Source organism: Rattus norvegicus, chromosome 7 (genome assembly GCF_021556685.1).
Source record: "Rattus norvegicus strain SHRSP/BbbUtx chromosome 7, alternate assembly SHRSP_T2T, whole genome shotgun sequence".
Lineage (NCBI taxonomy): Eukaryota > Metazoa > Chordata > Mammalia > Rodentia > Muridae > Rattus > Rattus norvegicus.
The window spans coordinates 116,585,306-116,650,256 of NC_141540.1; the positions used below are offsets into that span (position 1 = coordinate 116,585,306).

Below are 64,951 nucleotides of genomic sequence, written 5' to 3' on the forward strand. Positions count from 1 at the left end.
AGAAGGAGGCCTATCACTGGAGGAGAAGGAAGGATGCATGGGAAAGAAGTTTGAAGGAAGTGGAAGAGACTAGAACAGAGAGGAGACTGGAGGAGGAGAGGGTGAGAAGCCATGGCAGGTGATGTTAAGATTCTGCTCTGTGTATTTACACGTTGTTATCAATGTTCCTAAGGGATGGATGGTACCGGGCTTTGTATGTTTAAGTGGGCAATCATATCTTACCAATTGGGTCAAAGAATATTGTGGGTCATGGCGAGGAGGGCGGAGAAGGTTGGGCTGTATTGCGGGCCCTGGTTTGCGGCCCGGCGGCAGGAACTGCGCAGACTGCGCACCCCGGCTTCACTGAGGCGGAAGGTGCGCTACGCCTGCGTCACAAAAGAAGCTCAGGGTGTTTACTGGGAGGCCCACACCCGCGGATCCCGGCCCGCAGCAGCTTTCTGCTCCCAGACCCCGTGGGAGAGAGACCTCACCGCCTGGTCAGGTGGGCACTCCTGAGGCTGCAGAGCGGAAGAGACCACCAACACTGCCCACCCCTGCCCACATCCCTGGCCCAAGAGGAAACTGTATAAGGCCTCTGGGTTCCCGTGGGGGAGGGCCCAGGAGCGGCAGGACCCCTGCGCCTGAGACACCGCCGGAACCTGAAGGAACAGACCGGATAAACAATTCTCTGCACCCAAATCCCGTGGGAGGGAGAGCTAAACCTACAGAGAGGCAGACACGCCTGGGAAACCAGAAGAGACTGCACTCTGCACACATCTCGGACGCCAGAGGAAAACACCAAACGCCATCTGGAACCCTGGTGCACTGAAGCTCCTGGAAACGGCGGCGCAGATATTCCTGGTTGCTGCCGCCGCAGAGAGCTTGAGGGCAGCACCCCACGAGCGAACTTGAGCCTCGGGACCACAGGTAAGACCAACTTTTCTGCTGCAAGTGACCTGCCTGGTGAACTCAAGACACAGGCCCACAGGAACAGCTGAAGACCTGTAGAGAGGAAAAACTACACACCCAAAAGCAGAACACTCTGTCCCCATAACAGGCTGAAAGAAAACAGGAAAACAGGACTACAGCACTCCTGACACACAGGCTTATAGGACAGTCTAGCCACTGTCAGAAATAGCAGAACAAAGTAACACTAGAGATAATCTGATGGCGAGAGGCAAGCGCAGGAACCCAAGCAACAGAAACCAAGACGACATGGCACCATCGGAGCCCAATTCTCCCATCAAAACAAACATGGAATATCCCAACACACCAGAAAAGCAAGATCTAGTTTCAAAATCATATTTGATCATGATGCTGGAGGCCTTCAAGAAAGACGTGAAGAACTCCCTTAGAGAAACACAGGAAAACATTAATAAACAAGTAGAAGCCTACAGAGAGGAATCGCAAATATGCCTGAAAGAATTCCAGGACAACATAAATAATCAAGTAGAAGCCCATAGAGAGGAGTCACAAAAATCCCTAAAAGAATTCCAGGAAAACACAAACAGTTGAAGGAATTAAAAATGGAAATAGAAGCAATCAAGAAAGAACACATGGAAACAACTCTGGATATAGAAAACCAAAGAAGAGACAAGGAGCTGTAGATACAAGCTTCACCAACAGAATACAAGAGATGGAAGAGAGAATCTCAGGAGCAGAAGATTCCATAGAAATCATTGACTCAACTGTGAAAGATAACGTAAAGCAGAAAAAGCTACTGGTCCAAAACATACAGAAAATCCAGGACTCAATGAGAAGATCAAACCTAAGGATAATAGGTATAGAAGAGAGTGAAGACTGCCAGCTCAAAGGACCAGTAAATATCTTCAACAAAATCATAGAAGAAAACTTCCTTAACCTAAAAAAAGAGATACCCATAGGCATACAAGAAGCCTACAGAACTCCAAATAGATTGGACCAGAAAAGAAACACCTCCCGTCACATAATAGTCAAAACACCAAACGCACAAAATAAAGAAAGAATATTAAAAGCAGTAAGGAAAAAAGTCAAGTAACATATAAAGGCAGACCTATCAGAATCACACCAGACTTTTCGCCAGAGACTATGAAGGCCAGAATATCCTGGACTGATGTCATACAGACCCTGGAGAGATGTCATACAGACCCTAAGAGAACACAAATGCCAGCCCAGGTTACTGTATCCTGCAAAACTCTCAATTAACATAGATGGAGAAACCAAGATATTCCATGACAAAACCAAATTTACACAATATCTTTCTACAAATCCAGCGCTACAAAGGATAATAAATGGTAAAGCCCAACATAAGGAGGCAAGCTATAACCTAGAAGAAGCAAGAAACTAATCGTCTTGGCAACAAAACAAAGAGAAGAAAAGCACACAAACATAACCTCATATCCAAATATGAATATAACAGGAAGCAATAATCACTATTCCTTAATATCTCTCAACATCAATGGCCTCAACTCCCCAATAAAGAGACATAGATTAACAAACTGGATATGCAACGAGGACCCTGCATTCTGCTGCCTACAGGAAACACACCTCAGAGACAAAGACAGACACTACCTCAGAGTGAAAGGCTGGAAAACAACTTTCCAAGCAAATGGTCGGAAGAAGCAAGCTGGAGTAGCCATTCTAATATCAAATAAAATCAATTTTCAACTAAAAGTCATCAAAAAAGATAAGGAAGGACACTTCATATTCATCAAAGGAAAAATCCACCAAGATGAACTCTCAATCCTAAATATCTATGCCCCAAATACAAGGGCACCTACATATGTAAAAGAAACCTTACTAAAGCTCAAAACACACATTGCACCTCACACAATAATAGTAGGAGATTTCAACACCCCACTCTCATCAATGGACAGATCATTGAAACAGAAATTAAACAGAGACATAGACAAAGAGAAGTCATGTGCCAAATGGACTTAACAGATATTTATAGAACATTCTATCCTAAAGCAAAAGGATATACCTTCTTCTCAGCTCCTCATGGTACTTTCTCCAAAATTGACCATATAATTGGTCAAAAAACGGGCCTCAACAGGTACAGAAAGATAGAAATAATCCCATGCGTGCTATCGGACCACCACGGCCTAAAACTGGTCTTCAATAACAATAAGGGAAGAATGCCCACATATACGTGGAAATTGAACAATGCTCTACTCAATGATAACCTGGTCAAGGCAGAAATAAGGAAAGAAATTAAAGACTTTATAGAATTTACTGAAAATGAAGGTACAACATACCCAAACTTATGGGACACAATGAAAGCTGTGCTAAGAGGAAAACTCATAGCTCTGAGTGCCTGCAGAAAGAAACAGGAAAGAGCATATGTCAGCAGCTTGACAGGACACCTAAAAGCTCTAGAACAAAAAGAAGCAAATACACCCAGGAGGAGTAGAAGGCAGGAAATAATCAAACTCAGAGCTGAAATCAACCAAGTAGAAACAAAAAGGACCATAGAAAGAATCAACAGAACCAAAAGTTGGTTCTTTGAGAAAATCAACAAGATAGATAAACCCTTAGCCAGACTAACGAGAGAACACAGAGAGTGTGTCCAAATTAACAAAATCAGAAATGAAAAGGGAGACATAACTACAGATTCAGAGGAAATTCAAAAAATCATCAGACCTTACTATTAAAGCCTATATTCAACAAAACTTGAAAATCTGCAGGAAATGGACAATTTTCTAGACAGATACCAGGTATCGAAGTTAAATCAGGAACAGATAAACCAGTTAAACAACCCCATAACTCCTAAGGAAATAGAAGCAGTCATTAAAGGTCTCCCAACCAAAAAGAGCCCAGGTCCAGACGGGTTTAGTGCAAAATTCTATCAGACCTTCATAGAAGACCTCATACCAATATTATCCAAACTATTCCACAAAATTGAAACAGATGGAGCACTACCGAATTCCTTCTATGAAGCCACAATTACTCTTATACCTAAACCACACAAAGACCCAACAAAGAAAGAGAACTTCAGACCAATTTCCCTTATGAATATCAACGCAAAAATACTCAATATAATTCTGGCAAACCGAATCCAAGAGCACATCAAAACAATCATCCACCATGATCAAGTAGGCTTCATCCCAGGCATGCAGGGATGGTTTAATATACGGAAAACCATCAACGTGATCCATTATATAAACAAACTGAAAGAACAAAACCACATGATCATTTCATTAGAGGCTGAGAAAGCATTTGACAAAATTCAACACCCCTTCATGATAAAAGTCCTGGAAAGAATAGGAATTCAAGGCCCATACCTAAACATAGTAAAAGCCATATACACCAAACCAGTTGCTAACATTAAACTAGATGGAGAGAAACTTGAAGCAATCCCACTAAAATCAGAGACTAGACAAGGCTTCCCACTCTCTCCCTACTTATTCAATATAGTTCTTGAAGAATCGACAAATGGGATCTCATAAAACTGCAAAGCTTCTGTAAGGCAAAGGACACTGTGGTTAGGACAAAACGGCAACCAACAGATTGGGAAAAGATCTTTATCAATCCTACAACAGATAGAGGCCTTATATCCAAAATATACAAAGAACTCAAGAAGTTAGACTGCAGGGAGACAAATAACCCTATTAAAAAATGGGGTTCAGAGCTAAACAAACAATTCACAGCTGAGGAATGCCGAATGACTGAGAAACACCTAAAGAAATGTTCAACATCTTTAGTTATAAGGGAAATGCAAATCAAAACAACCCTGAGATTTCACCTCACACCAGTGAGAATGGCTAAGATCAAAAACTCAGGTGACAGCAGATGCTGGCGAGGATGCAGAGAAAGAGGAACACTCCTCCATTGTTGGTGGGGTTGCAGACTGGTACAACCATTCTGGAAATCAGTCTGGAGGTTCCTCAGAAAATTGGACATTGAACTGCCTGAGGATCCAACTATACCTCTCTTGGGCATATACCCAAAAGATGCCCCAACATATAAAAAAGACACGTGCTCCACTATGTTCATCGCAGCCTTATTTATAATAGCCAGAAGCTGGAAAGAACCCAGATGCCCTTCAACAGAGGAATGGATACAGAAAATGTGGTACATCTACACAATGGAATATTACTCACCTATCAAAAACAATGACTTTATGAAATTTGTAGGCAAATGGTTGGAACTGGAAAATATCATCCTGAGTGAGCTAACCCAATCACAGAAAGACATACATGGTATGCACTCATTGATAAGTGGCTATTAGCCCAAATGCTTGAATTACCCTAGATGCCTAGAACAAATGAAACTCAAGACGGATGATCAAAATGTGAATGCTTCACTCCTTCTTTAAAAGGGGAACAAGAATACCCTTGGCAGGGAAGAGAGAGGCAAAGATTAAAACACAGACTGAAGGAACACCCATTCAGAGCCTGCCCCACATGTGGCCCATACATATACAGCCACCCAATTAGACAAGATGGATGAAGCAAAGAAGTGCAGACCAACAGGAGCCGGATGTAGATTGCTCCTGAGAGACACAGCCAGAATACAGCAAATACAGAGGCGAATGCCAGCAGCAAACCACTGAACTGAGAATAGGACCCTCGTTGAAGGAATCAGAGAAAGAACTGGAAGAGCTTGAAGGGGCTCGAGACCCCATATGTACGACAATGCCAAGCAACCAGAGCTTCCAGGGACTAAGCTACTACCTAAAGACTATACATGGACTGACCCTGGACTTTGACCTCATAGGTAGCAATGAATATCCTAGTAAGAGCACCAGTGGAAGGGGAAGCCCTGGGTCCTGCTAAGACTGAACCCCCAGTGAACTAGACTTTTGGGGGGAGGGCGGCAATGGGGGGAGGGTTGGGAGGGGAACACCCATAAGGAAGGGGAGGGGGGAGGGGGATGTTTGCCCGGAAACCGGGAAAGGGACTAACACTCGAAATGTATATAAGAAATACTCAAGTTAATAAAAAAAAAGATTATTGTGTTGTGTGTTCTTTTATGTGAAGGTTTGAGTGTAGGAAAGTGTGGGGCTAAGATGTGTTTCTGCCAAGATATCTAGGAGATATCTTGGGGCACCGCGGTGCGGACCTAGCGAGGTAAAAGACAACCATTACTTTTTTCATTTTTATACTTTTACAACAACAAAAAAGAAGTCTGGCTCTGTTACCCGGAGCCTGATCTGCCCCATCCCATGGCCCTGACCTGCTTTGGTCATCTTTCCTAACCTCCACGAATCACTTGAAGACCTCACTGCTTTCTTGTTTGTTTGTTTTTTTTTTCTATTGCAGATTTGTCCTTACTGCTACACTGTCTTCTGTAAACCTACTTTGCCAAGACTCTGTAGTTTACTCCTAACCATCCCAGCACTCAGGAGGCACAGACAGGCAGATCTCTGAGAGTTCGAGGACAACCTGGTCTATAGAGTGACTTCCAGGACAGTGAGAGCTACACAAAGAAGCCAGGTCTCAGAAAAAAAGGTAAATGGGGGTGGGAGAACCCCATTTTGGAGGCAGTCACTACTGAGCTCTCATATGTACCCAATAAAAAGCAAGCTTGTTTCAAATTTGGCTCCAAATTGCCATAGTGGTCTTCTTACCACAGTACCTAACAGTGTAGCCAGTCTGAGGTTCAACAGTCATGGGGAAGCATCTTTGCCGGTGCCTTTTATATGAATAATGGGTTGGTGCTTCATGCTGGTTTGTGTCCAAACATAAGCACTAAATTCTTACCTTCACAACTATGTGGCTATTTTCATATACTTTTTTTCTTGTTATTTATGTGAGTTAGAGCTTGACAAAAGTCAGTCCATTTTGATTCTGAAAACACTTGCTCTGTATCCCTATCATCCGTGTGATGGGGCAAGACAGTGCTGAGGGCCCTCCATCTTGGACTCTTGCTAAGGACATTTCCAGCTTTGACTAGAATCTGATCTCTGTGAGGGAGAATCCATTGAAAACCACCCCTCTCTATTCTAGGATGTCCAACTAACTTAGCTTTCATTAAAACTGCCTGTCTGTGTGAAACAAGCTCCCCACTGCCTACCTCCAGCCCCACGCTGGCTAACCAATCATCTTAGCTTCTGTTAAAATGGCCTGCTTTAAACTGCCGACTTCCTCAGAGCTTCTTGTGCCCAAGATGACAGGATGTGGTTTCAGCCTTTACACTCTCTATTCTAGACACTGGGGGCCACAACTAGGTAACCACCACTTCGATGTAGTCCCAGATGTCTGGAATAAAGACTTGCAATTGGCTTTTCACTCGGTGTCAATGTGTGAGTGGCTATCTCTGGCGATCTCCCAGTAATATCTGTTACAGTGGCCTAGAAGACTACAGAAGCTTTGGACCTGCTGACATAAAAATTTAGTTCTCACCTCAAAGGGGAGCGAAAGTAGTTCATTCTGAAGCCAAATATGAATGAGGATGGTCTGGGGGAAAGCCTGAGTTTCAATTTGCTAAGTTATTTCTCTGTCAGTAAAATGAGCAATTTAAGCCAGATTTTAAATATATATATATATATATACTTTATGCATACAAAATATATATTTTATATTTAAATATACATAAATATAGTTATTTTATAAATATATTATATATTGACCACAAGGACCAAGGCCAGAGAAATCACTGTGAAGAGAGAGAGAGAGAAGAGAGAAGGAGGGGGAGGAGAGACCAAAATGTCTGGATTCTATAGGGAACAGCCTTTGGGGAAAGGTCAACCAGCCTCTGTGCTGGAAAGTTCAGGGTTGAGGGCAGGGTAGGCCAGGTAAGGACTGAGGGATGCTGGGAGAATTTAGAGGCCAGGTCTGCTTTGGTATGTAAAAATACGCACCTCAGTTCCTTGTACCCTGGGTCTGAAAACAAACAACCCCAAGTTCCATGGATCAATACGATGAAGTTTTTATATTAAGGACAAAAGAAAAGCCCTAAATCGAGGTACTTCTCAACACGAGTTAAAACATCAGGTCAAGAGGTTACAGTGAATTCAGGACACCTCTGCTATAGAGTCTGGGTGGTGTCTGATGACTCTTGGTTGGAGGAAGCTGGGGTTTTATTAATGCATTCTGACTTCCACACACGCACCTGTCACACACACGAGTGCACATAAACATACAATTAATAAATAATATATTATCAATTAATTAATAAACTAAATGAAAAAACCCTCCTATTTTTAAGCCTAGAGTACCCTTCCATTTATTCAGGCCCACTTCATTTTTTTTTCACGGCTTTTAATGTCCCTCTTGTGCCACTTTGTTTAAACTTATTCTGAGGTGTCCACTTCGTCTTTAGGTTACTTGTAAAAAGAAGTGTTCCCTTCACTTGGTCTTGCTCTTCATCGGTAATCTATAAAACATCACACTGGCTTTGTGTGTTGACCTCATGTCCAGACTTTTGGCTGATTTTCCCCCCTTAGCTCTTCCTACTTATTCCAGAACCTTACTGATGGTTCTGCTTTTTCCAGGTAAACCCTTTAATAGAGGCTGTGGAGAGCAGGGCATGGAGAACACACACATGATCCCAGCATGGAAGGATCTCAAGTTCAAGGCCAGACTGGGTACAAGAGGCTTGCTGGCAAGAGCCTGGGAGCCTTGGGGGCAGAGCTAGTTCCTCTCCTTGACCAGCAGGTGGCGTTTCTCCCCATGCCTTCAGTTGGTTGTCTCTGTACACCTCCATGTCCTGATCTCTTCTAACAGGACATCATTCCAGTTGGGTAAGATCTGCTCTAATGGGTCCACTTTGTCTTAGGTGAGCTTCATTAATAGCCCTGTGGCAATGCAGCCGAGACACTAAGGATTCTAGGGACTCAGGGCTTCAGCACATGAGGCTGCAAAATTTGAAGATTGAAGAGCTGCTTTGAATTTTCTTCCATTGCTTGTTCTTGTTTGTGATGGTTTGTTTGTATGTGCTTGGCCCAGGGAGTGGCACTATTAGGAGTTTTGTCCTTGACTGAGGAGGTGTGTCATTGTGGGTGTGGGCTTTAAGACCCTCATCCTAGCTGCCTGGAAGTCAGTCTTCTCCTGTCTGCCTTTGGAATAACAGGTGGAACTTTAAGCTCCTTGAGCCCCACGTCTGCCTGAATGCTACAACCCTCCTGCCTTGATGATAATGGACTGAACCTCTGAACCTGTAAGCCAGCCCAAATAAATCTTGTCCTTCTCAGACTTGCCTTGGTCATGGTGTCTGTTCACAGCAGTAAAACCCTAAGACATTGTTTCTGCTGTGTGGCCCAGAATGACCTTAAACTTATGTTTAGCTGTCTCAGCCTCCCGAGTGCTGGAATCACAGGCATACCCCACCTGGTTCAGCTATGTCATTTGAAGTAAGGCTTCACGTTGGATAATATAACATATTGGTTTTTACTTTACAATGTAAGTAAACAGGGCTGGCTGGATTCTGACAGTGTTTCCTTTCCAGAGCTGGAGCCTTTATTGATCCACTTTGGTGGGGAAAGAAAAGACGCTTGTTTTCTTTGTGAATAAAGAATTGGAGAGTGAAGGGAAGGCAGTGTGGATGTTGGAAGTTGGGACAGATGGGTACCTGGCAGACTAAGTAAGAAGACTCAGCTGAACACTGCAGCCTGGACCACCAGGGGGAGCCACGGTCATGTGTCGTCCTGAATGAGTTACGGGGCTGGAAAGGATGGAAGTATAGGAGAATAAGTGGCTATGAAAGGATTCTGTACACTGTCACATTGAGTCCCTGATTCTGCGTTTGTCAAAACCACAGCTCGCTTGCACAGCACAGAGAGCTGAGCCATTTCTCCAGCCTGCTCTCTCTCTCTCTCTCTCTCTCTCTCTCTCTCTCTCTCTCTCTCTCTCTCTCTTTTTCTGGTATTTTAAGACAGTCTCACTACGTTAAGACTAGCTCCCCCCAGGTTCACAGTAACCCTGCCTCAGCCTCTTGAGTGCTGGTATTAAAGACATGTGCCACCACACCTGACCCTAAGACCTTTTTGTTTGTTTGTTTCTGAGGTGGGATATCACTTGAGTTTCAGGTACTAGAGTTACAGGCAGATGCTATTGCACTGGGTGTAATGGGGTTCAATGCTGGGAGTGTTGAGGACACGGACTAATGAAGAAGATCTTGAAGCCACTCTCGAGTCTGGGTGCCTGAGGAGGCTGTTTCTCAGATTTTCCTGTCTGTCTGGGCTTTTGGGTGATACTGTAATGGGATAAGATCCACACAGTTGCTGGCTGTGATGATATCAATGTCTGAGGAGTACTGCCCAGTGGGGGTCAGTCACTCAGGGACTTGGGGTGGACTGAAATCTATGAAGGTAGTGGCTTTGTGCCATGATTCCCAAGACCAGGGCTCCCATGACCTATACCCTGAAGGAACTAGCCTCATACCAGATAGCTCTGTCCAGGCTCATACTGAAAAGGACAAGCTCTGGGGAAATCTCCTCAGAAGAGCAACTGTGGTGGCTCTGAGATTCAGGACAGAAGGATGCTTTGTTACCAGACTATTGAAAGGCAATAAAGGAGGGAGTCAAGTCTTCTGCAAGAAGCTTGGACTGCCTCAGTGTAGACAATATCTACTGTGGTGTTCATGACGGATCTAGGTAACGTTCCTAGAGACTGGCATCTGGTCCTAGCAGGTCTAACTACCAAAAACAGTGTGAGGACCCTGGGTTAGACTCCTGGGACATGGGAACCAGAAGGGCACCAGGAAGTAACAGGGACACCTAACAAGCTCTGGTTTTCTCCCTACCTTGATTTAGCTCCCTCTTTGTGATAGGATAGGGTAATAGGGCTGGTGTCACAAGGCTCAAGAGTTGAAGCCTACTCGTGGCCTGGGAACCTTGAGCCATCATCTGCTCTAGTCTGGAGGACATGATCTTTTCAAGGCTAAATACTGGAACATCGAGTGATCTGCTCAGACTCCTCCCAGGAGAAGGATGGGCAGAAGGAGTTAACATTCCAGGGATGACTTGAAAAATGAGGGCGAGGACCAGAAAGAGGAGGGAGAATAGGAAGGGAGGGACCAGGAGCCAAGTTTCACCTCCTAAAAGCAGAATCGAAAGTATCCCAGAGTTAAGTTTCAATTTCCTGGAGCTTGGAGGCAGAAGCGTATGAGAGTCCGTGTGTGTGTGTGTGTGTGTGTGTGTGTGTGTGTGTGTGTGTGTGTGTGTGTCTGTGTGTGTGTGTGTGTGTGTGTGTGTGTAGGTGGGGGGATGGTAAATGGGGGACAGGGTGGAGGGAAGGAAAGGTGCATACTGAACCTCTCAGAAGGCTGTCCAGTCTTTCAAGTGAGGTGCCAGGATGGATCCGTCAGCCTCACCCATGATAGATCCGATTAGACATGATCCAACTTATCTCTCTGATTTGTTCTGGGCCCATTCTGCCTCCAGACCCAGAGCGGCTCTCCTGTCACTGCTGCTAGTTAGTGATCAGTGACCAAGGCTTCCCCAGTCTGATCCTGCTTGCCCTGCTCCAACCAGCAAGTGCTTAGCTACCTCCCTCTGTCCCAAGGACTCCAGTGACAGACTAGAGATTGAGGACTGCAACCTCAGGTGGACCCCTCTCCACCTGAGTGTCATTCAAGAAACTGAGCGAGATCAAAGCCCAAGACTAGAAAAACTTCCCTAATGGACGTCCTCTAATAAATGGAGCATTTGCAGGAAGAGCCCACAGTGTACCCGAGTACAAAGGGTAGGGGCAATGTAAAAGTCTCGTAAGGGGTCTATACTTCATGGTGGATGCTTTGGGGTTTTTTCTTCAGCTCAGTAGCCCACTCTTACTCCTGGGAGTCTGTTCCTCGTCTAAACTCTATCTAGAATTCTAACCCTGTGTCCCTGTTTGCAGTCTTTTGTTCTGAGACACAAGAGCCTAGAGTCCACTAATGCAAGAGTCCGTTTTTTGTTGTTCTTTTTTCCCTTTACCACTTTTTTTTAAATTAAAACTTATTTTTTATTTTTACTAAACTGTATTATTTAATGAAGCTTGCAAATCAGGAGCTGGTAAGATGGCTCAGCAGTTGAGAGCACTAACTGCTCGCCCAGAGGACCCAGGTTCCATGTCCAGCACCCACATGGTGGCTCACAACTGTGTAACTCCAGTTAGTAGGGATTGCCCCCCTCTCGTGTCCTCTGGAGGGCACTGCATACACATGAGACACATGCAGGCAAACCACTTAAGACACATAAAATTGAAATACTTTTTTAATGGTGCAAATGAAAACACTACATACCAAATCCATTAACCAGACCTAAAGTCTATACAACTTAATCGAACTTATGTAGATTGAGAATTGGCATTTGAAATGGAAGCTGTGGTGCTTTGCATTAAATTTACAGTTTCAGTATCAAACCTTTTATGCATCCTCTTCATGAGGGTTGCCATTGCCATGGTGAGGAAACACTGTCACCAAGAGCAAGATGGGGAAGACAGGGTTTATCTGGCTTTCACTTTTACATCCTACTCCATCCCTGGAGGAAGTCAAGACAGGAGCTCAGGCAGGGCAGAAACTTAGAGGCAGGAGCTGATGCAGAGGCCATGGAGGGGTGCTGCTTACTGGCTTGCTCCTCATGGCTTTCTCTTTGCAGATGACTTAGCATATGTTGCGTTGACATAAGATTATCCAGCAATCACCCTAGGCTCCAACCTCATAGGTAGCGATGAATAGCCTAGTAAAAGCACCAGTGGAAGGGGAAGCCCTTGGTCCTGCCAAGACTGAACACCTAGGTTATGAGAGATTTGCAAAGAACACTGTGGAGAAATGGCCCCGAGAGCATTCCTGCCACCACGCTTTCCTTGTGGGGATTGGTCAAGGATGCTCTCTTGGGTACTAATGCTAAAATAAGGGGACGGATGTCAGAAATAGAAAGAACATTTGGAGCGGCACAAGATGATGCCTCTTGTAGGTCCTTACAAACGTCTGATTCAGTTCAGGATTCTCGCTCAAAGGAGGAGGAAGGAGGGACTTCAGAAGAGGAAATAGAGGTGCCTAAGAGGAAGATTAATAAGCACAGGGCCACTGAAAGATCAGAATCTCGTCCCCCTAGTGTAAATCCCTTCTTTAAAGGTGAGGGAGCTACTGCTCCTCCTGCCTATGAACCCTATTCTTCCTTGGAGTGGTGTTGTGAAGACAGGGCTACAAGGAGAGGGGTAATTTTCCCTGAGCCTCCCCTTAGACAAGGAGCAGCGTATCCTGTTGTTGAGGTTCCGGACCCCAGCAATGCAGGTCAACCCTTCAGACAGCATGCTCCTCTGAGTTTTAAGGAGTTGAGAAACCTGAAAGAGGCAGTCTCTGCTTATGGTCCCCTTGCTCCCTTTACTTCTGCCATTTTTGAGCCCTATGTTGCATCCACTCTGACTCCTGGAGATTGGCAACAATTATGTAGGGCAGTATTGAGTAGGGGAGACTTTCCATTATGGAGGGGAGAATTTCAAGAACAATGTGTGCAACTAGCTAGACTTAATGTGCAAGCAGGATTCCCCCAGAGAAATCTAGAAATGTTGACAGGAACAGGACAATATGCGGCCCTTCCAGCCGAGATTCAATATGATCCTGCTGTTTATGCTCAAATTTCCACAGCGGCAGTTAGAGCTTGGAAGGCCCTGCCCAATAAGGCAGCCGGAGAACAATTATCGAAGGTAGTACAAGGACCCTCAGAACCTTTCCAGGAATTTGTGGATAGATTATTACAGTTGGCTGGGAGGTTGTTTGGAGATATTGATACTGCAATGCCTTTAGTGAAACAATTGGCGTATGAGAATTCTAATAAATGGATAAGGAGGTTATTAGATCTCATAAGAATAAGAGTTTGATAGACTATATTAAATTGTGTAAAGAAATAGATGGGAATGGGACAGGTCATGGCTGCGGCCATGTGGAAGGGAAATGGAAGAACCAGGACTTGTTTCGGGTGTGGACAACCTGGATATTTTAAAAGAGAGTGCCCTCAGAACAAAAAGATATGAAGCCCTGGATTATGCCCTCGGTGCCGTAAAGACTATCACTGGGGAAATGAGGGTAGATCTAAGCAAGATGTTGAGGGGCGGCCTTTAAACCTTCCGGGAAATGGGAGACGGGGCCGCTCCAGGGCCCACAAGCCAGAGTGTACGGAGCCATGAAAACTTCTGTGGTAGAACCTACCCCAACACAGTTTATCCCTCAAACCAATCCCTTTTTGTCAAGGACCTGGTCAGAGGGACCCCAGGAAGCGCAGGACTGGACCTCTGCTCCTCTGCCAGAGCAGTGTTAACCCCTCAAATGGGTCCCCAGGCACTTGGCACTGGGGTACATGGTCCTCTCCCCTCTGGGAGTATAGGCCTTTTATTAGGCCACAGCAGTGCCCTGATGAAAGGAGTAAGAATCTTTCCTGGAGTGATTGACTCCGATTTTACTGGAGAAATTAAAATTATGGTTTCTGTAGAAAAAGGAGTTGTAGTTATTCCTCAAGGGGATAGAATAGCTTAATTGGTCCTTTTACCCCGGTTTCATACTGATAATCCTGTGTTTAAATCCGCCCGTGGTAATCAGGGTTTTGGGTCCACTGGGCCGGAGCATTTTGGGTGTCCTCCTTAGAGAAGCATCCCACGCTTACTCTATGGGTTGGAGGAAAGCCCCTGCCTGGGCTCCTAGATACCAGAGCTGATACAACTGTAATAGCTAAAGCTTTCTGGCCAAAGGCCTGGCCGCTAAAAATATCTCACACCACCCTACAAGGAGTGGGGACAGCTACAGCTCCTCTAAAAAGATTCTTAAATGGAGAGACGAGGAAGGGCACGAGGGATGGTTTCAGCCTTTTGTCTTAGAGCAAATACCTACCAATTTGTGGGGATGATGAGATGTGCTCAATGATATGGGGGCTGTGCTGACAACTCAGCCTGTACGAAATGTGATGAGGAAACAAGGCCTCATCTCAGGGAGAGGATTGGGCAGAAATTTACAAGGCAAACATTGTAGTGTAAGCAATAAAACAGGCTTGGGAAATTTATCCTAAGGGCCACTGGTAATAAGCCTCCGAATGTTAAACCTTTGCCCATCACCTGGAAGTCTAACTATCTGGTGTGGATTCCACAGTGGCCCCTATCCAAGGAAAAATTAGAGGCAGCTCATCAATTAGCACAGGAACAATTAGAAGCGGGTCATATTGTTGCTTGCACTTCCCCTTGGAATACACCTATTTTTGTGATTAAGAAAAAGTCTGGGAAGTGGAGATTATTACAAGATTTAAGGGAAATCAATAAAATTATGATACCTATGGGACCTACTCAGCCTGGTCTCCCTATTCCTGTAGCTATACCTAAAAATTGGCATATGATAGTTATTGATTTAAAGGATTGTTTCTTTACTATCCCACTAGATCCTAAAGACTGTGAGAGATTTGCCTTTAGCATTCCTTCCATAAATTTTCAAGAGCCTTCTCATCGCTATCATTGGGTTGTGTTACCTCAGGAGATGGCCAACCATCCTACCATGTGTCAGGTGTATGTAGCCTCTGCCCTAAAGCCTTTAAGGCAGAAATATCCACAGATTTATATCATCCATTTTATGGATGATATCTTGATAGCGGCTCCAGATGAAAAGGAGTTGCTGACAGCATACGCTGACTTACAAGAAAATTTGGCTGCTGCAGGACTAGTGATTGCCCCTGAAAAGGTCCAAAAGGACTTCCCATATCAATATTTAGGACATGAATTATTACAAAAAGGAATTCACCCACAAAAACGTAAAATTAGATTGGATACACTGAGGACTTTAAATGACTTTCAAAAATTATTAGGAGATATAAATTGGCTCCGACCGACGTTAAAATTAACCACGGGACAGTTGAAGCCATTGTTTGATATTTTAAAGGGCGATTCCTCTCCAAATTCACCTAGACAATTAACTCCAGAAGCTCGTGAATGTTTAAATTTAGTTCAGCGGGCTTTGAAGAGGCTCACCTTCATTATACTGATTATTATAGGCCTCTTTTATTCTTGATTTTTGTATCTGCTTATTCCCCTACGGGACTTTTTTGGCAAGATGGACCTTTAATGTGGGTTTATTTACAAGCTTCACCTGTGAAAATAGTGATGGCTTATCCTCAGGCTGTTGCTCAATTACTGTTTAAGGCTCAAAGAATTAGCTTACAGACTTTTGGTAAAGAACCAGATCTTATTATTACTCCCTATACCAAAGAACAAATACAGCATTTAGCCCAGGGTCTTACAGATTGGGCTATTTTAATGTGCACAATTGTTAGTCGATTTGATAACCATTATCCTGATAGTAAGATTTGTCAATTTTTCAAAACGCATCCAGAAATTTTTCCACGAATTATTGTTAGTTCTCCTTTACAAAAGGCTCGTTTAGTATTTACTGATGGTTCCTCCAATGGTGGTGCTGCAGTAGTGTCTGGAGGGAAGGTAGAGGTTATAAAAATTCCTAATTGTTCTGCACAGCTAGCAGAATTGAAAGCCTTACAATTAGCCTTGGTTATGTTTCCTGTTGAACCTTGCAACATATACACTGATAGTGTATATGTGTCTCAAATTGTTTCACCCCTTGAGACCACTGCCTTCGTTGCTCCTTTTTCATCCATTTGCGCCTGCTTCTTACAAGTACAGGCTTTGCTGTGGCAGTGTCAGGAACCTATTTTTGTGGGCCATATAAGAGGTCATTCCATGTTACCTGGCCCCTTAGCACAAGGCAATGAATTGGCCGATTCTTATACTCGATCTTCATGTTGCTATGTGTTAATGAATAGTACTGCCTATGATAAAGCTTTACAGATGCACAGAAAATTTCATCTTAATGCTAGTTCTTTGAGGTTTCACAATGGAGTAACTAAAGAACAAGCAGCTCAAATAGTCAGTCAATGTCCCCAGTGTACCCCATTTATTTCCTCTCCCAATTTGGGAGTTAACCTAAGAGGGTTACAACCTAATGATATTTGTCAAATGAATATTACCCATATTTCTTCCTTTGGGAAGCTACGGTTTGTCCATGTGTCTATTGATACCTATTCTGGCCTGTTCTTTCCCTCTGCTCATAGTGGAGAGAAAATTAAAGATGTTAAAAGTCACTGCTTACAGGCCTTTGCCTTTATGGGAGTCCCACGACAATTAAAAACTGATAATGGTCCAGCATATACTAGTGGACCTTTTAAGAAATTTTGTGAGGATTATGATATTGTACACAAGACTGGCATTCCTTATAGCCCTCAAGGACAAGCCATAGTAGAAAGAGCTCATTTGACACTTAAGAATTATCTTGAAAAAACTAAAACAGGGGACAGAATTCCCCACCTGCTAAACTTGCCTTTATTACCTATATTTTGAATTTTTTGTTAGTAGATAAGAATAATTGTTCAGCAGCAAATAGACATTGGAAAGGAAAAAAGACATAAGGAATGTCTGGTCCATTGGAAAGATTTGACCTCAGTATTATGGAAGGGACCCGACCCTGTCTTAGTTAGGGTTAGGTGTTCTGCTTGTGTTTTCCCTAGAGATGCAGGAGCACCCATTTGGGTTCCTGAACGTTGCATACATCCTGTCTCCATGGAATCCGGTACCGATGGAGATCGTGATCCTGATACCAGTGGGAACAAGGAGCACACTTCAGCCAGCAGTGATCTCCGCCAATACAACTCCAGAAAAAGCAGCTGTCCTGTCTGCTGACACCAAGATTCAGCTCTCCTGGTTCGGGTCCCTGGAGTCATTCCCATGCCCTTGGAGGACAAGATGAGGTGCCCACTACATATTGGGAGAGGCTTAACTTCCAAAATCGCCTAGGTTAATGCCATCTGGCCTCTACCCTTTCGCCCCTGGGCTCAAATAAGAGGAATGAGAAGATGACCCAGTGTAGCCATCATCAGTGATGGGCAACTTCCTCTGACCCTTGACCAAACTAAGACATGGTGATCCTATGACAGATAAGGCTGGGGTTCAAGAGGCCGATCCTAAGACAGAGGTGGCTACACCCCGTTTAAATGTACGGGCCGGTCAAATGCTCCTCTGCCCAGTTTCTCCCCCAATAAACACACACGTATAGCCTAGAACGATGTATTACAGCATAGGTTCATTCCTAGCCATTGGGGTGCAGTCCTAACTGCAAGAGTGGCTCGCCATAGCCGAGCTCAGCACTCTATAAGGCATGTCTGATCTCTCTCAAACCACTACTTCCACCTGATGGTCTTTTATAAAAGAAAAACAGGGGAGATGCAGGGAGCCATATTGGATTTGGGCCTGGCGGCTTTGTGACTGTATGGCCACAGTTAAGATTACTGCCATAAAATCTTGAGATTGTTGGACAAAAAGCCTCTCCCATGAATTTACGGCACAAGATTATAATCACGGAATGCTTTCAGCCTGAACAAGACCCTTCTGGGTCTCTTGCAGGGTTTGACCCCTGCTGAGCCCTGCTGATGCATTTGGAAGCCTTTTGTTCCTACAAAGGAGCAGTCTCGCCTGGCACCACACACCTGGGTGGTGGCAAATTCTCTTTTGTCCTTTTGTCTTCTCGGTCTTTGTCTTTAAGGTTTTAGGCTGGTCTTCCTGGATGTTTCCCTAGTTTATTCAGGTCACATAGTCGGTCTTTTGTTACCGAAGTCTCGAGCCAGGGTTTCCCACTGGGCTTCCCAGATATTTTCTACCTGGTGTACTTGGGGTATATAGTTTGGTGAATAAAGTTACAGGATGCCCTTCCTCTTCTGGCTTGACACGAATAACCTCTGTGTGTGTGTGTGTGTGTGTGTGTGTGTGTGTGTGTGTGTGTTTCTTTAATCCCACAGGCTCACACCCGATTCTCGGTACCGTGTCGGTGCAGGCGCCGACATCTGTGCAAACTCAGAACTCTGAGGGACCATGACTACAGCTCAGAGACCACGGGAGAAATTTGGAAAATGGAATGCTGGTTTGTGTACCAGGGCACAGCTGGTGGGGAACCTTAGCCCAGCTAGCAGGAGTGAATGGTCTCAGGCACGGCCAGAATGACCAAAGTGTTACTGCTCTCCAAGGGGAAGCCAGAGTAAGGCAGGCTACCCTAGAGTTGGTTACAGGTGGCCAGAAGCCAAGAACAGCTAGACCTGAAGTCAGAGCCACTGACCAGGTAGTGTCTGTGGTCAAGCAAACCCGCCTTATATGTTGGGGATCTGCGGATCCAGATCCAGTGGTGAAAGCTTCAGGAAACTCTTCCATGGAGTGTTACAGCTCAACGCCACAGGTTCCTTCAGACAATCTTTGGTGAAATAACTTGTGCACCTATTCCTTGTGGACTGGAACTTTATAAACATTTGGGGATGAGGTGGGAAGGTGCTTCCTATTGGTTCAGTTAGGGGTGCTTTATTTCCATGGGGAAGGACTTTTCAGGTGTTATCTGTACATAACTGATTGCCCTGGTCCTCCCAATAGGGTGTCTTGATCACATACTCCGGGACAGGCATCTCCTGCTGTTTTCAATTACGAGTTTTAGGGAGGTTCTGAACTATCCTACAACTTTACCAGTTCTGTCTGGTGGCACAGGACACTGCCCCACAACTCCTCCATTTCCGTTTTTATAAAGCAGAGGTGTCACTGGCATAACTGTCTCCTGTGTTGGGAACAGCCTGGTACTGAACCAAAACCTGATTGGTAGTGATCTTTGCAACGATTCTCAGCTGCTGCTTTAGGAACTGAATGAGACAAGGTGCCAAGAGAAGCAAGGCTCCAATGGCTAGTACGGAGCCAAAGAGGTGAAGAATGCAAGGTGCCAAGGGGTTAGAGTACCAAGGGGGGAAGGGGTGTTGGAAGCACCTGAAGATCCCCCAGGAGCTCTTTCGGCATTTGCACATCTTGTTCTACTATCCCAGAATCATTGGCATACAAGCATCATTCCTCCCCCAGTAGAACACAAGTCCCTACCTGTTCAGCAGGCCGTAAGTCCAGGGCCCTCTGGTTTTGGAGAGCAACTCCTGCTAAGGAGGTTATCTGGCTTTGAAGGGACTCAAGCTTGTCTGGAGTTGAAGCCATTGCTTGGTCGAGCTTCTCCTGGATGTCGAAGGCCAGATGCTGTTTGGATGAGGGCTGCTTCAGCAGTTCTTGTCCCACCTAGTGAAACATCGAAACCCAGTCCAACAAGCAGAGGGATGAAGTGCTCTCTCTCTCTCTCTCTCTCTCTCTCTCTCTCTCTCTCTCTCTTCCTCCCATCTACAAAGCAAGTTCTTCAGGTTCATAGAGACAAACCTGGGGAACAATTATTACAGGAGTTCAGGAGCATGGGAATGGGGTTTAATTCGGAAACCTGTAGTGCATTTGCACCAGAGGAGAGCAGGGGTTTAACCCATAGTGATTTGGTGATGGGAAGGTACCAGGAGCCTGTAAGATGGGGTTTTAAGGAGGGGCCTACAAGGAAAAGGGGGAGAAATATCCTCCTTTAGGTCAAAGAGAAGAATATCCTGTGCTTTCACACGGGCGAGGGTCCATGAGGTTCATGAAGGGAAATGTGGATAGGAATGGCTGCTAATAGCTTCAGGAGAGAGAAGCACAGGCAGAGTGTTGGGAGGAGTTGGGGTGGGTAGTTAAGGGAAGGAGGTCAGCTGCATATTGAATGTACTGTAGTTCCTTCTGAGACTGATTTTCCTGTTGAAGAATATTAACATGGGCAAAGACTGATTTGGAGGAAGGGAAATGTTCGTGAGAGACATGGAAGTCAGCTACGGTTATTTGGGACAGACATTAGGGTAGAGTGTAACATATTCCTGTTTGCCAACATTCATCCCATGGAAAATGAGTAATAATCTTGGTGAGCATGGTGCCGCTGTGGCTGGTGGATTCCATTCTGCAGCTCCAGTATCTGCAGCCTCCATCGATGGAGACCTCTCGGAGACATTCAACTGCATTTCGGTAAGGAAGGCAGAGGAAAGGGCTGGGTGGAGTGAAGGTACAATCTGGGTGTAGATCTCAATTCTGGTCTGACATCCTTCAAGTGGGCAATGCTGGGTTCCTATGCTTTTGTTATGACTGTTGTGCTTGCTGTAGGTCTCTCCAGTAAAGAATCTCCAGTGGTAGGTCTTGGGAAAGCTAGGGAGAGGCTTGGCAGGAGCAGAGTTCGTATGAAGGATGACAAAAACAGTCATAAGAAGAGAGGAAAGGGGGGCTTGTGGAGGGCACATGGCCAGGTAGCAGTCACCAGGTCATGAGTGTCCTTCCAGGAGTTCTTGTTATTCCTTTGGGTATGGTTTTTCCTCTGCCTCCACCTCCTCTGTCCTTGATCTGCCAGCAAGAGGCAGGCCATCATCTTGGTTGGTTGTCCCCGCCAGCGGGGACCCAGTTATTCAGGGTCCCGAAGAGGCTTTCTACCTGTGGGCCAAAATGGGGGTGAAGAGAAGAAGGAGACCAAGCAAAAGTTCTGTTGTCAAGGTCTCGTTTATTGGGATGAACATTGCAGCTTTTAAGGCTTTCAGGTAGGGGGAGTGACCTTTGTGAAATATGAAGGAGGGGGAGATGAGGGTATAGGCAGTGATAGCTGGAGGCAAAGAAGTCAGGCGATGAGGTCAGGTGGTGGAGACACTGGGTGTTGACTGAGGAGATAACTGGTATCTGCTCGAGCTGAGGCATCCCTTGAATGTTATACTCCTGTGCCGTAAATTCATGGGAGAGGCTTTATCCAACAATCTTAAGATTTATGGCAGTCATCTTCGGGGTGAGTCTCTGTGGCCAAACAGCCCAGAGTCACTTTGAACCATGCAGTCAAAAAGCGGCTAGGCCCAAATCCAATATGGCTCCGTGCATCTCCCCCATTTTTCTTTAAAAAAAAAAAAAAAACCATTAGGTGGAAGTAGTGGTCTGAGAGAGATCAGACATGCCTCACAGAGTGCCCAGCTCGGCCATGGCAAGCCACTCTTGCAGTTAGGACTGCACCCCAATGGCTAGGAATGAACTTATGCTGTAACACACCGTTCTGGGCTATACGTGTGTGTTATTGGGGGAGAAACTGGGCAGAGGAGCATTTGACCGGCCCGCACGTTTAAACGGGGTGTAGCCACCTCTGTCTTAGGATCGACCTCTCAAACCCCAGCCTCTCTGTCATAGGACCACCTTGTCGCCCTCAAGGCTCCATGTCTTAGTTTGGTCAAGGGTCAGAGGAAGTTGCCCGTCACTGAGGAAAGCTACATTGGATCATCTTCTCATTCCTCTTACTTGAGCCCAGGGGCGAAGGAGCAGGAGCCAGATGGCATTAATATAAGAGATTGTGGAAATTGAGCCTCTCCCGATAAGTAGTGGGCACCTCATCTGGTTCTCCTCAGCTGCTACCACCAAGGGCCTAGTCAAGCCTCTTCTGTAATAAAATTTAGAATTCCCAATTGTTAGCAACTATTCCAGAAAGTTCACCCACTGTGCTTGCCTAACAATAGATTGGGAGAGGGTAGCTCCAGACACTGCAGACACAATGGCTGCAGCAGTAATGGCTGCTACAATAGCAGCGAAAATGCCAAGGTCTTTCCCAGGACAGTTCAGGATCGGTCATTCTTCTCTGGAACAACCAGCAGGCAATGGAACCATGTCTGAGATCTGCAAAACCAGGGCAGAGTTCCCCAGTCCACAGCAGCTTCCACCAAGCAACAGTGCACAGAGGGTCGGAGCGCAGGCTGTGGTGGGACGGGACACAATGACTGCAGCAACGCCAGAATTTCTGTGATGACAAAAGATGAGTGGGAATCCTCCATATTCCTCCAAGGACACAGGAATGACTCCAGGGACCCGAACCAGGAGAGCTGAATCTTCATGCTCCCAGGATCAGCAAGTCTCACCAGCCACTCGGGCAGCTGGCACACTCCTGTAGCATCCTGTAGAAAAAACACAAAGATTCCCTCTTCCCCATATAAAATATCTGAACAGGATCATGCCAATATGTGGATCTTTCTATTTCACCTAGGCAGAAGTATGCCTAGCTGTAGGGTGCCATAAACTCAGAGTGTTCCTTGGCATCCAAATTTTAAAATTGAAATAAAAGGAGCATATTTTAGCATACAGGGATAACTCCCCTTTTTATTTATTAAAATATTGTTAAAATATTATTTATTAAGATAAGTCCTTGAGGATTAAATCGAGGACACTGAGCACTTGTATTTATAAATTGACTTTTATACCAAATTATTGTCTCCAGCATTACTGTTTTGGATATATAAAGAATGAGATTTTTTGACTAACTGTTCCTATGTAAGGCCTATAATCTGTCTGGTATCATTGTCCTCCCTTGTTAAGGGGTCTAGGCAATCCAGTTTGAGTTCTTAAATGGCCTATAAAGGAACAGTACTTAGTGCTCTTAACCACTAAGCCATCTCTCCAGCCCCTTACCAGCTTTATTTACCTAAACATAAGCATTAATTAGAGATGCCAAATCCTATAAATATTGTCCAGATTTAGTCGCACTAGAAATCCCTGAGCCGGTAGGGTGAGGCTGGGAGTTGAAAGTAAGCAAATGGAGTCTTCCTCTTTTCAAGAGGGTGTGTTATCAACTCCATTACCATTTTCAAAGAGCTGGGTCTATGGTTTTGTTTAGTTGTCTGAGCCAGAGCACTGAAAGGACAGTGAGTTGTCAGACAATTTACACTGAAATCACTCACTGATTTCATGTAGAAAACTTGTCTCTAATAAAGCATTAAGTAATTGAAATCAATTGTAAACCACAAGCCACACATTGGCTATCAGTATGTGAATTGAAAGCTTGATTTTTTTAACATTATAAAAACAGTGGCTAAAGCCAGGAATTTAATAATCTGTGCTGAAGCAGCAGAAACTCAAGAGAATAAACAAGTGATCCAATTATACATGTAGCCTTTTCATTAGATGAACCACCTATAAATACAGTAAGCGCATTTCCTATGGGTTGTATGCACAAATATACAGGAAATACAAAAACATGTAAAGAGTAAAATTATCAATTTTGCCTGAAAAATTTGTATATGCAATAGGCCAAATATCAGTATTTTGTAATAACCAATTAACTGTTGTTTGGCTTTTTAAAATACTTCCATGACTCTAGCCTACAATTCTGTATTAACACAACTGAAGCTTTATCTCCAATGAGGATAACAAACAAAGACCTAAGTCCTCTGGTAAGGTGAGGTACTTAGCCAACTAACATATCCTTAGTAGCTTAAAATTAGTTTTAAATACTCTTTTCTGGAGTAGTCTAACAGCTACTCCCCAAATATTAAAGCTCATTTAGAGAGCAAAAGTTTGTAGTAAAAATTTCTATATACACTTAAAGATTTAAAGTTCTAACTTCTTACATTGAAGAAGCGACAAAATTACATAATGTAAGGCTATTAGCCATTCTTTAGTAAAAATTTTAATGATATCACTTTATGGGCTCTCTAAAATTATAAGCAAGCTCACGAAATGAAAACTCACAATCGCCAGGACGTAAACAAATTGTATAAAAATAATCCTCTAAATCTATCTTGAAATGGCAGTTGGAGTAAGCAAACTGGCTGTAATGTTCTCACAACTTCTAAAACCTCATCAATCCTTTTTAAATCCTGTAACAATCTCTACCTGTTTGATTTTTTTCTTAATTATAAATAAGTTTGAGTTAGTCAATGTAACACTGACAATCTTTAATCACAATCTTTAAGATCTCTTTGTAACACCAGAGCACAGCCACAACTTTGGAAAGTCACCTGAATTCTGAGTATGTGACTAGGCAGCTGTTCTTGGGGCAGTGGAATTAGCATCAAAATACAGTAACTTTAGGGCAAACCACACCTTTGGCTATGACTGCCAATTCCTACATACGAACGCACGATGGTGTGGTCTCCAATACCTCAACAAAGAGACGTTGCCCTAAAATCTTTTAGAAGCCTGGTTTTTAGAATAAGAATTCCATAAAAATATTACCTCAATTTGGACCTGTTTCCCTAGGTTGGCTCATATCCAAATTACAGTTTTAAGCCAACTTTCTGTTACCAATGTTACACCTTTTAAGCTGTGAAGCTCCTGGTGTCTTTAGGATCAGCTAGTATAAACATTTAGCCAGCCCCTGGGGAGCTTGTCCAGCAGACTTAGGCTTCTAGCTACAGATGTAGGCTCCAAAAGCCAATTGAAACTGTTTTTTATGCATTGTTCCCTTCTTGAAACGAGTTAAAACCAAGTCAAGGTGTGAACGACTGGCAGATAAAGTTTTTATCATTTTTTCTTTTGAACACGAAACATAAAACATTTAAACAACGAGAAACAAAGACCACAGACATAAACTGACAGACATGGATAGCTTGGTGCACCAAGGACACACAATAGACATAGAGGGAAAAAACTAGATGGTGTCCCACGATAGGGACCCACATATCCTACCTATGGAACCCAGAACTAGAAATAAGCATTTCTCCAATAGGAGCCAGCAGAGAGGCAGGACGTCTCCTGCCTTTCTTCTGTTCCCAGGAGAGCCCTGAAAAGTTTTTCTCTTTCTCCAAAGCATCTGTGGAGAGTCCGGGAGGACTGTTTTTCCCAAACCCATTCTCTCTCATGTCTAGGGTGTAAACTATCTCTAGTCAGGATCCAAAAACTAAAATATAACTCTAAAAGAACGCATATGCAAAAACACTTTACCATTACCTTGTCCCTTTTTTATTACAAGTTTTACTTAAGCTAGCCCCACACTGCTTAAAATTAACCAGGGACACCTTTCATCAATAAAACAAAAAAACTTGATTAAATCCTTTTTCTTAACTCTTAATCCTCTCTCCCTGAGTGAGCGCTTGATCTCTCCTATGAAACAAGCCTCCTAAATCCATACCTTCCCCATGGCAATTAGACGACAATTATTCGACCGGTCCTTACCTCCTTCTCCAGCGACGCACGAGCGATGCGGCCTGAAGAGTCCTTGATTCCCGCTGCAGCTCTCTTATCTCCATCGTCCTGTAGTCGGCCTTGCTTCGGGGTCCCTGTGTTCGGGCGCCACTTGTCCCCGCCAGCGGGGACCCAGTTATTCAGGGTCCCGAAGAGGCTTTCTACCTGTGGGCCAAAATGGGGGTGAAGAGAAGAAGGAGACCAAGCAAAAGTTCTGTTGTCAAGGTCTCGTTTATTGGGATGAACATTGCAGCTTTTAAGGCTTTCAGGTAGGGGGAGTGACCTTTGTGAAATATGAAGGAGGGGGAGATGAGGGTATAGGCAGTGATAGCTGGAGGCAAAGAAGTCAGGCGATGAGGTCAGGTGGTGGAGACACTGGGTGTTGACTGAGGAGATAACTGGTATCTGCTCGAGCTGAGGCATCCCTTGAATGTTATACTCCTGTGCCGTAAATTCATGGGAGAGGCTTTATCCAACAATCTTAAGATTTATGGCAGTCATCTTCGGGGTGAGTCTCTGTGGCCAAACAGCCCAGAGTCACTTTGAACCATGCAGTCAAAAAGCGGCTAGGCCCAAATCCAATATGGCTCCGTGCAGTTGGTGGGGTGGTGTTGGACATTTCTGGCAGGAACCCAGACAGGGTTAGGCTGGTCCTGTGGGAAAGCACAAATGAAACCCCTCCCAGTTGTAAGGAGAGGGACTGGTCTTTCCAAATCCCATCCAAAGGATCTCGCCCACATACCAGGAGGTGATGTGGTTAATTTTGGTGTGTGTCAATGGAGGGAGATAGGAGAGTGTTTAGAGCTCTTACAGATGTTAAATATGTTTAGTGCAGTCACGGATAGCATTAATTGTACATTAGGGTGGTTGTCTTATGTTTTAGAAGTTGGGCTTTTAGGGTTTGATGTGTTCTTTCTATTATTCCTTGACCCTGAGGTTTGTGGGGAATCCCTGTATGGCGGGCAATTTCCCAACATATGCAGAAGGTTTAGAATTGAGAGCAAGTGAAGGTAGGGCCATTTTCAGTTTTTATCGCTTGAGGAATGTCCATGACGGCAGAGGTGAAGAGCGTATGGTGAGTTTTCACAAGTTTGGGCTGTAGCCTATATAAAATGTATGTGCCTATGGTAACAAAAACATATTCCTGTCTACCGAAATGGTGATATGGGTGACATCGATTTGCCATAAGACAGTGAATTTGAGGCCTCAGGGATCGGTGCCCACCGTTTGTAAAGCTGGGCTGGTAGTGAGGATGCACAAGAGGAGCATGTTTTTATTATCGTTTGGGGCTCCGAAAGCGTGATGTGGGGGAAGTGAGCATGAAGCCCCTTTTTATTTCTGTGTGTGCATGAATGGAATTGGTCTGCCTGCTCAGTGGAGACCATGAATGTCCCTGTTGAGGTGGTTTTGTCAGTGAGGGTATTTCCCTCAGTGGCAGGGGACTGTGAGATCTCACACTGGGGGCAGGGAGAAGCTCTTTCCTGTCGGAGGATGGAAACCTGCATGAGTAGAGGGGAGAGTGGGTTGGCTTCTAGTTTGATGAAGGCTCTTCACAGCCAGGGGAGCAAACTGACAGCAGCATATACACTGTCTGAAAAAAAAGGTTAAGGGGTCCCTTGACTTCCTTTAGGGCTAGAGAGATATCATATAGCTCCTTATATTGGAGGAGTTGTGGGGCAGCTCTCTGAATCCGAGCATAGGAGGTTCATCCTCAGGGGAGTAGTGTATTACTCATGCAGCTACCCTCTTTCCCCCATCGGTAAATATTTAGGGGGCTTCAACTATGGGCTTTGAGGGGCAGCTATTGCAACACAATAGGACAGAGACCCATTTTTCATGGGGATAATGGTTATCAATTTGTCCTGAGAATCCTATTAAACTGGTAGCAGGGCAGGAGTGATTTTTGATTAGCCATTGAATATCAGAGAGGGAAAAAGGAGAGACAAGAATATCAGGTTCTTTTTGTAAAGTTGTAGGGCTCTGTTCCTATTATTTTAAATCATATTAGAGAGTCCATCCACCTCATTTAGAATTCTGGGCACACCACCCATGAGTGTGGTGCCATTTCGGCACACCTTGGGTTTGGTATTGGGCTCCCAGAAAGAACTGGTAAGGCAGTCAAAAAGTTCAGAACCCCAAGAAAACTCATAATTAAGGGTAGAAGTTCAGTCTAGCTCCCAGCCAGATTCCTGCCCTAGAGGACAGCATGACAACCCACTAAGAGGACCATGAAAACTGGTCACATAGAGTAGAGCCTAGAGGCCTCAATGCTAATGAGGTATCTAGGGTCTCCAAGTCGTTTAGCCAATAAGCAATACAATAGTTATTTAGAGTCTGGTGAGCCCAAGCTGTTCAGAAAGGAGCTTTCACTTGGTAGAATGCCCACCCCACCTTCCTGCTTAGAGTCCAACCATGGGCGGGGCACCACAGGCTTCAGACAGACAGCCAGATGCCTGGGAGAGAGGAGAAAGTAAGTTGGTGGAGGTGGAGGAGGACAGGAGCTAGCTTTTGGGTTCTGACTTTTAGGAAGAGGAAGAGAGGCTGAGAATTTGAGTTTCGATTTCCTGAAGTTTAGAGGAGGAGGGAACTATGGGAACCTTCGGAGGGAGAGCAAATGAGGGGAGCAGGGACTGTAATAGCTCCGCGTAGAACTCTCTAGCCTCTGCCCAGGCCTGGGATGGAGTGTGGTATATGGTGTCTCCATAATATTCTCAGACCACTCTCCTCTGAATGGAGGTAGCCTTGGCACCCTTGTCCTTTAGGGCCTGGTCAACAATCTTCAGAGACTTGCCATTAGCAGACAGGGTTCATGAGAACAGCATCCTACAGAGGTGCCAAGGAAGGTCTAGGATGTCCCTTAAACACCCTGTTCTCTGGGCTGGAGGTTGGGTTGGGAGACTGGACTTTGGTAGAATAAATCTTCATCTTACAACTCTCCTCCAGGGCCACCCTACTTCTTGATCAGAACTGGTAGGATGGGGTGATAGAGGAAAATGTGGGGTGTCCTTAAGTTTGACAGAGCCTTTCTCAGCTTTTAGCAAACTTAGCCTCAGAGGCTAGTGAAGGGAATCTGTCTCCAGCATGGCCAACATGGTTCTGGCAGGCCTTCTCCCCATTTCCCTCGGCTTTGTTAAAAACTGTTAGATTTCAGCCCAAAAGCTAGCCATCAAGGTCTATTCCCTTATTTAGCCACTTCCTCCTCCTGAGACTGACTACCAAGGTCCAGCAATATGAAGACCCCTTTGGCTCAACTAATTAGCATGCCCACTTAAAATTAAACAGCTGGGCTAATAAAGGGTTTCCCATTTACTTATGGGACATGTCTGTCTCCCCTCTTCCCAGACGTAGTCCTTCGTCCCCTAGGACAAATATCCCTTACCCCTCTCCTTTGCCCCTATCCCCCTTGTTCCCTTCCCCTTCATCACCTACCTCCTGTTTTTGTCTCTCATCCCTGCCCTCTGGGACATGAAATCGCCTTTGTGCTGAGAACTTGGTCTTGGGGGTCCTGAGCGGATACTTTTACTTTCAGCTATGATCCTCGGAACCCAGAGGCCGTCCAAGCCAGCAGCGTTCACCTTCTCAGGTCCCAAGTTAGACCGCAGAGTTTTAGGGACAAGATTATTGTTAGCATTTTGTCTAGGCCCCGCCCCACAGTTACCTGACAACAGCCAAGTGTACCTGACTCACTATAAAAGGGGCTGTGTGCCCCCTGTGCTCTGTCTTACTCTCTTGCCTTCTTGATCCCACTCTGTCCTTCTGTCCCTTCCCACCTCTCTCTCTTTCCCTCCCCCCTCTCTCTCAGAGTGCTCATGGTCAGCCTCTACTCCTCTACTTCTCTACTCTCTCCTTTCTCTGTCTCTACTTCCCTCTCAACCCTCCCCTGTGGGCCCTTGCACGGAGCCATATTGGATTTGGGCCTAGCCGCTTTTTGACTGCATGGTTCAAAGTGACTCTGGGCTGTTTGGCCACAGAGACTCACCCCGAAGATGACTGCCATAAATCTTAAGATTGTTGGATAAAGCCTCTCCCATGAATTTACGGCACAGGAGTATAACATTCAAGGGATGCCTCAGCTCGAGCAGATACCAGTTATCTCCTCAGTCAACACCCAGTGTCTCCACCACCTGACCTCATCGCCTGACTTCTTTGCCTCCAGCTATCACTGCCTATACCCTCATCTCCCCCTCCTTCATATTTCACAAAGGTCACTCCCCCTACCTGAAAGCCTTAAAAGCTGCAATGTTCATCCCAATAAACGAGACCTTGACAACAGAACTTTTGCTTGGTCTCCTTCTTCTCTTCACCCCCATTTTGGCCCACAGGTAGAAAGCCTCTTCGGGACCCTGAATAACTGGGTCCCCGCTGGCGGGGACAGGCCCTGAATAAATTCTATTCTATACTATATTTAGTGTCTCTGGTCCCTCAGGGGAAAAGGATGCCTCAGCATGGGCCCGCACAGTCACCCCCTTCCCCAATACCTGACTACATCCACCAAACATATTCCTTCTCTTCTTATCTTTTTATAAACACAACAATTATTGTGAATTCATAAGTGAGGGCAAAGCTACAATAAGCAATAAGACGTCGTCCTAAGGAATGGGCTACCACTGGGCTGTTGGTCTGAGGGCTTTTTGAAGGACTGATGATAGACATTGGGGTGAGAGGGATAAGCTGGTCAGTCAAGCTGCTCCAACCAGGTGTCCAGGTTCCTGCTCTCCAGTTTGCTTTGTTCTCACATATACCTTCCAGGAAGGGGTGAGAGACAAAGAGGGACCAGAAACAGGCGCCCTCTTCTGGTGGTCCTGACATTCTCGGAAATACTGCTTTGGGTTACCTGAGCAGCTGCCATCTTCTTTTCTTCTCAGGGTCATGTGGTAGTCAGATCTCTTCTGTTCTTAAGCAAGCGACCCCTAGGCCCCATCCCACACCCAGGGCCAGTCCTTCCCACTGTTCTCCTCTCTCTTTCCTCAGGTTCCCCAGCCCAGCGTCTCAGAGAACCTCTCCCAGGCCAAGGCTCCCAGACCTTGGCTCCTCACTGCTTACCAGAAAGAAGCCTTTCCCTTGGTAGGTCCTGAGTCTGAGTTTGGAATCCAGAGGTCCCCCACAGCTCTACCTTTTAGGGAGGAGGTGTAAAGACTGGTGCTCTGCTGTGTCCTCCTGTTCTCAGCCTTACCCCAACGCTGGATCTAACGAGGAAGGTGATACCACAGAGATGCACAGCCTTGGAGGCCATTGGTGATGCCCTGCCCTCCCCAACTTGCTTCTTGGTCACCATGATTTGTGCAAGAATAGAAACTCTAAGACAAGGCCCATTCTCAAATTCCGTTCTGCATCAAGAGCAAGGATCTGGTTTTATACCAGTGGGAGTTCTTAGAAGACTAAAGGGTTTGAGGGTCTTGGGATGCTGCTGTCATTGACAAGATGGCCTTGAAGAATTGGGACAAGGCTCAACTAGACCCCACCTTGGCCATGACTGCTTTACTATGCACTAGCCCCTGATCTCTTCTCTAATTCTTCCTCACACTGGTAATCAAAATAACCTTGGGATTATAACCTATTTATCTATTAATCTCCTCCCACTGTGTGTGTGTGGTTTATGTGTGATGTGTGGTCTGTGTTTGTGTGTGTGTGTGTATTTGTGTGTCTGTGTTTATGTGTGTGTGGTATGTGTGTGGTGTGTGTGTGTGGTGTGTGTATGTGGTGTGTGTGTGTAGTATGTGTATGTGTGGTGTGTGTATATGGTGTATGTGTGGTGTGTGTGTGTATGTGTGTGGTGTGTGTATGTGTGTGGTGTGTGTATGTGGTGTGTGTGTATGTGTGGTGTGTGTATATGGTGTATGTGTGGTGTGTGTGTGTGTGGCGTGTGGTGTGGGTGTGTGTGTGGTGTGTGTGTATGGTGTATGAGTGGTATGTGTATGTGGCGTGTGGTGTGTGTGTGTGGTGTGTGTATGTGTGTGGTGTGTGTATGTGGTGTGTGTGTAGTACGTATATGTGTGGTGTGTGTATGGTGTATGTGTGGTGTGTGTGTGTGTGTGGTGTGTGTGTATGGTGTATGAGTGGTATGTGTATGTGGCGTGTGGTGTGTGTGTGTGGTGTGTGTATGTGTGTGGTGTGTGTGTGTGGTGTGTGTGTGGTGTATGTGTATGCTGTGTGTGGTGTGTGGTGTGGTGTGTATGTGTTGTGTGTATGGTGTGTGTATGTGTGTATGTGTGGTGTGTGGTATGTGTGGTGTGTGTGGTTTGTGTGTGGTGTGTGATGGGTGTGTGTATGAGTGTATGTGTGTGGTCTGTGTGTGATGTGTGTGTGTGTGTATATAAGTGTATGTGTGTGTGATGTGTGTGTGTGTATAAGTGTAAGTGTGTGGTGTGTGTGTGGTGTGGGCGTGCAGTGTGGTGTTTGTGGTGTGTGTGGTGTGTGTGTGTGTGTGGTGTGGGCATGCAGTGTGCTGTTTGTGGTGTGTATGTATATGTCTGTGGTGTGTGTGTGTGGTGTGTATGGTGTGTGTGTGCCGTATATGTGGTGTGTGTGGTGTGTGTATGTGTGGTGCGTGTGGTTTGTGTGTGGTGTGTGTGTGGTGTGGTGTTTGTGGTGTATGTGTGTATGTGTGCGTTGTGTGTGTGTGTATGTGTGTGTGTGGTTTGTGTGTGGTGTGTTTGTGTGTATGTGTGTGCTATATGTGTGTGTATGTGTGTGTTGTGTTTGTGTGTGTGTGTGTGTGGTTTATGTGTGGTGTGTTTGTGCGTGACACATAGGCAGCTCTTCTTCTTGAGGAGCTCTGATGCATTCCCTTGCTTTAATTGGATCTACCCCATTCAGGTGCATCACAGTTTTTCAAGTGCATAGTCCCCGTTTAAAAATAAAACCTTTTTATTAACTCTTTGTGAATTTTGCGTCATGATCTCCAATCCCACTCATCTCCCCCTCCCTCGATATTCATCCTCCACCTTGAAACTTCCCCCCTTAAAACATAAACCTAAAATAAAATAAAAAATAAGGAAAATACCTGTACATGGTAGCCACGGTGTGCCACACAGTATAACCTTATTCAAACAACCTTACTGGCAGATGATCATGAGGGTAAGTTGTTGCTCTGGTTGCAGTCCCTGGCTACTGCTACACTATCAATACTGAGTTTGTGCCTGAACGCCTCTCTGGAATCCTGCTGTTGCCCTGTGTCATGGAGATTCTGTAGCTTTGGATCTACAGGACCAGCACCTTCATGTGCTCCCACAGTTCATAGATGGGAAGATGTTGGGGTGGGCCAACTCCAAGCCCTGGATCTGGCCCTGCATGGTAACTGAGTTGGGCACCCCACCTGTCAGAGCCTCCTGGGTTCCCTGCAGTGTTTCACCTCCTTGTCAGACCCTTCTGGGTCCCTTGCAGGGTTTGACCCCTGCTGAGCCCTGCTGATGCATGTGGAAGCCTTTTGTTCCTAACAAAGGAACAGCCTGGCCCTGAGCAACACACCTGGGCCATGGTCAATTGGTTCCTGCCTTTTGTCTTCCCAGTCTTTTGTTTTTGGGATTTAGGCTGGTCTTCCTGGATTACTGGCCAACAAATTTGGGGCAGGAATTCAGAATTCAGTCTTTTGTTACCTAATCCTTAAGCTGAAGTTTCCCAGATTTTTCCACCAGGTCAATTTGTGGTATATATTCAGAAAATAAAGCCACAGGGTGGACATTCTTTCTTAACAGGAATAACCTGTGTGTGTGTGTGTGTGTGTGTGTGTGTGTGTGTGTGTGTATGTGTGTGCATGTGTGGGTGTGTGTGTTTTTTAATCCCGAAGGCTCATGCCCAGTTCTTGGTGCCATGTCAGTATGGGCATCGACAAATGGAGGTCCCACCGAGATCGGGAAAGAGAAGGTCTCCCGTCGGGACGTCCCAGGAAGCCGGGTGCCAAAGAAGGAGGGAGGTATTGGGGTAAGATGGGCTAAAAAAGGCCTCGGTGATTTGGACTAGTGTGAGTAAAACTTGTAATAAAAAAAGGGACAAAGTAATGGTAAAGTGTTTTTGCCTATGTGTTCTTTTAGAGTTATAATTTAGTTTTTGGATCCTGACTAGAGAAAGTTTACACCCTAGACATGAGAAAGAATGGGTTTAGGAAAACACTCCTCCTGGACTCTTCGCTGATGCTTTGGAGAAAGAGAAGGAAACTTTTTCAGAGCTCTCCTAGGGACAGAAGGAAGGCAGGAGACGTCCTACCTCTCTGCTGGCTCCTATTGGAGAAATGATATCTGGGTCCCTTTGGTGGGACACCATCTAGTTTTTTCCCTCTATGTCTATTGTCTCTCCTTGGTGTATCAAGCTATCCATGTCTGTCAGTTTATGTCTGTGTTTTTTGTTTCTTGTTGCCTAAATGTTTTATGTTTCATGTTCAAAAGAAATATGGTAGAAACTTTATCTGCTGGTGGTTCACACTTTGATTTGGTTTTAACTCGTTTCAAAAAAGGAACAAATGAATAAAAAGCACTTTCAATCGGCCTTTGGAGCTCTGCACCTGTAGCTAGGGGCCGAGGTCAGCTGGAGAAGCTGCCCAGAGGGGCTAAGTGTCTACAGGAGCTGAAAAAATCCCTGAGTTATTATTAGACATAGCAGGTGACAAGGTGCTTCTCTTAAAATTACAGCTAGAAAAAGTAAAAATGGTGTTTGGTCTAAATATTAAAGATATGAGTAACCATTTCAATTTTGTTTTTGATTGGTTTTAAATGTATAAATATGCTTTGGATGCCTTGGTTATGGACTATTGGCTTTAAGTTATTGGATATGGTTAAAAAATTGTAACATGGGTAACAGAAAGTTGGCTTAAAACTGGTAATTTGAATGGAGCCATTCTAGACAACATGTGGCATGAGCCAACCTAGGGAAACAGGTCTAAATTGAGATAATATTTTTATGGAATTGTTATCCTAGAAACTGAAAGGAAAATTATACGGAATTAAGGTTTAAAAATATAAAATTAAAAGTAAGTTTCAAAATCCACAGACTCAGGGCTAAACACTGTGAAAAACAAGCCCGGGCAAGTCCAGGCATGACGGGGCCCGCCCTGCCACTAGGACTAGCAGATCATAAAGATAAAGAAAAGGAATGCAGGAACCAGCCCAAGGTATCAGGACTGACTCATAAACCATCTGGCAGGAAGGCATCTCCCCCAGCTTACTCAGAGTCACACTTTAACCAGATGTCCTTCAAACCCTGATAAGCCCCTGGCGTCTAAAATCCCGAACGCCCGAGTCATCACGTACACTTCTGCTGTGTTGTAATCTCACTGCTATGTTTGAATGAGCCAATTGTGTGTAACTGCGCCAAACCCCCTAGCTTTCCCTATATAAACCCCTGACTTTTGAGTTTCGGGGTCGACTCCTCTGTCTCCTGCGTGAGACACGTGTCAGCCTGGAGCTCCGTTACAAATAAACGGCCTCTTACTTTTACATCAAGACTAGTCTCTCGTGTTTCCTGGGGCACACCATCTCGAGACTAGAGTGAGGTTCTTTCAAAACCAAGCTTGTAAAAGATTTAGGACAATGTCTCGTGGTTGAGATATTGGAGACCACACCATCGTGCGTTCATATGTAGAAATTGGCAGTCAAACTTTGTAACATGAAGGATAGACTCAGTGTTTTGGAGACTGGATTTTGGAAGCTACATTGTTTGTTAGAGGTTGAGTTTTGCTTTCCAAAGTTGTGGTTGTGCTCTGGTGTTACAAGGAGAACTTAAAGATTGTGGATAAGGATTGCCAGTCTTACACTGGCTAACTCAAACTTATTTGTAATTAAGAAAAAAATCAAACAGGTAGAGATTGTTACAGGATTTATGAAGGATTGATGAGGTTTAGGAACTTGTGAGAGCTTTACACCCTGTTTGCTTACTCCAACTGGCATTTCAAGACAGATTAAGGGGATTGTTTTTATGCAATTTGTTTCCGGCCTGGCGATTGTGAGTTTTCATTTAGTGAGCTTGCTTATAATTTTAGAGAGACCGTGAAGTGATATCATTAAACAATTTTACAAAAGAATGGCTGATAGCCTTATATTATGTAATTTTGTCGCTGCTTCAATGTAAGAAGTTAGAACTTTGAATCTTTCAGCGTATATGGAAATTTTCACTACAAACCTTTACTCTCACAGTGAGCTTTAATATTTGAGGAGTAGCTGTTGCTCCAGAAAAGATTCAATATTCCTTTTTAATATTTGAAACTAATTTTAAGCTTCTAAAGATATGTTAATTGTCTAAGTACCTCACCTTACCAGAGGACTTAAGCCTTTGTTTGATATCCTCATTGGAGACAAAGCTTTTGTTGTGTTAATATAGAATTGTAGGCTAGAGTCATGGAAGCATTTTAAAAAGGAACCTGGTGAAACATACCTTATTCCAAACAACAAGTAAATTGGTTATTACAAAATGCTGATATTTGGCCTATTGCATATACAAAATTTTGAGACAAAATTTATAATTTTACTCTATGCCTGCTTTTGCAGCCCATAGAAAATACACTTACTGTATTTATAGATGGTTCATCTAATGAGAAGGCAACATATATAATTGGATCACACGTTTATTCTCTAGAGTTTCCCCTGCTTCAGCAAAGATTATTGAATTACTTGCTGTAGCTGCTGTTTTTTAATGTTAAAAAAATCAAGCTTTCAATTCATATAGTGATAGCCAATGTGTGGCTTGTGGTTTACAATTGATTAAAAAATTTTCCTTTTTTAGGTAGTGCTAACCCTCAAATTTGATAATTAATTATGCTTTATCGGAGGCAAGTTTTCTACATGAAATCAGTGAGTGATGATTTTAGTATAAATGTCTGACAACTCACTTTCCTTTCGTGCTCTGGCTCAGACAACTAAACAAAACCATAGACTCATACTTAGCTCTTTGGAAATGATAATGGAGTTGATCACACACCCTCTCAATATGAGGAAAACTGCATTTTCTTACTCTCAGCCCCCAGCCTCGCCCTGGAGCGCAGGATTTCTAAGGCTAAATCTGGACCATATGTACAGGATTTGGCATTTCAAATTAATGCTTATATTTAGGTAAATAAAGTTTGTGAGGGGCTAGAGAGATGGCTTAATGGTTAAGAGCACTAAGTACTGTTCCTTGATAGGCCATTTAAGAACTCAAACTGGATTGCCTGGACCCTTTAGCAAGGGAGGACAATGATACCAGGCAGATAATAGCCCTTAGATAGGAACAATTAGTCAAACAATCTCTTTCTTTATATCACCAAAACAATAATGCGGGAGACAATAATTTGGTATACAAGTCAAATTATAAATACAAGTGCTCAGTGTCCTCAATTTCTTCCTGTATCACATAATAGTGTTAATCCTCAAGGACTTATCTTAATAAATTAATATCTTAGCAATATCTTAATAAATAAAAAGGGGGAGTTATATCCCCGTATGCTACACAATTATTTAAATAATGCTCTTTTCATTTCAATTTTAAAATTTGGATGCCAAGGAACTCTGAGTGTTTATGGCACCCTACAACTAGGGATATTTCTGCCTAGGTGAAATGGAAGGCTTCACATACCAAGGCATATGGCATGATCCTGTTCAGGTATTTTATATGGGTAAGAGGGCATGTTTGTGTTTTTCCTACAGGATGCTACAGGAATGTGCCAGCTGCCAGAGTGGCTGGTAAGACATGCTGATCCTGGGAGCATGAAGATTCATCTCTCATGGTTCTGATCCCTGGAGTCATTCCTGTGCCCTTGGAGGAAGATGGAGGATTCCTCCTCATCTTTTGTCTGCATGGAGATTTTGGCATTGCTGCAGTCACTGTTACTTCTGCTGCATGACCTGTCCCACCATGGCCTGCACTCCTACCCTATGTGCCCCGCTGCAAGCAGGAGGAGAATACCATTACCCCTGCCCCTCCTCATTCCCCTGGTCGCTGTTGCCGCTGCGACTGGTGTTGCCATTTTGCAGTCTGTGACTTCACAGGAATGCCATCTTCGTGAAGCTGCTGGGGACTGGAGAACTCTGCCCTGGTTATGTGGATCTCAGACCTGGTTCCATTGCCTTCCAGTTGTTCTAGAGAAGGATGGCCGATCCTGAACTGTCTTGGGAAAGACTTTGACACCTTCGCTGCTATTGTAGCAGCCATTGTTGCTATAGCCACTGTGTCTGCAGCATCTGGAATTGCCCTCCCCACAATCTATTGTTAGACAAGCACAGTGGGTGGACTTTCTGGAGTAGTTGCTGACTATTGGGAATTCTAAATTTTAATACAGGAACAGCTTGACAATGGCCCTCAGTGTTATGACCCTCTGAGTTTTGGCCCTAGGGCACCGCAGTAGTCAGCTTTATACTTCTTCTCACATGCACAAACAGCACTCTCACTCCTGGGCAGCAACTAAGCAGGTGTTGTTCTGCTTCATAGGATCCAAACCCTCTGTCCTAAATTGGGCTCAACCTTCACAAGAAGCAGTTAGCTAAGGACGGGCAGCACTGTGGAACCAGTCCTCACCTAAGACAGGAAATTCTGAGACTGGCAGAATTTTCCAGGGACCGGAAAGAGGTCTGATAACCCAAAGTGTCCTAAGACTGGTGCTGCTTAAAAAATAATATAGGCGGACTTGCTGAATAAAAAAAAATAAAATAGGGGGATTTCTGAAAATGGGTTCCCTGAACTGTTTAACCACCTTGTCAGACCCTTCTGGGTCCCTTACACTGTTTGACCCCTGCTGAGCCCTGCTGATGCATGTGGAAGCCTTTTGTTCCTAACAAAGGAACAGCCTGGCCCAGTATTGACACACCTGGGAGATGGTCAATTCATTCCTGCCTTTTGTCTTCCCAGTCTTTTGTTTTTGGGATTTAGGCTGGTCTTCCTGGATTACTCCCCAGTAAACTTGGGGCATGAATTCAGTATTCAGTCTTTTGTTACCTAAGCCTTAAGCCACGGTTTCCCACTGTGCTTCCCAGATTTTTCTACCTGGTCAATTTGTGGTATATATGCACAAAATAAAGGCACAGGGTGGGCTTTCTTTCTTTACAAGAATAACCCACATTTGTGTGTTTTCTAATCCCACAGGCTTATGCCTGGTTCCTGGTGCCATCTTGGTGTGGACATCGACATCCACCAGTTCTCCCGCTTTGCTCTGGTACAGGTCAGGACAAGGTCTCCTGTGCTCATGCCCTTGAGACCAACGCTGCTCAAGGGGCTGAGCGTCTCAGCCAGTGAGGCAGTGGGCAGTCTGCCCTTTTAAAACACATAGGGAATGGCCAGGGTGGTAGTGAAAGAACAAAAAATACAGCCAAGAAGTCAGAAGTTTAGAAATGCTATCTCACCCCAAAAGCCTTAAATACCTCAAATTTCCAGACCCTGCCCTTGGCCAGTGAGTAAATAAAAGGTCACATTTCTTGAGCCTGCTCTCCCAGAAACTTTATAAAAGGGCTAAAGATAAGACCCTTAAGTGTGAGATCCTGACCTAATAAAGATAACAGAAAGCTTCTCCCAGGAACTAGCTGACCATAAAGTTAGATTACAATCTTAAAAGGAATCTTGAGAGACAGAATGCTCCTCCTTGTGATTTTTCACTGGTATTCTCGACACTTGGGTTGTGGCTTCTTCCTTTAAATGCTCCTTCTCTCAGCTACTCAGCATCAAACTCCTCTGCCCCTGTGTGGGATATGGGTCTCGACCCCAGTGCACTGGTTCCTACCTATAAACCTCATGTGATTACAGCAAGGACGGTGTTACATGAGCTCTTGGGGAGGTCGAGTAATCCTGAGACTTGAGTGAGGGCCTCCACACTCTGGGGGTCTTTCAGTAGTGCATACCTGTAAACCCCAGAAGCAGATGCCAGAAGAGGCTGCAACAGAATCGATGCAGAATATAGAAGATAGTTCCAGAATCCCTACTCATGACTCATGTTTTATGGCCCAACAAGCACCATGGCCACATTCCCGAATCTGTGCTTGTTTCAGGGAACAAGCCTGCAGGGACAAGGGCTTCCTTAGATGACTGATAACTCTATCTTAAAGGATCTTCACCTTGACAAAATCTCAGATGTTCAGGACCTCCAAGAGCAGTGGGTACTAATGTCCATAGCACCCAAGTTTCCAGGGTGCTGTCCATATCCGTGAGGACTCCTGTGATGTTAACTACACAGGATCTGCTCGCCTCTGGGACAGCAAGGTCTCAAGGCTAAACAGAGAGGATTGATGGATCCCTGGTTGCAAATGTGTCAAATCAGGCCTACACTGGAGGCATCCAATATAGACTAGGACTCAGGAGAGGGAGTGTGAGGCTTTGGTCACTCTGAGCTAAGCCATGAGTCCCTGCAGGAAATGATTTCTACCTCTGGACTAATAGAATTGAACAGGGAAGCAACTATGCTCCATTGAGGACTTGTCTCCTGGGCTTCCCCACCACAAGCAAGTGCTCTTTTCAGGTGACCTGTGCTGGTGTGTGGCTTGAAGGTGCTTCTTCACATGCATGAGGCCCTGGGTTCTATCCCCACCAATGGGTGTGGGCTGGGGGAGGAAAGTGGCTCAGGAGACAGTTACATAAAGAAGACTCAGGGTCACCAGCATTCACAAGGCAGAGAATAGGCGTCTACTCCTGCCAAATCACAAGCAAGAGACCTTGCCTGTGCAGATAAAGCAGACTGCTCTTCATTCCCCCTCTTTCTTCCTCTAGCATAAGTCCTGAGGGAAGCCCACCCAAACCAAGTGGTCCCCCACTCTTAGCTGGGTAACATGAGCTAGCTAAGATAGGGCAGAGATGTGAACTGACAGGCAGGACTCAGCAGACACAGAGTAGCAAAAGAAAAACTGAGATCTTGGCTGGGAGAACAGAGAGTTTATTGGACTCAAATAGGGGGATGTTCAGAGGCATGTGTGGGAACCCTGCAGAACCCCAGATTTTTATGTATGGATGGAGGTGGTGTCACAGTGCCTTGGGTTTCTGCCTCTTCCCCGTGCTGTCCCCTGCCTCCAGGGCCAAGAGCAGCAAACCAAAACACAATGGCATTCTAGGAAGTACATATCTGAAAGCCCTAGAGAGGGGAGTGGGGAACCTATCCAGCAGTGGCTATAGAGTTGCAACAAGGTGTTCCACACTCAATCCCCCCTCTGAATTTTTATTACTCAGAATTTATCACTAGAGGGCTCCAGGAAGGAGTGATTACACATAAGGATAAAAGGACAAGGGTGGCAGGGCCTTGGAGGGTCCATCACAGCAAGGTCTGCAGGAGGACTGAGCCCAGGATGAACAGAAGCACCCCTGCCATGGTCCACGTGCTGCCTCCAGTGGGACCTGCTGCGTTGCAAAGATCTGTATTGCAACAGTCAGTATTCACATGGACAACGGTACCGAGGACCTCAGGTGTTTGAGGACTCTTGGGGCAGCCGGGAAGGCAGAGATTGCTCTTTACTTTCAGTCTTACAGAGCCTGCAAGACATTAGGGAGTGAGTCACTTCTTATGCAGGAACAACAAAGCACCCAAATGTATGGGCCACATGTCACCAGGCCTGGATGGCCCAGACTTGTCTCTAAGGCATGTTGAAGCCAGACATGGTAGCTCAGACTTGTAACCCCAGAATTTGGAAGACTGGGGCAGGAGAATTTTTATGAGTTCAATTCCACAATGGATTACATGGGGGCTTCTGGGCAAACCTGAGCTAGAATGAGACCCTGTCTCAAATAACAAAGAAATGAAACAAAGATCAAAACCATGGGCTGGTAAGGAGGGTTGGTGCATAAAGTGCTTGCTTGTTGCACAAGTGTGAGACCCCCTCCTCCCAGTTCTGGTCACTAAAGCCCATCAAAAAATGGGCAGGCATGGTGGCCTACTTGTATCTCTGTGCTTCAAATACAAAGATGGGGATCTCCAAAGATGAGCTCACTGGCTAGACAAGCTGAAACTGAAAGATTTGAATTCAGTGTGAGACCCTGGCTCAGTAAATAAAATAGTTGTCACAGGAGATTCCCATCAACTTCTGGGTCTCTTACACTTGTACCTCCCCAGTGCCTGCACATCCACATGTGTGTGCACATGTGTCTTTACATGCAACGTGCTGTGGAAGCAGCTCAGTCAGTGAAGTGCTTGCCACATGGAAGCATTAAGGACCCAAGTTCAATTCCCAGCAACCATATAAATAGCTAGCCGAGCACGGGGTGCTGGTTATAATCTCCGTGCTGGGGAGAGGGAATCGGAAGGTATCTACCTGGAAGGAGGGGAACCATGCTCCAGAACTTGTACCCAGACTTTTTCTTCCAAGCCACCCCCACCCATATAAATACAGGCTACAGGGAACTTACTCACAACAACTTCTGCCACCTGAATAGTGCAGACTCCATCAGGGTAGGGGCAGGTAGCAGTTGATGAGCAGGTATTACCAAATGGGATCATCGTGCAATTGTAGCAGTTTAGCCCCTGAGCTGAGAAAGAAGCCAATACATGAGGAGGGTTAGGGCATGCCCTTCCTAGCCCAGACCCCTCCTCTACAATGTCTTTACCTCCACACAGCTGCTGGCCACTAGGACAGAGCAAGGACACTACTGCCCAGTCACCTCCACCAAAAGGAGAAGTGAACCAAGCACAACAGTCATTCAAATATGCTCGGTGCTGCTGTCTCAGTGAGCCACCACACAGGAGAGACCTGGACCTCAAGAGGCATTAGCCACCATAGTGGGAAGGCATAGAAACCAAACATCTACTGAAGCAGTGAATGGGTGTATAAATAGGTACTGAGGGCTGCCAGATGGGGAGGGCTGTTCTGACCTGTCCCACCCTAAACCTGCAGAGCTTGTCTCTGGGTCTAGGAGGATGACTGAGCACTGAACCTCCCAGAGTCCAGCTCAAAGCTGAGGCTTCCTGCAATACAGACGTAACTAGATGTATAGATGTATTTGAACTCAGAACCTCTTAAAGTAAGGAAATTCTAGTATTTGGGCCTCATGTAGCATTGGCTGGGGCATAAGAAAAAGTCAAATGCCAAGAGTTAAGGAATCCAAATCCCTTGACTTGGCAACTTGGCCACAAAGAAGCCTTTGCTTTTTGTGTGTACACAAGTCAGTTTCCCGACTGGGAGGCAAGTGCAGCAGGGTAGAATCGCTCTAGTGACCAGGGTTTGTGGCAGGGGTTAGTGCTATCCGAGAGTCCCTCTGGCATGTGGTGATGCTTGCAAGGCAGGCACTGGCAGTTTACAGACCCAGGAAGCACCCCAGCACAGGAGGCTTCACCCACCACAAGCCAGTCCCGAATCCACTGACCCCAGCACACCTCAGGCACTGGGCATACAGTGGAAATGCAGGTGTACCCACAACCCCCCAAGGCCCGTTTCTATCTCCAGTGTGCCCCCTGCCCCTCTCTCATTTTCCACCTCACCTCTTTCTGCACACAGTAGGGCCAGGAGAAGGATGAGCACACAGGACTTCATAGCACAAGATCTGTTCATCCTCTGAGAAGGGGCGCACAGGCAAAACCTTGGAAATTGGAGCCAGTTAATAGACTTTCAATCACGTCCCAGGGCTCCCACGCAGCTCAGGCCTCCAACCCCCATCCCCAACACACACACCCACACCCCCCCCACACACACACACACACGAAGCTTTCCCCAAGGAATAGATGTCTGCCTACATCTCTTATCTATCACCCGACCAGTTTTTCCTTCCTAACCCCAAACTGCCTCCCACAGCCTATCCAGAGGGCTCTTCCCTGTGCTTGCCAACTATCAGCTCCCTCCTGACACCAGTCCTTACTTCCTCTCTGTGACCAGGTTGCAGGCACCGTGGAAAATTCTAGCACATGTGGGCTTATATAAGTACTTTACTTTCCCTCAGCTCCTCCCATCTGACATCTGGAATAAGGAGAGTTTAGGGATTTACTTCCTCCCAGGTTTAATGTTTATTGCTTAAGAGTTACTGAGGTTTGTTGGTTACCTCAGGGAGCCAGATTTACAGTAGTTGGGGAGGGAAGACCACGCAGTTGGTGAGGGATCTTGGTGGTGGAAAACTCAGAGGGCAGAAGGGCAGGGGCCTTGGTTGACTTGTGCTTACCATTCAGAAAGCAAGGGAAGGAAGCAACGTGCTCAACTTTTTCCTGGTTTTTGGTTTTTGTTTTTGTTTGTTTGTTTTTGTGTTATGGATTTTCTGAGACAGAGTTTCTCTGTGTGGCTTTGGCTGTCCTACAACTTCCTCGGTGAGACCAGGCTGGCTCAAACCCATAGCTATCAAAGGTGTGCGGTAGCTGCTGCTGCTTCTACCACCACCACCTGCCATTTTCCTGTCTCTGAATAGCGGGTATGGGTTGCAGTGGCTCAGAGCCCACAGCCCTCCTTCCTCTAAGCAGGTAAACTGCTGACTAATAGTTGGAGACTAGGTCTGGTGAGCAGGCCCCTAACAGCGTGTTGCATCCACAATGTGAGAGTCCTGGGCCAAGAACTAACTGGCAACTGGGGTGGAAGTTACTAAGCAGAGTCTGATGTGTTTGGGTGATATCTGGGGCTGTGGGTGCTATGAGCATCTGGAAGCTAGAGGCAGAGATGCTTTTCATGACACAAGTCAGTCTTATGCAGAGGATGAATGACCCCAGTGACTCCTCTGCCCAAAAGCCTCCTTGAAGCAGCCACATGCTCATTCTCCCTGCTCCAAGTTGTATATTGCCTGTCCCTACACCTATGAGGTCCTAGTCCAATGTGTTCCACAAAGGACACGAGTTTCCCTGGCCTTTATGTAACTGCCATGTGGCATAGTATTCTAACAATTAAAACCTTACTAATGAGCCACATATTGATGACATCTGTGGCCCAGCCATGGGCTTTTGCCCACATCAAGCCAGAGTCTGAGTTTCCTAACTCCATGGAGCTTAGAGCTCAGTGAGTAGCCCCACTTAAGCCTCTACAAGGCACTGACTGATACAGTTTACAGAAGGAAAGCTGGACACAAAAAGAGACCTGAGCTGGAAATCATCCTGAGAGGATGACATAGCAAAAGAACAGGCATGCTCAGAGGACAACTGTGTCCCAAAATGGTCCACAGAATCAATGAAACTGAGTGCATCCACTTAAGCAGGCAAGGCTGCTAAGAAAAGGAAGCCAGAGGCTCAGGGAACATCAGGCAGATTCTCCTGATGGGAGGCACAGGGCTGAAACAAAAGTCTCATTCTTCCTGTGATTTCTGGCTGGTTCCACATGTACATTCAACTCCAGTGTCAATGTTCTGGGTTATGTAGGATGATCAATTGAAAAGAGAGACACTGTAGACCAAAGGCAGGATTCTGAAGGAACAGTGGGTATCGGCCTTTTCGGTAATGATTACCAAACCTGAGGACTGCTTCAAGGACTCGGTGCCATCACCCGGAAATTCATACAAGATGCCATGGCTCTGTTAAAATTCTGTTACCTTCCATGGCCTGTACCCTAGCACCATTACAAAAATCCCTTCCTTGTTACCCTATAATCTATGATGCAATCAGACCATGTTTGCCAACAACATTGGATAACCCAGCGCACACCATGGTAGGAGGAAGAGAACAGGGAGGAAAATTTTCTCTGTAATTCCCCTCACATGCTGCCCCAGGCATATAGAAAAGTTTATGTAAAGGAAAGAGCAGCAGAGAACAAGACCCTGCAAACACAGGGCATCGGTGGCAGATCCAAGTGACAAGCCCTCCCAATTCTTATCACCCAATGAGTTTATGGGGTTTCTTAACAGATGATGGATGAGGTCACTTACAGGAACACGCATAATATCCAAGCCAATAAGTGAACACCAAGTCTCACCTGCCAGTTCATCTTCTGTTTCCTCTACATTCTAGCATCTTCTGAGACCACTTGTGGCTGGAGGAGAGCAAGAGGGAGTAACGGCTGGAACTCCAGGTGACAGTCCTCCCCTGTGAATATAGAGAGTTCTGTCCTTTATCACAAAACTTTCGTCATTTTGCTCCTCTGACCCCATTGCTGGGGCTCCTAGGCAAAGTTATCCCTACTCCAGGATGGCGATGGACCACATCACCACAGTGCTTCAGACTGCTTCTCTAAAAGTCTTAAACTAGGGGTTCTCATGAGTCCTCCACTTTCCACCCAGCACCACTGTTTGGGAAGTAAGCTTCCCTTAGTATGGACTTCTGCCCAAATTACTGACAGACTCCCTAAATGAACTCTTAAGGAGAGGGCAACAGTGGGCTTGCCGATTCTTAGAATTAGATGTACCAGATGTTACCAGGCTTGTGTGAGTGAAGCCAGGCCCTCTGCAGAGAGGGCTACATGCAAAACAAAACACATTCAGCCCTCTCTCCTGCCTTACAACTCAGCCAGCAGCTTGACTACAGTCACACTGAACAAGTCAAATATTAGCCAAGCCTCTCCACAGAGAATGAAGGACCTCTGTTAAGTAGCCTCTGTTAAGTAACCTCTGTTAAGGTCACATATGCCTCCCTCACCGCCTTCAGTCACACAGCAAAAGTTTCTCCTTAACTAAGTGTACTTCTTCCAAGTGCTGCTTGCCCCTCCCCCACCAGTGTGGTCTCAGAATGCAGAGGTGCTGGGAAGCAGCTGTTGCAGGGTAGTAAGTTTGGTGGGGATAAATGATTCAGAAGACTGTGTGAAAAGGACAGCTCCTTTTCTGAAATAGAGGGGCTGGATTATACAGTTTGAGTCAGGGGAAGGGGAGGAAAGGGAAAGAAGAGGAAGTGGGTGGTGAGGGCAGAGGCTTCTAAGTGTTTCAGGTGCCAATCACATGGTTTCTAAGCAGACAGTACTTTGGTTGAAAGAAGACAGTACTCTGGTGGGGAAACAGAAACCCGCCAGGTTTTATCATAACTTGGCTTTGGTCTCAATGGATTTGAGTAGGTCCAAGCCTGCTTTGAGGAGAGAAGAGACCCAATCCTGTGAAAGACCCCCGGAGCGAGGAGATCCTCACTCACGTCTCGGGATGACACCACCCCCCAAGAACTCACGTAAGACCGTCCTTGCTCTAATTTACACGAGGTTTATTGATAAGAACCAGTGCACTGTGGTTGAGACTCGTATCCCACTCAGGGACACAGGAGTTCGATGACCAGTAGCTGAGAGAAGAGGTATTTAAAGGAAGAAGCCACAACCCAAGGGGGCAGGGATGGCGTCATTGGAAAATCACAAGGAGAAGCTTCCTGTCTCAAGCTTGCCTAACTTTATAGTTCGCTAGTTCCTAGGAGAAGCTTCCTGCTTCTCAAGATTGTTCTCTAAGATTTTAATCTAACTTTATGGTCAGCTAGTTCCTGGGAGAAGCTTTCTGTTATCTTTACTAGGTTGGGAATCGCATATCTAAGGGCCTTATCTTAAGTCCTTTAATCTAGTTCCTGTGCGAGCAGACTCCAGAAATGTGACCTTTTACTTACTTACAGGTAGAGGGCAAGGTCTGGAATTTGAGGAATTTAGGGCTTCTTAGGGATGAGACAGCATTTCTAAACTTCTGACTTTTTTGACTGCATTTTTTATTCTTTCACCTGCAGTGCTTTATGAGGGCTGTCCAGTGGTATGGTCAAGGTTAGCATTCCTTCTAGGCTCTGCCCACAGTTACCTGGCAACAGCCAGGTAAGCCTGTCTCACTACAAAGGGGCTGCTTGACCCCTCCTCACTCTGTTCTCTTGCTCCCTCCCTCTTGTCCCCTCTGTCCCTTCTCTCCCTGTTCCCCTCCCCTCTCTCTCCATGTGAGCATGGACAGCCTCAACTCTTCTCTCTCTTCCCCAGTACCCCAACTCCCTCCCCATGCCCTAATAAACTCTATTCTATACTATACCTGTTGTATGGCTGGTACTTCAGGGAGAAAGGATGTCTCAGCATGGGCCTGCAAAGGCACCTCCCACCCCCACCCCCCAGCACCATACATATCTCCACCAAACATATCTCTGACTTCATTTTCCTTTTGTAAAACACAACAGTCAGCACTCTACTGTCCCTCATCTGTTTTGGGAACCCACATCTCCCCTTTTGTTTCTCAGAATGGGGCCATGTCATATGTGTCAGCATGGTTTGTGCGAATAGCTTGTTATTGTACCAGAATTTGGTTGATGGTGTCTGTGGCTATATTAGTACCTTTTTTTTATAATACAAGGGATGAGAAGGAGTGGGGTGTCCAGGACCGGACTGCCGGACTGGGCAAAGCTAGAGCCCTGACCTGAGCAGATTCCTGAGAAGTGCTTGACCTTTTCAAAGAAGAAGAACATCTTGCAGTTTAATGATTCACTTTATGTCCTTGGGCACTTCCCAGTACTCCCCACCCTAAGCTTCAGTTCCTACTTCAGAGCTTTAAATGCTGTACATTCCTCTCAATAAACAGACCTTGACAAGGACACTGCTTGGTCTCGCTCTTCTTTCTTGCCCATTCTCTCGAAGGTATGGGTTCCCCTCGACCCCCACGAATAACTGAGTCCCCGCTGGTGGGGGCAAGTGGCACATGACGTGGGGTTCAAGTTACGGAAGTTGAGGACCCTGGGTATTTGTCCAGAAATCGACACAGATAAAGTGAAAGTAGCTGCGCCGATCTGGTGTTCATAGCTATGCGCTCTCACCGCTCATGAAAGACGTAGCAGGTAAGAGTTTTCTGACTAATTGAGAATGGGCAAAAAATGTCTAAGGAAGCAGTCTTTATCAAAGGCCTTAAAGCTTCTCTCAGGGAAAGGGGAGTAAGAGTTAAGAAAAAGGATCTCGTTAAATTTTTTTGTCTTTGTGTCAGAAATTTGTCCTTGGTTTATTATTGAAGGACCAGAAATTAGCTCCTATACTTGGGACAAGGTTGAAAAGTGTTGAAATGACTTATTGTAAGAAAAAGGATCCGAGGCGGTTACGATTCAGGAGATAGTGTCTGTGTCTTTGTATCTTTGTGTCTTTGTGTTTTGTGATGGCTAAACTCTGGGTCTGTATTTGCTACTCTGGGTCTGTGTTTGCTCACGAGTTCTGGAGTTCTGGTTTTGCAGTTGCTCCCATCTCAGGCTGAGAGGGAGGCTCGTGTCTCAGGAGAGACACGAGTGTGAGCGTAGACGTGCCAGGGGCTCACCGATTGCACTGAAAGACCCCAGCTTAGCAGCAGTAACGCCATTTTGCAAGGCTGTACTTAAGATGACTGGTTCAGAGAAAGGTTAGAACACTGAGTACACAGCGGCTGCCAAGCAAGATGTGTTTGGTTGAAGGCCTGGCAACAGGACGACTGCAGTTGAGCACCTGACAATGAGAAAAGCCCCGGGAGAGGTCCCACACCCTGGTGGGGGGCCGAGTCAGCCGTTATGTTCCAAAAAGGTAGCTAAGAAACTTGCCCCCGGGCTGAACCCTTGGGGGGCCGAGTCAGTCGTTATGTTTCAGGAAGGTAGCTAGGAAACTTGCCCCCGGGCTAAACCCTTGCCATATTAGAATCCACCAATTATATCCCTGTAACCATGCATCTGCTTCTGTATGCTTGCTTCTGCTCCCCAAAATCCTATAAAAGCCCATCCTTGGTTCCGTGGGGCGCGCCAGTCCCCCGAGTGACTGAAGCGCCCGCAGGTGCCTGTGCCTGTGTATCCCAACAATAAACCAAATCCTCTTGCTGATTGCATCCTGTGGTGTCTCGGTCTGGTCTTTGGAGTTAGAGGATCTCCATCCCGAGGGAAAGTTCTCCCTGAGAGCTTTTCATTTGGTGCGTTGGCCGGGAAAGGAGATCCTCCACCCAGGGACCACCGACCACCCACTGGGAGGTAAGCCGGCCGGCGTCTGTCTGATTCTGTCTCGTTCTGCCTTATTCTGTCTGTTCTGTGAGCGCTCAGCCAGGTTGTTTGGAATTTGGGCGGGACGAAGAAGGAGCTGACGAGCTCGGACTTCTCGCCCCGCAGCCCTGGAAGACGTTCCAAGGGTGTTAGGGCCCGACTTTTCGGGGCCCAATCTGGGACTCTGGTTAGAGGAGAAGGATCCAGACTAACGGCACCTCTGTCTGTATTTTTGGCTTTCAGAGGGCCCCGGACCTTTGCCACCTCCATCTGACTTTTTGCTTTCAGTTTGGTACCAAAGCCGTGCAGCACGCCTGTCTGTTGTTTGTTTGACTGTTGGTGTTGTTTGTTTTCTCTGTGTTCTAATCTTCCTTAGAACTAACATGGGACAGTCCCTAACAATGCCCCTAAGTCTCACTCTTGATCATTAGAAAGACGTCCACGACCGGGCACACAACCAGTCCGTCGAGGTTAAAAAAGGAAAATGACAGACTCTCTGCACATCCGAGTGGCCCACTTTCGGAGCGGGATGGCCAGTGAATGGCACATTTAATAAGATCATTATTTTACAGGTTAAAGATCGGGTCGTCCACGGACATCCTGACCAGGTTTCTTATATTATCACTTGAGAGAGTCTCACCTTAAACCCCCCCGGGCGGAACCCTTCGTGGACCCGAATTGGCCTCCCCTCAACCCCCAGCCTGTCCCCTCGGCCCCGCCCGGTCCGCCGGCCACGTCTTCCTCTCTCTACCTTTGTAAAATCAGAGCCTTCTAAGAAACCTGTCCTCCCGGCAGACCCAAACTCCCCTCTCATAGATCTTCTCTCTGACAGGCCCAGCTAAAACGGAGGAGGCAGAGCCGCCGGCCAGATCAGTTGCCGGGCCACAGTCTGATAAGGGTTTCTCCCCTGTCGCAGGGAGATTGCGCAATAAGCGCGAGGTGATGCCAGATTCAACCTCCCAGGCTTTCCCACTTAGACAGGGAACCGGTGGCCAGACCCAATACTGGCCGTTTTCAGCAGCTGACATTTACAATTGGAAACAACACAACCCTTCTTTCTCCAAAGATCCGGTGGCACTCACCGACCTAATAGAATCTGTTTTACTTACCCACCAGCCTACTTGGGATGACTGCCAACAGCTCTTACAGGCCCTCTTAACCTCAGAAAAAAAAAAAACAAAGAGTGTTCCTAGAGGCCAGAAAGCATGTTCTGGGAGATGATGGGCGTCCCACCCAGCTGCCTGAGAAAATTGATGCTGCATTCCCACTTAAGAGACCAAACTGGGATTTTAATACAGCTGAAGGTAAGGGACACCTACGCCTTTATCGCCAGTTGCTTCTAGCGGGTCTCCGAGGGGCTATACGACGCCCTACTAATTTGGCTCAGGTAAAACAGGTATTACAGGAAGCAGGGGAAACTCCCTCCGCCTTTCTAGAGAGACTTAAGGAGGCCTACCATATGTACACTCCCTATGACCCAGATGACCCGGGACAAATGACGAGTGTCTCTATGTCCTTCATCTGGCAGGCTGCTCCAGATATCAGGACTAAGTTACAGAGGTTAGAAAATTTGCAGGGCTATACATTACAGGATTTACTTAAAGAAGCTGAAAAGATTTTTAATAAGAGAGAGAATTGAGTCGAATCTTGGCCGCCGTAGTTCAGGGCCAAGAAAGGAAGGGAGATAGGGGGGAGCTCGAAAAGGGCTGAAGCTGGATAAAGATCAATGTGCCTATTACAAAGAGAAAGGGCACTGGGACAGAGAGTGCCCCAAGAAGCCTGGCTGACCCCGAAAGCCTCGACCACGAACCTCCCTCTTGGCTCTAGATAAAGATTAGGGAGGTCAGGGCCAGGAGCCCCCCCCTGAGCCCAGGGTAACGCTTAAGTTGGGGGGCAGCCGGTTACTTTCCTGGTAGACACAGGAGCCCAGCATTCAGTCCTCACCCAAGCTTCAGGACAACTCAGCGACCGTACGGCCTGGGTACAAAGAGCTACTGGTGAGAAACAATACCGATGGACTACGGACTGCCGGGTTCAGCTGGCTACCGGTAAGGTGACCCATTCCTTCTTACATGTTCCGGACTGCCCGTACCCTCTGCTGGGCCGTGACCTGCTCACCAAACTAAAAGCACAAATTCATTTTGAGGAAGGAGGGGCCCAAATAACTGGCCCCCACGGAACTCCCCTTCAAGTTCTAACCCTATGAACCGGGACAGGACACTGGCTTGGGCAGAGACTGGTGGGATGGGGTTGGCGCTCCAACAGCCCCCCTTAATTATACAGTTAAAGGCCACTACAACTCCAGTCTCCATAAAACAATACCCCCTGTCACATGAAGCTTATCAAGGTATAAGGCCTCACATTACGAGGCTTCTAGATCAAGACATCCTAATCCCCTGCCGGTCGCCTTAGAATACGCCTCTTCTGCCTGTTAAGAAACCCGGCACTGGAGATTATAGGCCAATACAAGACTTGAGAAAGGTCAACAAGAGGATAAAAGATATTCATCTGACTGTTCCAAACCCTTACAATTTGCTCAGTAACTGTTCATTGATGAGAAACGGGTATGCTAAAGGGGTCCTAACACAAAGGTTGGGACCCTAAAAACGCCCTGTGGCCTACCTGTCTAAGAAATTGGACCCTGTGGCCTCCGGCTGGCCACCGTGCCTAAGGATGGTGGCTGCTATTGCTGTCCTGATCAAGGATGCTGGAAAATTGACTTTGGGACAGCCACTCACCATCCTAGCACCCCACGCAGTGGAGGCCTTGGTAAAGCAGCCCCCAGACCGCTGGCTCTCTAATTCTCACACCAAGCTTTGTTACTGGATGCAGAACGGGTTCAGTTTGGGCCCGTAGTCGCCCTCAATCCTGCCACCTTGCTTCCTCTACCAGAGGAGGCAGAACAGCATGACTGCCTAAGTACATGGAACCAGGCCGGACCTATCGGACCAGCCTCTTCAGAATGCTGACCACACATGGTACACGGATGACAACAGCTTCTTGACAGAGGGAGAGCGAAAGGCTGGTGCTGCGGTCACTACGGAGGACAAAAGTGATTTGGGCGAAAGCCCTGCCTGCTGGTACCTCCGCACAACGGGCTGAACTCATCGCCTTGACTCAGGCGCTCAAGATGACAAAAGGTAAGAGGCTAAATATATATACAGACAGCCGTTATGCCTTTGCCACGACACACATCCACGGGGAGATCTACCGGAGGCGGGGGCTGCTCACATCTGAGGGTAAAGATATGGCTAAAATTCTGGCCCTCTTAAAAGCCCTATTCTTGCCCAAAAGACTGAGTACATTGTCCAGGACACCAAAAAGGGCACAACCCAGAGGCACGAGGAAACCGGCTGGCCGATGCCACGGCGCAAGAAGCGGCCATGAACAAACAAATCTTGCCCTTAAATAGCCCAGACCAACCCACGCCCCCACCAGTGGGACAAACCAGTTGGGTTTATGCCCATGAGGACATAGAGCTCCTAAAAAAAGTGGGGGCCATCTACCACCCTCAACTAACAAAGGAAAGACAATTATGCCAATAAAAATGACTTTTGAATTGATCTCCTTTTTACATAAATTAACCCATTTGGGGTTTAAGAAGATGAAAACCTTACTAGATCGGGAAGAGATAAATCTGTGTTTTTTGAATCGGGACAAAGCGATACAAAAGGTGACTGAGAGTTGCAAAGCGTGCGCTCAGGTTAACCTGGGAAGGATCATTATTGGACAAGGAGTTCGTCCTAGGGGACACCATCCCGACATCCATTGGGAAATTGATTTCACTGAAATTAAACCAGATATATATGGATACAAGTATCTCCTAGTGTTTGTAGACACCTTCTCAGGATGGGTCGAAGCCTTCCCCACAAAGCACGAGACTATAAAAATGGTCACCAAGAAGCTCCTCGAGGAAATCTTTCCCAGGTATGGCATGCCTCAAGCATTGGGGTCGGACAACGGGCCCGCTTTTGTCTCCCAAGTAAGTCAGTTGGTGGCCAAATTGCTGGGGATTGATTGGAAATTACATTGTGCCTATAGACCCCAGAGTTCAGGTCAGGTAGAACACATAAATAGAACAATTAAGGAGACTTTATCCAAACTTACGCTTGCAACTGGCTCAAAGGATTGGGTGGCCCTCCTTCCCCTAGTTCTATATCGGGCCCGGAATACCCCGGGCCCCCATGGTCTAACTCCTTTTGAAATAATATATGGAGCACCACCCCCATTTGTCCATTTCTTTGATTCAACATTGCTGATTTTGCTGACAGCCCTTCTCTGAGGGCCCATTTACAGGCCCTACAGATTGTGCAGAGAGATGTCTGGAGACCTTTGGCCGCTGCTTACCAGGACAAGCTTGAGCATCCGGTGGTGCCACACCCGTTCCAGATTGGAGACACCGTGTGGGTGCGCAGACACCAGACCAAGAATCTCGAGCCACGGTGGAAAGGACCCTACACCGTCCTCCTGACTACCCCGACCGCCCTAAAGGTAGACGGAGTCTCGGCTTAGATCCACGCACCACATGTCAAGGCAGTCCGGTCTGAGGAATTGACTAATCACAACACTACACCCCAGACATGGAGAGTTCAGCGCACTCCAAACCCCTTAAAGTTAAAACTCCTACGTGGCTCCTCCTAGCCCTTTTGTGGCTTAGAGTCAGTGGGGGAATAAGCCCCCACCAGACAGAAATTTCTTGACCAAGTCGAGTGAAAGATTTCACTCAAAGTTAGCAAAAAAAAAAAAATGGGGGAATGAAAGACCCCAGCTTAGCAGCAGTAACGCCATTTTGCAAGGCTGTACTTAAGATGACTGGTTCAGAGAAAGGTTAGAACACTGAGTACACAGCGGCTGCCAAGCAAGATGTGTTTGGTTGAAGGCCTGGCAACAGGACGACTGCAGTTGAGCACCTGACAATGAGAAAAGCCCCGGGAGAGGTCCCACACCCTGGTGGGGGGCCGAGTCAGCCGTTATGTTCCAAAAAGGTAGCTAAGAAACTTGCCCCCGGGCTGAACCCTTGGGGGGCCGAGTCAGTCGTTATGTTCCAGAAAGGTAGCTAGGAAACTTGCCCCCAGGCTGAACCCTTGGGGGGGCCGAGTCAGTCGTTATGTTTCAGGAAGGTAGCTAGGAAACTTGCCCCCGGGCTAAACCCTTGCCATATTAGAATCCACCAATTATATCCCTGTAACCATGCATCTGCTTGTGTATGCTTGCTTCTGCTCCCCAAAATCCTATAAAAGCCCATCCTTGGTTCCGTGGGGCACGCCAGTCCCCCGAGTGACTGTGCCTGTGCCTGTGTATCCCAACAATAAACCAAATCCTCTTGCTGATTGCATCCTGTGGTGTCTCGGTCTGGTCTTTGGAGTTAGAGGATCTCCATCCCGAGGGAAAGTTCTCCCTGAGAGCTTTTCAGCACTACCCTGGAGGTGACGTCACAGGAGGTGAGGGACCCCAGGGACACCTGGGAGGTTCCTGTCTGGGTGCCGGTGAGGATTTGGTGATTCTCCTGGATTGGAGAAAAGACCCACCCTCCCGGCCATCTGTATTTCTAGAGTTGTCTTTGTCTGTGTGTCTTAGGTCTTTGTTTTGTGTTACTTGTGACTTTGACAATGGGAAGGTTCTGGTTGGGAAGGAGAAGTGATGTGGAATCTGCTCCCCTTCATCTGTCTTTGGTAAGCTCATGGAAGCTCCCATCTGAATCAGTTCAGTTTTGTGGCAATCTAGCAGTGGCCACTTGTTTTTTGTTTTCGTGCTCACTTTTGTTTTTTTGTCTGTTAATCTTTTGATCGTCTTTCTGTGTGACTGAAAGCTATTTGCCCTCTTCGGTGGACCTCTATTTTATGGACTCCCTTCTTGTTTTCTCACCATCCCATGTGAGATGCTTGTTAGTAGCTGTTACAGGAAATCTATAATGCTCACTTGAGGAGTGTGCTTTAGAAACAAGAATTTCATGTTTGTCCTGGGTTCCATTGGGATAGGTGTGGGGATAGGCTTGATTTCTATTGCAAATGATGTAACATTGCATACGTTAGTACTCCTAACACTTCTTGGGACTGTGCCTCAGGGATCACAACCTGTATAAGTTCTAAAAGGCAGTCATGACCTTTGTATGTAGGTTCAGATAGTGTCCTGATAGAATCCTAATGCTAAAGACTTAGTAAGACACAAAAGAGAGTTGAGAATTACTTAGGGCTATCTTAAGGCTGAGTCTAGGTGCTCCAAGGGCAGCTACAAGGACATCTGCTGTTGCCCTGCAACACAAGGATTATGGAGAATTCAGAACTGCCATTGACTTAGATATAAAAAGAGTAAAAAAGACTTTTTAGCTGACCTCCAAGAATCCCTAACCTCCCTCTCAGAGGTAGTTCTTCAGAATAGGAGAAGATTAGACCTGATATTCCTTGAAAAAGGAGGTCTGTGTGCTACACTAAAAGAAGAATGTTGCTTCTATGTAGACCATTCAGGAGTAATTAAGGACTCTATGAGTAAACTTAGAAAAAGGTTAGACAAAAGACAGAGAGACCAAGAAGTGCATCAGGGATGGTTCGAGAGCTGGTTTAGTAGATCTCCTTGGATGACTACTCTGATATCTTTCCTTATGGGACCTTTCTTAGAGTGCTGTTCAGATTTTGATGTTACGTCAGCAATATCATGTTTTAATTTAGTTCTATGATTAGAACTAGCCACTAGAAGAAGTGGGGAATTAAAGGTAAAAGTTTTAAAGTTGCCCCCCTAGACACAAAGTTTAGAGCAGAAGAAAAAAAAAAGGTTAGGCCCCACAATTGTATGTTCCAGGAAGCCTCTCCTAGGGCTATAGAATGGGTAATTACATCAGCTGGTTCGGCAACTTTCTCCCAGGAACTAGCTGACCATGAAGTTAGATTAAAACCTTAGAGAACAATCTTGAGAAGCAGGAAACTTCTCCCAGGAACTAGCGGACCATAAAGTTAAACAATCTTGAGAAGCAGGAACCTCCTCCTTGTGATTTTTTTCACTGGTATTCTCGACATTTTCCAATGATGCAGTTTTTTTGGCAGCAATATCCTCTTTACTGGATACATTTGCCCGCCTCCTCAACTCAGGTCCTTCCCACCTATCCCTTGCTGGTGGCACAAATCATACGTCTTGGAAGAGAACAGTCCCATAAGCTCTTTGGAAGGGACCCTGATGCTTTAATCTTACCCTATAGCCCCTCCCAGGTCTCTTGGCTCGGTCAACATATAGACGAATGGACAATTAGCTGCATTGACTTTCAGGGTAAGATAGATAATCATTAACCCTCAGATAAGTTGATACAGTTTTTTTCCCCACAAAATTACAGTCCCAGTGGTCTCTCCAAAGGTAACACATGACCACCCTATGTTGGGAATCCACCTTGTCTTTACAGATGGCTCCTCTAATGGACAAGTCGCATTTTCCATTGATGGTCAAATACAACAGTTCTCTACCCCTTTAGATTCCACTCAGCTGGTAGAGCTTCAAGCTATCCTCGCAGTATTTCGTGTGCTACCTGATGCACCCTTTAACCTATATGCAGATAGCTCATCTTGCCTTTTCTATCCCCCTGTTAGAAACAGTGCCCTATATTCGGCCTACCACCAATGCTGCCCCCCTGTTTCCCTTACAAAAGTATATTCAGAGGCATTCTTGCCCCTTCTTTGTGGGACACATATGAGCACATACCAGAATGCCAGGCCCCTTGGCCGATGTCACCCAGCTCATGACCTTGGCCCAGGGGGCCTTCTCTACACCTCTTACACTTGCCCAAAAACCACATGACATACATCACCTTAATGCACAAACCCTTAGGATTAAATATAAGATCACCTGTGAACAGGCTCGCCAAATAGTCCGTAATTTCAAGGCTGCATGACCCTACTGCCTGACCCCCACCGAGGGGTCAACCCCCATGGGCTGGTTCCTGGAGAGCTCTGGCAAATGGATGTCACCCATCTTCCCCCTTTGGTAAATGAAAATATATTCATGTCACCATTGATACCCTTAGCAGCTTTATCTATGCATCCCTGCAGACAGGGGAGGCCAACAAACATGTTATAAGTCATGTTCTGGCTTGCCTCACAGATTTACTCAACCTAAGATTGTTAAAACAGATAGTGGACCTGGATATACTAGCTCTAATTTTAAAGACTTTTGTTCCCAACTCGGAATTAAACATGTCACGGGCATTCCTTATAATCCTCAGGGACAGGGTATAGTTGAAAGAGCTCACCAAACCCTTAAAAATATGATCCATAAATTACAGTCAAATGGGGGAATATTATTCCCCCTCCTGGTAATCACAAACATTTAATAAATCACGCACTCTTTGTCCTTAACTACCTTACCCTGGACAAAGATGGAAAAACTGCTGCAGATCTCTTGTGGCACCCCCATACTTCTTATGATTATGCATGAGTCCTATGGAAGGACCCATTAACATCCCAATGGTATGGCCCTGATCCTGTCCTCATTTGGGGACGTGGATCAGCCTGCATTTATGATTCACAGACTGGGGGCGCCCGTTAAGCCTTATTAAGGCTACCCAAGCGCCTTGTTAAGACCTTTAACCCACCCAGGGACAACCCTGAGGAAAAGTCTAACTATGCGTAATTACAGACCATGCTGACCATGTTCCCCTTCATCTGGATCCTTGGAAGCATCATCATGTTTGCCCTTGCTACATCACCTTACCAGATCTTCAACTCTACCTGGGTGATTCTTAATGGTGCTGGAGATGTGGTGTCTGCCAACTCCACCACCGCTGCACAAGTTCCCTGGCCCAATCTTGAGTTCCTGCAGTTCTGGGAAAGAGGCACCTCCCCACATACAAAGAGAGAACCCATCACTGCTGTGACTCTTGCAGTACTCCTAGGCCTGTCAGCTGTGGGGACAGGAACTGGGGTTGCCTCCCTGACCACCTCCCAACAAAGTTATCATCAGCTCAGTGCCACCATAGAGAGGGACATCAGTGAGCTTTAACAAGGAATAACCTATCTTAAAGATTCAGTCACTTCCTTGGCTGAGGTTGTTCTACAAAATAGAAGGGGATTAGATCTTCTCTTTCTCCAACAGGGAGGGCTCTGTGCGGCCCTCAAGGAGGAGTGTTTCTTTTATGCTGATAAGACAGGATTAGTAGAAAACAGCCTACAAAAAGTTAGAGAAAGTCTACAAAAGAGACAAAGAGAAAGAGAAAAGAGTGAAGCCTGGTATAAAAATTGGTTTTCTGCCTCTCCCCTGCTCACCACTCTTCTACCCAGTATCCTGGGTCCCTTTATAGGACTCCTGCTACTCGTCTCCTTTGGTCCATGGGTGCTTAGAAAGTTAACTGATTTTAACAAGGCCCAGGTGAATTCAGCTACCAAGCAGGTCTCAGTCCATTACCACTGCCTCCATTGTGAGGAGGCTGAGATAACCAGGGAGTGTGATACTCCCCTTGGGTTGCCCACAGCTGGCCTCAACTTCTCCATCCTAAATACAGCCTATAACTCAGGCTGGAAAATCAGTCGCTGGTGGAAGCGTCAATGACAGGAATATTATGGTGCCACATACCAGGCACACACCTCACCTCTGTGAAGTAACCCTACAACGGAATTAGCACAGGTCCATGATCTGGGTCGCCCACTCTCACAAAACACACACGTATAGCCCAGAATGGTGTGTTAAAGCATAAGATTGTTCCTAGCCATTGGGGTGCAGTCCTAACTGCAAGAGTGGCTCACCATGGCTGAGCTGGGCACTCTGTGAGGCATGTCTGATCTATCTCAGACCACTACTTCCACCCTGGAGGAAATAATGAAACCTAACTGAGAGTGCCAGATCCAGGATCTGGGTCAGCCACCCTCACAAAACACACACATATAGCCCAGAATGGTGTGTTAAAGCATAAGATTGTTCCTAGCCATCGGGGTGCAGTCTTAACTGCAAGAGTGGCTCGCCATGACCGAGCTGGGCACTCTGTGAAGCATGTCTGACCAATTACAGACCACTACTTCCACCCTGGCAAGAATAATAAAACCTAAGTGAGAGTGCCAGACGTGGGGACAACCTGTGTAGCCTAAGACACGGGTTTCACCAATTCCTTATAGGTGCTGGTCGTGGATGCAAACCATATAGCCTAGTCAGACCTTCCTCCCACTGATAGTTAAAGAAAGGGGGAGATACTGGGACCGGACTGCAGGCCTGGGCAAGGCTAGAGTCCTGGCCTGAGCAGATTCCTGAGAAGGGCTTGACCTTTTCAAAGAAGAAGAACATCTTGTGGTTTAATGATTCACCTTATGTCCTTGGGCACTTCCCAGTACTCCTCCTGCCCTAAGCTTCAGTTCCTGCTTCAGAGCTTTAAATGCTGTACATTCCTCTCAATAAACAGATCTTGACAAGGACATTGCTTGGTCTCACTCCTCTTTCTCGCCTGTTCTCCCTCAGGTATGGGTCCCCCTCGACACCAACGAATAACTGAGTCCCCGCTGGTGGGGGCAGGGAGGCTCCAATGGCTACCCATCAAGGGCAAGAGGGAGAAATTGAGGGAGGTTGAGTACCAAGAGGCAGGATCATTGAAGGGATACTGGGACCTCGAACTGTGGCAGAGTCATGAAGGGCCTTAATATTTTGTCCATCCCTCCTCCAGGATGACACAAGATCCAATTCCCTCCTCACCTCTGCTGTCCAGAGATCCAAAGTGTTCTGATCTAAGCTAAGGATGTCATGAAGTCACACCATATGACAGATCTCATGTTGGAGGTTGACCAGGGGTAGGGGTGTAGGGGTGGGGTGTTGGTGAGTCCCTGAGGCCGGCGGTGAAGATGCTGATGCCTGATTGGAAACTAATGCTAGGTGACATCCTGTTAGTTTGCCTACGTTACCTTTCTGTTTTGCAGTACAAGTCCAGCAAGGGTGGCCTGGGGAACAATTATAACAGGAACACAGAGGTAGGGAGGCCCTCAAAAAGTGGGGATCTCCTGTAAGGGATGATTAAAGGACAGACTCAGATCTGAGGAGGAACCATGCAAGGTAGCAAGACTATTCCGAGTCTAAGAGGGAAACAGAAAGAAGGCACTAAAAATCAGGGAGAGGCATTGCGGTGGTGCTCTGAGAGATGACTTGGATATGGGCAATGCTCTACCATCCCCTCGTTTGGCTTGGGACACCTCCCCTCACCAAAAAAACAAAACAAAAAAAAAACAAAACAAAAACAAAAAACAAAAAACCATTAATAGAGGCACTTTATCTGAGAAGAGCAGACCTTCTACCTTTGCTGGGCTGCCTGCTGGTATTAATGAATCTCTTGCCTGAAGGAGGATTCTACTCGGTTCCTCTGGCTATTGTAACCCCCCTCCCCTCTTTAAACATTAGAAATGATACTATGAGGCTTAGAAGCCCCTAAGGACAGCCCGACTCTTATGATCAATTCTGGATCACACCTCCTGTTTCCCTAGAAACACCCCAATTTTTCCAAATGGAAAAAGAACACATTCCTTAAAATTTAAAATACCAAATACAGAAAGGTCAGATGTATGGGTTTTGTTTAGGCCCACTTACGGAAAGCTGTCTCTTAAGGTGAATCAGAGCCTCTTATAAAATTATTTGTATTTACCCTCTCTCCCATGCCCTCTTGATTTTTTTCAAGGCAGGGTTTCTCAGTGTAGCCCTGGATATCTTGGAACTCGCTCTGTAGACAAGGCTAGTCTCAAATTCATAGATCTCCCTGGGCGTGCTTCCCAAGTGCTGGGATTAAAGGCTTAGTTTATTAATTCTCTTTCATCTGACGATGAGGTCAGGTGGTGGAGACACTGGGTATTAGCTCAGGAGATGACTGGTATCTGCTGGAGCTGAGGCATCCCTTGAATGTTATCTTCCTGTGCCGTAAATTCATGGGAGAGGCTTTTTGTCCAACAATCTCAAGAATTTATGGCAGTCATCTTAGGGGTGAATATCTGTGGCCAAACAGCCCAGAGTCACCTAGCCACTTTGAGCTATGCAGTCAAAAAGCGGCCAGGCCCAAATCCAATATGGCTCACTACAGGTCATGTTGGGGATTAGCCAAGAGACTGCAGCTAGGCTTTAGTTTTGCTGTGTGACAACTTGGAAACTAATGCTAGGTGACATCCTGTTAGTTTACCTGCGTTTAAACTTAGGTCAGGTTTTCTAAAATGGAGTCTGAACTTTAAAGATTTGGCCTCACACTAGCATGTAGGGGGTCAGCCACTCTTCAAAGGGGGTATAGGTTACACCAGTAAGGTTACAGTTTAAATTTGTTAGCTAAGCATATTGACCTTTGAATCTATTGGCTACCAAGCATATGACATGCATTCGAACTCTAACTGGGACCAGAGAGGATCAGGTGTCTATCAGTACATTCTGCGGTTTTTCAAGAATGCACTTGATCCTCTTGAGAACTGAGGGTGGAGAATGGAACTTGGCCTAGCCTTAACTCAAGGTGGGAAGCTGGTACTTGACCTAATCTTGACCTGAGGTGGTAATTGTAAGGCTGGTGAAAGCCCCTAGGGTCCTTAACAGGAACACCATAAGCTACCTACTTTCTACCAGGCCAAGCCTCTTAAGAGCTCTTCCACTCCAGTAAGAACTAGGGTCCTTCAGAGTTAGACTTTTCTCTTAAGTCAGATGTTAGGCACATCTGGTTGGGTTCTGTTCTGTCTTTTACAAGGCCTAGGCAGAGGGGAGCAGAAGCCAGAGCAATGGACAGTTTAAGTTGTTGGAATTAAAGTCCATAGAATCTTTCTCATTATTTTGCCCTGTATTCATGAAGGCTGGACTTGAGAGATGAACCCAGGATTTGCTCACAGACATTTTGGTACCGATTGGAATGGCCAGATCACGGTGTGATGGGGAGAAGAGATAACTATCCTTTGACGTTCAGGTTAACACAATAATGGGCAGATGATGTGCAGATAATTTCCTTACCAAGAAGAAAAAAGCTCATGAGAAACAGTGGTCTAAATAACATCAGAGGTAGATTTAAGTCTGATGTATGGGGAGTGTGATCTCTTGAATTGTTTTAAAAAAGATACCTTACTTTTTAAAAAATAATTATGTTCTCACCATATGTAAGAGCACTCAGAGCCTTGTGTGTTTTTAATTTTTTTGAAAATAAGTTATGGCATCATTTCCCACTTCCTTTCCTCCAGTTTAACCCACTTGATCTCTCAAAATTTTAAAGACCCCCCTCTTTTTAGATACAATTGATATAATTGCCCACTTAAATATACAAAGCCCAGTACCTTCCATCCCTTAAGAACATTGATAACAACCTGTAAATACACAGAGCAGAATCTTAACGTCAGCATCCATTGTCCTGCCAAGGATTCTCTCTCTCTCTCTCTCTCTCTCTCTCTCTCTCTCTCTCTCTCTCTCTCTCTCTCTCTCTCTCCTCTCTCTGCCCCCTCCTTCCCTCCTGTCTCTCTCCTTTCTGTTCTCATCTCTTCATCTTCCTTCAAACTTCTCTCCCTAAAGACCTCTTTTATCTAATTGATGTTAATACACACACAAGTAGGCATGTACACATATGTTCCTAACTACATAAATACCACTTGCTCATGAAAGGAAGGTTATACAGATTTAAGGTTTAAAAATATGAAGTTAAAAGAGTAAGTTTCAAAATTCACAAACTCAGGGCTAAACACTGTGAAAAGCAAGTCCAGGCAGCCCTGCCCTGCCGCTAGGACTAATAGACCATTAAGATAAAGAAAAGGAATGCAGGAACCAGCCCGAGTTATCAGGACTGACCCAAACCATCTGGCAGAAAGGCACCTCCCACAGCTTACTCAGAGTCACACCTTAACCAGATGTCCTTCAAACCCTGATACGCCCCTAGCTTCTAAAATCCTGTACGCTCCAGTCAATACGTACTCTCCTGCTGTGCTGTAATCTCACTGCCATGTTTAAATGAGCCAATCACTTATAGCTGCGCCAGAAATTAGCCTATTGTGTGTAACCGCGCCAAACCCCCTAGCCTTCCCTATATAAACCCCTGACTTTTGAGCTTCGGGGTCAACACCTCTGTCTCCTGCACAGGATACATGTCAACCCGGAGATCCCCGTAATAGATAGATCCCCGTAATAAACCTCGCCTTTGTTTATTACATCCAAAATGGTCTCTCTGTGTCTGGGGTCCACAATTTCCCACGACTTTAGAAAGGGTATCTCTTCGGGGATCTTTCATTTGGGGGCTCGTCCGGGATTGGTGTTTCCTGGGGCGCCCCATCCTGAGACTCGAGCTAGGATCTTTCACTCAGACTGTGTAATGTTAGCTGAACGTATCTGATTTCAGAGCCAAGTACTTGGCATTGGTTTAGGAGGTCTTCCCTGTGGAAGACTTTACTCTCAGAATTCCTTTTCATTGCCCACAGTTCTTTGCCTAAATCTGGGTGGGTCCTGTAAGGTTTTCCCATTCCAGGAGGACATATCTGTCTATTAGTGTCATCTGTGTCCAAGTCTCGTTTAGCCAGCCATGTTGTTGATGTTTCATAGGTATAAGAACGCTTCCTGCTTGTCCATGCACCCAAATTCTGGCACCTGTTTCCTCCTTTCCCAAAGAAGACATTCCCCACTGCTATGGGAAAGGCTAAGTGGCTGTCTGTGGTGTCTATTGGCATACCAATAGATCAAGGCAGGAGCTGGCCTCTGGGCTCACTCAGTACCTGTGGCTCTTCTCAGCTCTTCTGACCTGACCCCTGCCATAGACTTCCCTTGTTTCTCATTCTTATATAAATCTGCCAATCTTGTGGCTGGTCCCTTAAGGGGCAGGCTGCCTCAGCATGGGCAGGCAGAGGCACCCCTTCCCCCACACCATACAGGGCCTCCATCAAACATTTTCCTGGCTTCTTATCTTTTTTATAAAACACAACAATTACTTCTTGGTGCATAACACAATGATGACCAGGAGAGACTTATGGAAGAAAGAATTTGTTAAGATTTTTGGTTTATTGGGATTAGAGTCTATAATGCTGGAGAGCCTTGACAGCAAGCAGCAGGCAGGGCAAAGTCTGAGGTATGTCAGCAGGAAGCAGAGAAAGCAGGAGAAATGGGGCAAGGCTATAACTCTCCAAACCCATCCACCGTGTTTTATTTTATCCTTCAAGGCTCCATATCCTAAAGGTTCGACAACCTCCCTGAATAGCACCACCAACTGGAGACCAAGTGTTTAAATTCATTAGCTTATGGGGGACATTTAATCCAAACTACCACAAATGTCAATCATTTCAAGCCTTCACTGCAGTTTCAGGTTGGATGTTTAAAATTGTGCAGGTGACTAATAGGTTTTCTCTGCTTGTGAAATGAACCAATGCAAGCCGAAATAAATAAGACGAGGAGGAGGAGGAGGAGGACGATGACGACGGCAGCAACAACAACAACAACAGAGCAGGTTTATTTGGTGTAGCTCTTAGGTGGGTTCACCAGTCCCAAGGAATGAGACCAGGAAATCACTGGAGAGATGAGGGTGGGCCACAAACACAGACTGCATAATGAGAGAGAGAGAGAGAGAGAGAGAGAGAGAGAGAGAGAGAGAGAGAGAGAGAGAGAGAGAGAGAGAACACACCGGAAGTACATAGGGAAGAGCTTCTGGAAG

The 64,951-nt window shown here is 45.9% G+C and overlaps 1 protein-coding gene and 1 long non-coding RNA gene across 3 annotated transcripts; one reads left to right on the forward strand and one right to left on the reverse strand.

Annotated features, from left to right (window-relative positions):
• Positions 1–40,493: 40,493 nt before the first annotated feature.
• On the reverse strand, positions 40,494–45,507 carry Ly6i (lymphocyte antigen 6 complex, locus I). 2 transcript variants are annotated; one of them, NM_139257.2, is given in 4 exon segments: positions 40,494–41,099; positions 41,970–42,089; positions 43,039–43,136; positions 45,434–45,507. In NM_139257.2, coding segments are annotated over 3 exon segments (408 nt in total). In that variant the 5' UTR covers positions 43,109–43,136; positions 45,434–45,507; the 3' UTR covers positions 40,494–40,881.
• Positions 45,508–47,949: 2,442 nt separating this feature from the next.
• Positions 47,950–54,699, forward strand: LOC148004850 (uncharacterized). Its single transcript, XR_015624854.1, has 2 exons — positions 47,950–48,222; positions 53,640–54,699. It is a non-coding gene; the product is annotated as an uncharacterized LOC148004850 (long non-coding RNA).
• Positions 54,700–64,951: the final 10,252 nt, after the last annotated feature.